This window comes from Coffea eugenioides, chromosome 10 (genome assembly GCF_003713205.1).
Source record: "Coffea eugenioides isolate CCC68of chromosome 10, Ceug_1.0, whole genome shotgun sequence".
Lineage (NCBI taxonomy): Eukaryota > Viridiplantae > Streptophyta > Magnoliopsida > Gentianales > Rubiaceae > Coffea > Coffea eugenioides.
This window is the reverse complement of record NC_040044.1, coordinates 8910993-8961869: the sequence shown is the minus strand read 5'-3', so window position 1 is coordinate 8961869 and position 50877 is coordinate 8910993. Positions and strand designations below refer to the sequence as shown.

Genomic DNA, 50877 nt, shown 5'->3' with positions numbered 1-50877 from the left:
CAAATCATATCTAAACACCTAATGTGATATATATTGCAGTTGGTCACCTTTATACTCATACTATTCTCCTTTCTTTCTATTTATATTTTAAAGGTGCAAAATTCTCTTGATTATATTAGAGAAAATGGATAAAATCTTTTACAAAATTATTTCAATTTATTTACAAAATATTAGTACTTTTAAGAGAAGCAATGCATTGTGGGAATGGTTTACTAATTTTTTTAGTAAACATAACTACTACATTAAAAGGTTAAAAAACTTGATTTTATTATGCTTTAATTAGGAGTGCTTTTGAAGAGAAGAATTAGGGGATTAATTTATTTGATTCAAGAATTTTTAGAGATTGTAATTATCAAAAGAAAAAAGAATTTTTAGAGATTGTAACTCTCTTATTATTTGATTTAATAAATTTGGTATTTGTGCAAGTTTTCAGGTCTTTTATTTTTGGCAACGAAATTTGTGCTTATAGTTAGACACAAATATGGTAAAATATCCCTCATTTGTATAGCATGGATATTTGAGGCTTTCAGTAAAAAAAAATTGTTATTAAAATAACATTGTATCATAGTGTGCTAATTATTTTAGGACCATTTTATACGTGAATTGAATTTAATTTAAATTATACAATAGATTATATGTGCAAGTGATTTTCATTTAATTGTAGGATCTCATTTTTATGAACAATCTCCCAAGGAAAAAAGTCCAGATCATACTGATTTTCTTAAATTAACCGTTATACTAATTTTGTCATTTTTATTGTTATACTATTTCTCATTTTGTTTGGGCTTTAACTCTTGTTAATTCTTGTGTCCTAGATGTAAATTTATTAAAACTTTATTATCTTATTATATTCATAGGTGTTAAATTATAAAAATTGTGATGTAGAAACAAGTGATATTCTATATATAACTAGGAAGATTTGTTGTTATTGTTATCCAAACTTTCAAACTTTTCAAAAATTGAAAATGATTAAAAACTTATAATATGACAAAATTTTATTACATATTTTACAAGGTTATCTGAAAAGTGAAACTACTTTTCATAGTATTTTAAAATATATAAATACAAAAAAAATTTAAATTATACCTATAATCATTTATTATACAGGTATATTATGAGTACTTACTGACTAAGGTACTAAGTTTTAATCATTAATAAAACATCTTATCATTATTTCAAATAAACTTCCTAATACTAGTTTGAGATAAGGTTTTAATGTAAATTGTACATGTATTCCAAAAAACAGTAAATTTTGATCCTTAATCAAATTTACCATGTTATTAGTAAGAATTACTATTTATGTATAAAAACTTACTGTTATTTGAACTAAACTTACTCTCTAAAAAGTAAGTTTGGGATATAAAGTAGTAATTTATTTATTTAAAAAGTAAGTTTATTATTTATTCCAATTTACCTTTTGAGGTATAAAAGTTACTAATCTATTAAGCTTAACTTACTATTTTAGATGGAAAACTTACTTCCATATTTTTAGGTGTTATTCTATTTAGGTGGATAGGTCTAACAAGAAATCAAATAGTCGCTAAAAGTGCAATAACCTGTTATATTAGGTAAAAACTATTTCGTTACCATAACTATCGTTACTAAAGCATTGTCCGTCAATATAAACTTGTTTTACACTAGTGGTCCATGATATTGTGCCACCTTAGCAATAGAAGTTGGTAATCCCTTATAACCAGTTGACTATCTTATCAAAATTATTTAATTGAATAAAATAATCCTTAAACAAAAAATAGAATTTCATGATATCTCAAACAATTTCTTCTCCTCCTTCACTTTTTTGTCTCAACCATCTCACTACCACTACTTTTTTGGCCCTTCCTAGACACCCAATAGGCTTGAAGCAATGTCCTTTTGCAATCAAAATATGTCCAATAAAACCTCCCATTAAGTTTGGACTAAATTGGAGTTTTGAATTGGATGTAAAGAAAGAAAATTTTCCTTTATGTCAACATGGATTTGAGGTTTGGATTGGAAAAAGTGATTTTGTTTTCAAGCTATGTAAAATATATTCCAAAGAATTTGGGTGTAAAGAAACCTAATAGGTGGATCTAAAAAAACAAAATTGAAATGCTAAGGTTCCTGAAATTTTTCCCAACTTTTTTTTAAGTGAGAGGTTTTGATTTCATGACCTTCTATTTAGAATTCCTTTCACTTTATCACCTAACCCAACCCTCCTCCCAATTCTTCCCAACTTAATATATAACAATCCATCGATGTAAAGAAATTTGATAGGTCTGCCAATCAGGGTCAATAGACATCCATCTATGTAAATAGCCATTTCTGATTCCTTTAGGAGAGTTAACTTTCCCCCTATTTTTATGAAATCTGGAGGAGATTAGAATATTGTAATTAGATGTGAAAAAAGAAAAAATTTGGTGATTATGTAGTGTTCAAATTGGTAGAAATGATTTGGTTTCCAAGCAAGAAGAAGAGAACAAGAAGGATAGAGAGAGTCAGAGGTCTTTCTTGAAGAAAGCTTCATCAATCGCTTACACCATTGATTAGGAGAGTTCCAGATGATATTAAATTGAAAGTTAATTAGCTTATTGTTTTATTTAATATCAATCTCCACCTTTTGTTTAATAGAAATGGATAAAACAGGTTATCCACTCTCATTAATGAGGTGGTGCAATGAGCCATCAATGTAAAAACGTCTTACATTGACAGTGTAAGAAAAATTTGCTCAATCTTTTCTTTTTCCGACCATTCTTTTGTCTCTCTATAGATTGCAATTAATTTAATGAAATTTCTAATCATATGGCATCAGAAACAATACTTTTTTGCTCTTCGGTGTAGTTTCTTTAGTCATCACTGTTAGATTTTTACAAAAAGCCCTTTTTCCATGTTAATGTGCAAATAATCAAACTCTAGTTTTGAAAAGAGAGAATTAACTATTGCTTTTAAATCCAAATTTTTACATAAATGCCCTTTTCCATGTCATTGTACAAATAATCAAACTCCAGTTTTTGAAAAGAAAGAATTAATTAATTTTAAATCCTCATTTAAGCATTAAATTTTAAGGTTTCTGTTCAAAGCCAATCATTTAAATCTACATTAAAGGTCTAACAAAGACACTTATCTAGAATTATATTGAATATTATGTTATGGATAGAAAATCATATAACCAAATTCTGTTAGCTAAATTTTATTATCATGCACGAAATTATCATTTCCCAGCCTTTTTTGGCCAAATTCTGCAGTAGAATAGCAGACTACACAAAATTAGCATTCAAATGATTTTTGGTGAAATTCTACCACCGGATGGTGATAGCCAGCGGTGGCAGAAGCCGCCATACCACTGTTATCGCTGCCATCATTCCACTTGAAGCTTTATTGGAAAATAGAGGAAAGTGGAAACAGAACAAATAAATGAAATAGAAATGCAGAAGAAAAAGAAAAACAAATTAAAGAATGAAAAGGAAGAAGTGAAAAAAAAAAGGAAACAAAAAAGTCGAGACGGCGATACAGTGGTTGTACTGGCGGTGAGAAACAGGAGATTTACCCGATTTTAACACCATTTTAAAATTTTTAACTTCGTGCATTGAATACTCAAGTCTGTAATTTTTCTTTTTTTGAATATTCTCGATTTTGATTTTTATTTTACAGTTAATGAATACTTAGTTGAATGAAGCCGATCGAACAGTCCTAGATCAAATCTCATGTTTGGACGGGCTATATCACAAAAAATTTGAGTATTAGACCATTATTCTTAAAATCTTTTTTTCCAAATAATCTTCAATACAAATGTAAAACTTGTGCGTGCTTACGTTACTTATCTTGTCTTTTCTATTTGTCGCAGGAATAAGAGAGATGTCTGAAATAAAGCAAAGCCACGTGCGTGCGGTTAGACTTGTAAAGTTTGTATGTGATGAATTACATAAGAAAGAAAAAGAGGAAGAGGAAGAGAAAAAGAAAGAGAAAGAGAAAGAGAAAGAGAAAGAAATGGACTTTGAGAAAGAAGAGAAAGAGAAAGAGAAAGAGCGGGAGAAAGAGAAGGAGCAAGAGAAAGAGCCAGAGAAGGAGCCAGAGAAAGAGAAGGAGCAAGAGAAAGAGAAAGCGAAAGAGCCAGAGAAAGAGAAAGAGAAAGGGAAAGGGAAAGAGAAAGAGAAAGAGAAAGAAAAAGAGAAAGAAATGGACTTTGTTCAGTTTTTCTTCATCCCTGAGGAAGAGCGAGAGAAAGGGAAAGAGAAAGAGAAAGATATGGACTTTGTTCAGGATTTCTTCATCCCTGAGAATAGCACTGCAATCCTGCACTTAGCGGTGGAGCATGGAGTATTTGAACTTGTAGAACAGTGTCTAAAAGTTTTTCCTGATCTAATTTGGTATGCAGACAAACCCCGCAAAAGTGTGCCGTGGCGTCATGCTCATTATACAAGCACAGTCAAAGGAAGTTTGGTGTGGAATGATGCCACTCAACATGCAGACACAGCCACCGCAAGTTCGAATCCGCCTGAATATACAGAGACAACCTCTGGACATTGGAAGTGGCATGAAGGTCAATATGCAGACACAGCCACCGGCACCGAACGTTTGTTGTTGCATGTAGCTATTGAGCATCGCCGAGTGGAGATATTTAATTACTTGATTACTTACATTGGAAAAAATACTAAGGCGTATGCCGATTTAAAAATTGAAGGGAATAACAATTCTCTTCATTTGGCAGCAAATTTGGCTCCTACACCTCAACTCCAATCTGTCCCAGGTCCTGCATTTCAGATGCAGCGAGAATTACAATGGTTTAAGGTAAGTAATGTAATTTTTTTTGTAATTCTATCTCAAAACCGTTTGTCAAATACTCTTTGCTTTCCATATAAGATGCATGTGTACGTAGATATTCCCCTTTAACTTTTAGGCACCCATCACATTTCTAAACAGTTTTAGATTTTTTTTTTTGGGTCACGCTTTTAGTAATACACCTATTTTGTTCCATGTTTTAGAATGATAATTGTCTCGATGAACCCACTGACTTTTGAAATAATAGGACAAGTAGTGTTTCCTCAAAATAAAATGTGGCATCAAAAAGCATGATAGCTGACCCAAAACTTTAAGTTAATATCATAGTCAGAATTTTTGTGTTCTGGTTTATGATGGTAGTTTTTCTAAAAAATTAATTCCCTAGTATTAGCAAATGAAGTGCATCAACCTAGACAAGTCCTTTGATTAACTGCATGCAGGCTGTGGAAGAATTAGTTTATGATGAGTTAAAGACGGAAAAGAACTTAGCCGACGAAACACCTCGAGAATTATTCTTCAATGAGCACAAAGATTTGCTAAAGGATGCAAAGGAATGGATGAAGGATACATCAAACTCGTGCATGGTCGTAGCTACTCTGGTCGCAACAGTTGCATTTGCTGCTATGATCACCGTACCGGGTGGCAACAATGGCAACACGGGCCTCCCTATTCTGGCCAGGCAAAAACTTTTCCTGGCATTTTCCATATCAAACGCGTTTTCCATGATATTCTCCGCCATTTCTCTGCTCATGTTCCTCTCGATGCAAACATCGAGATATACAGAAGACGATTTTCTGGACTTACTTCCCAAGGTTTTGCTGAGAGGTCTAATTTCCTTGGGTGTCGCTGTAGCCACAATGATGATATCTTTTGGTACAGCAATAGGATTGTCACTTCAGACAAGGCTTAACTGGGCTTACATTCCCATCACTGTCGTTGCTTGTTTCCCTGTTATCATTTTCACCTGGTTGCAGCTTCCTTTGCTTTTGCAAGCGCTCCTATTCAAATCTGGACCTGGCATTTTTCAGGGACAATGGGATCGCAAGTCTTTGCGTCTCAGGAAAATTGGCTACCGTCTATTATTGGCAAATGACAGGGTTTGACCTCATTCCACAATTTGCTGCTAATTTGTTTACCATTATATAGATGGCTTTCTCAAGAGTTGTCTGCATGAGTATATTGAATTTCTTTTACTCTCAAAACTTTAATTTCACCTTGCGAGTTTCTTGTTTAAGTGTTCATGTCTTGTAATAAAATACCTATGGTTGGTATTAATTAGCTGCACATATAATAAGGAATAAAGTGTGCTCCATATATTTCTTTTTAATGTAATTGATTCCTCGGTAATCCATTTGTGTTTATAATAGTACAGCTATTATATATGTTTGCTACTAATATGATAGTTTCGTTATGGATGCTTGTAGATGGTTGTTTAGTATTACTTAACTAAATTTTAGATACAGGTAGTTGACGTTCAAAAATCAATGATCCAAGGACCTCTTCTACAAAAGGAAGAAAATCTCTTAGGTAAAGATTTGTTTGGGCCTCAAGGTACTTGGATTTCAGAAAAATTTTCTCCTTTGTGCTACCAGAGATTATTATTACTCATGCAATTTTTGCTACTCCTAGACAAAACCATCAGCCCTCTTCTGATTCACTCAGATGGACTCTCTCCAGCAGTGGATTTTTTTGCAAAAAATCAGTCTATAATCAGGCTAGCCAGGTAGAGAATATGGATCAATTCAATCCCACCCATGGAGTTTGCCCTTCTTCTTACAAATGGAGTGGGAACATTAGTGCCCCCTCAAGAGTCAAACACTTTATTTGGCTGGTTTCCTTAAGCAGCATATCTACCGAATCCAATCTTTCCAAGAGAAGGATTACTCAGGACGACTTTTGCCATCGTTGCTTAAATCTGAAGATTTTGGCCTATGCTTTAAGACTTTGCCCTATTGCCATGTTTTGTGGGGAGTACTTTAAAGTTTAAGCCCCACATTAATGTTGATGTTAACTTCCAGGAGTAGCTTCGGGTGGGATGCTCCTTGGTACAAAAATCCCCTTTCTTTTCCATCCCCTGGGGAACACTCTTTGCTTTCATTTGCTGGTGTCTTTGGGCAAACTGTAATAAAACCATCTTGGAACCTGATAAAAATCCTCTCTCTCCACATTTGGCAGCCCTTTGCCTTGCTGTAGAATTCTCTTCTCTTGGCCCACAAGGCAAATTCACGCCCCCCCCCCCCGCCCAAAAAAAAGGATTAGGTACTTATCGGGTACATTTTGTTGCACATAGGAAAAAGTTACAAGAATATTGGCGTAATATACAGAATGTGATAATTAATTAAAATTCATTGTTTCGAAAAAAAATACATTTTTTGGTTCTGTAATTTCTTCTTTTTCTTCATATCATTTGCTCAAAATCACAACGACATGCACAACATGTGTGCCTTTCTCCCTAAGAAAGAGATATCTGTCGTTCTAGGGGTGAATTCTTATTTTGTGATGAAAAAAAAAAAGATTTCTACAACGAGGGCGGTTTTTGGATTTGTTTCTACAAAGGGGGTCTTCGCATTCTCAGAATGCGAGCTCACCGAGCTCGCATTTTGCGAATGCGAGGTCGATTCGAGCTCGCATTCTGAGAATGCGAGCTCTGTGACCTCGCATTCTAAGAATGCGAGCTGTATGACCTCGCATTCTCAGAATGCGAGCTCACCTCGCATTCACAAGCTCCCCTACAACCGCCAAGACCCCATTTCGAAAAAAAAAAAGACCCAACAAAGAATAGCTGGTTGAATAGCTGTGGAACAGCAAAACAAAGAATTAGGAAGCGAATTTTGCTTAGCAAAACAAAGAAAACAGACAGACCTGGTTTCTGCACATCGAAGCATCCAAAGACCGGAGCAGACCGGAGCATCGAAAGACTGGTTTCGCGTTTGCCGCTTCCCAAAATTTGACCGCATTGCCGTCCCATTGCAACTGTCAAACAGCATAAAGGTTAGGCTTTTGCACTTGCAATGCCTCACGTATAGCTTTTTAAGTTTAATTAATAGTTGAATACTATCATCCAAGGGCAGGTTCAGATTTGTTGTGCAATTTGGGTGTAAATGTGATGTGGGTTGTGCTTATTTTTGCAATTTTTGTGGTGGATTTGAGGAAATACGTTATCTTTTTCGATGACTGGCAATTTTTCCATTTCCAATTAGTTGCAGTTTATTTGCAGATTTCTGCAATTATTGCAGAAAAAGCAAGATCCGAGCTCGGATACGACTAAAGTCAGAAAGATCCGACCTCGGATCATAACGATCCGTGGTCGGATTTATAGTTGTTTACTCAGATCCGAGGTCTCGTCTGATCATCCGTTGAGAAGGATCCGAACCCTGTTGGATCCGAGGGCTTCAATAAATTATCCGAGCTCGGATCCGTCCATTTCATAATAATAAATGCGAGCTATTGTTTTATTTTTTTGGTTAAAATTTTTTGTGGATTTCAGCGTGCGAAAATTCGAGCTCTGTGAGTTCGCATTTGCTGAAGGCGAAGACCCTTTGGACGTAATCCCATGCTCAAAATGCCCCATTTGTAGAATTCTTTTAAAATTCATCCGAATTTTTTTTTAAAATCTATTTATCGACCCTATTACTTTTGGTCGAAACACTATGTACATTGGATATTGTATGTTTTGCAATTGGAGCTTTGGGACTTTATTGACATTATGTAGTTTATAGATTGGAGCTTTTGAATTTCATGGATATTTGGATTGTTTGACAGGGAGTTTGAGGCTATTTATAGGGGAGATTATGTCGAAATTTTTGTAGATCTTTCTTTGTGAGGGTAACTCACTATTAGGTTATTTGAAAAAATAACATTAATTTTGTAAGATTCATAGCTAGAATATCACATCATTGTGAATGTGGATCTTTTTATGAGGTGTGAATGTGGAGCCCAAATATATATAACTTCTAAATACATTTCTTACGCCTGTACTTTGAAAATTATAGGGTCTCTTGACAATATGTAGTGTGGCAAATGTGATTACTACTTAATCGGCTTCCCTTTTCGGATTGGTTGGCAGGGAGTTTTAGTGTAATTTTAGGGGAGACTCTGTCCAAATTTTCTAAAGATTGCGTTCGGTTTTAGGCTATTGCTATCGTTATTTATAGCATATTTCATACCTGTTTTTAATTTTTTCATAAACATATGGATCGAAATTAGTCTATATAATAGTTCCAATTTCGACCTATAGTCCATCCTCTCTTTCATTTGTTTGGACGCTTGGACTTCTAATTCTAATATATTGTCCCCAAAATAGGGATTCATTTTACAAACATGTCTGTAGAAAGACCTCTGCGGGTAAACCTATACTGGGGAGGACAAATACATTACGAAGGTGACTTTGTTTGTTATATGCCTCGTACTTCCAACCGGACATTAACTTTGAGGCATAGAATTGGATACGGGGAGTTGGTTGACAGGATTTACCACTATATTGGGGTCGATAAAGGGATGTTCAAGCTGAAATTGTTTCTTCGTCAACCGTTGGAGAGTTCCAAATATACTGTTTCCGCAGTGGTGGATGATGAAACTCTTGATGTAATGTACGATCTTTGGATCGAAAGAGTTTCATACATGGCGGAGATTTATATCGAGAAGGAAGAAATCGTCCAAATGCCTGTAGTTAATAGCGTATTCACTGGAGCAATAGGTACTGTTGGTCCAATGATGTCGCTGGTTCATGCATTCATGGATCCAACAAAGTTGCACTTCGGTTCTAGTGTAGTCGTTCCAGAGACTTCATCAGCATGTCATTATATGCATGGTGATCGATCTATGGATTCATTAGAACCAAGGCTCACATCAGGGTCCATGGGTGCCCAGGAATATTTTCATGGCCTGGATTCGATTCCAAGTTTTGGAGATCCAGGTCCATCATGCCATATTTCTCCAATTGGGATCGAGTCTAACCCTGGGCAAGGTTGTCGCAGTTCAGCTGAAAATGATGTATATGCTAGTATACACGATGGGCTCCTTGGCTCTCTTGAAGATGATGTGGAAGAAGATGACCCGGAAGATGACCCGGAAGATGACCCGGAAGTTGATGCGGAAGAGGTTGAAGAGTCGGAGTCGCAAGATGTGTCTGGTAGTGATTCGGATGATGAGCATGAAGGTGGGGGTTTAAGAGTAAACCTCGATATGGACCACTTGGACAGACGCAATAGCACAGCTGGCAGCTCTGCATATGTGCCAAGAGGAATGACATTTTTCTCCGATCTTGGGAACATAGATCATGATGATATGGAAGAGGAGGATGGATTGGAGCGTATTGTAACATTCAGTGAGGAGAATAATAATATACGTCTTCATATGAGATTTGAGAGTAAGCAGCAGCTCAGCCGAGCAGTTAGGATGTGGTCCATCAATCACAATAGGGAGTTCAGAGTTATTGAGAGTAAGAGTAACACGTGGTTTGCTAAGTGCAAGTCATCAATTGATCGACATCCTTCCACTTCAACCGCGCCATCGTATCCACCATGCGAATGGTGTGTTAGAGCCGTAAAGAAAAAGACTCATGGAATGTGGCAAATTACAAAGTGGGTGAATGACCATAACTGCTTGGGCGACATGATTAGAAATAACAATACAAGCCTGACTGCTTCCGTTATTTCAAGGTACATCCTCCGTAGCATTGAAGATGACCCTGGATTAAAGGTCAAGAACATACTAAGTTCCGTTAAAGAAAACTTGAAGGTTGATGTGTCTTACAAAAAAGCCTGGTACGCGAGACGTAAAGCAATTGAGCTTGTGTTTGGATCTTGGGAAGCGAATTTTGCCGAACTACCACAGTATCTCGATGCACTGGTGCAATCCAATCCAGGCACCGTGGTGGAGTGGTCGCATCATTCGGATAGTTCGGATCGAGTTAAGACCTTTAAGTATGTATTCTGGGCTTTTGGACCGGCTATTGAAGCATTCCACATGTGCAGGCCAGTTATATGCGTTGATGGCACTCATTTGCGTGGCGAATACAAGGGCAAACTCCTTGTTGCAGTCACGCAAGATGCGAACAACCACATTCTGCCACTTGCTTATGCCATAGTTGATGAGGAGACGATTTCCAGTTGGTCGTGGTTTATGGAACAATTAAGATATAATGTGGCACTTGATCGACATCCTATCTGTGTCATTTCCGATCGCCACAATGGTATCATCTATACTATGACACACTTTGACTATTGGGCGGAACCTTTAGCCTACCATAGATTTTGCCTGCGACATGTTAGGAGCAATTTGATGACACACTTCAAAGGTTTACACCTTCGTAAGTTGTGTTGGGCAATGGGAAGGGCAAGACAATTGCGCAAGTGGCGGATGTTCAGAAGAGAACTACGGAGCATGTTCCCAGATGCTTGGAATTATCTGTCAGCCATTAGTCCAGAAAAGTGGTGTCTATCTCACGACGATGGCCGTCGGTGGGGTATTCTAACTACCAACATATCCGAAAGCTATAATAATGTCTTGCGCGGGGCACGGCATTTGCCAATTCGTGCATGCATTGACATGACATTTCATCGGACAGTTGCGTTATTCAAGACGAGAAGGGAAGATGCTTCACATTGTCGCAATCCTTTTCCCCCAAGGATATGGCGGCGTTTTAAATATGCTGAGCGGAAGGCAGGCACCCACAGAGTCATTGAGTTCGATGGCCCATCGGGCGTATATAAGGTTATCACAGGGCGGCGCGTCGATGGTAAAGGAGGCAATACGCAAACCATCAGGTTTTTTGATAAGACATGCTCTTGTGGAAAGTGGCAGATATACAGACTTCCTTGTTCACACGCTTTGGCGGTGTGCAGGAATAGAGGTGACAATCCGGGATTGCTTGTGGACCAGCAGTTTACTAAAACAAGGTGGGCGGTCCAGTATTCAGGCATGTTTAACCCATTGCCGCATCAAGATACTTGGCTCTATCCTGGGTGGGCCCTGCAGGCAGACAAGAGCAAATTTATTACACGCCGGGCAGGGCGGGTGCGAGCTAGCAGAATTCGGAATGAGATGGATGAAAGGGATCCAGACGAACCAAGAAGATGTCGAAATTGTCATCAGACGGGTCACAATAGGAGAAATTGTCCGAATTATAGGCCTTGATTTTATCGACTCCCTAGATATTTTTGTTTCATGTTAGTTCAACTTTTTGAACGTGGGATTTATAGTCTAGTTCATTTGTGTTCGATGCTGGATTTATTCTAAATAACTACATTGCTGACTTGAATTTATCATTTGTCAAATGCGCTACTCGTTCAATGCTTTGATAAGTATAGAATTTCCTGTTTACACCTACAGCCCCAAAGTTCTCACTCGATGTATCTTAGTTCTTTGGTCAAATTTTGCTACAAAATAAAACATTCAGTTCGCGATTTATTGGTCAAAACTGGATACTGCCCACTTTTAGGGTTTTACTTATGCATGACTCACCGTCTTTAATTGATGTAGATATTTGCATCCGGAATATGGCCGACACTCCTATCCCTGCAGGTCTACATCCAGGACCATACGTGCACGACATTATTTCGGGGGGAACTGCACACCGGGCGCATTCAATTTTCCACGGACATATTGAGGGCAATCAGTTAGATGTCAGACGGTGTGACAGAGGATTTTGGTCGCATACGCCTATTCCTGATCGGGTTTTGCGTTATATTGCCTTGGCTGGATTTGAGGGCGTGCTTGAGAGTGGATATCAGATGGTTGATCATTCTTTGATCACATCTTTAGTCGAGAGATGGCGGCCCGAGACGCATACATTCCATTTACCGGTTGGAGAGGCTACCGTGACATTACAGGATGTAGAGGTGTTGTGGGGGTTGAACATCGATGGTCCACCGGTTATAGGGGTAGACACATACCGCAGCATTCAGGAGTGGGGAGCCATTTGTGAGGAGCTCCTTGGATTTTCGCCAGCAGTTGGATACTTTGATGGACAGAGGCTAAAGTTGGGATGTTTAGCAAGAGTGTTGGATACAGAGTTGCCACCCGATGCTTCAGATGCGGAATGTAGGCAGCGTGCGCGCATTTACCTCTTACTGATATTAGGTGGACACTTATTGTCCGATAAGTCCGGCAACAAAGTTCCTTTGTTGTATCTTCCATTACTGCGGGACTTGGAAACTGTTGGGCAATATAGTTGGGGTAGTGCGTGTTTGGCGACTCTCTATCGGTCACTTTGTGATGCCACGCATCCTGCCAAATCGGCTATTGCCGGTCCATTAGTTTTACTACAGGTACATTGCACTCAATAGGGACATTTATCACCGGACTTTTTCATTTTTCCATTTTGCACTTTTAACATTGATTCTAATTTTGTAACAGCTATGGATTTGGGAACATATACCAACCATGCGTCCGGACCGAATCGCGCCGTTGGAGCATTACCCTGGTCCATATGGAGCTAGGTGCGTCGTTTCGCCCTTATTTCGGGGGTTTTCGTGACCTTTGATATCGACACCAACATATAATTTGTTCTAAACATGTACCGTACTTTTTAATTTTTTAGGTGGAACAATGATTTGGACGTACACAGAGTTGTTAGGCATGTTGTGCCCGCATTCCGAGATCAGTTAGCAGGCCTGCGGCCTGAAGAGGTATTGACTAGCATATGATGTGTTTGATGTGTTTTGCTAGAGTGGGTATTGTACTTTTGCTATATTACATGTGCGTGGGATCATCCAAGAATTCATAAATCGGTTTTCATCCGAACTCTGCCGGATCCGAACTCATTCAGTTTCGATCCGTGCTCGGCTCGGTTCCTTTTATTAGTTCTTAATACAAAAAAAAGATTTGGATTTTTCATGTTATATTTTTTTCCAGTTCGTATGGCAGCCATATTCGGCGGACGTTCTCGCTTCTCTTCCTGCGTATTGTACTGCAGGTCAGGACATTTGGAGGTCCGAAACGTATCTTATTTGCTGGGATGTAGTTGAGCCGCACCTCCCTCATCGAGTTATGCGGCAGTTTGGGTTTCATCAGTCCCTGCCTGATATGAGGTTGACGGATAATCAGGCAGCTCTACATTGTCTAGATCGTCGTGGTAGGGCGAATCAAGACTGGAGCACCACACATAGACAATATATTGATATTTGGAATGATCGACGTGTGCATATACAAGATGGCACAGTAATTGAAGATACTACATATCCATCGGATGAGTATGTTCAGTGGTATCGGGAGCGCACGGTGATTTATATTTCAAACCCGAGTCGATTTCCCGCTTTCCCTGAGGGCTTCCGGGGTGATAGCGCTAGGGCCCAATATCTTGTATAGTTTATTTCCAACCCACTTTTTAACAAGCACAAATACTTTTATAGACCTTTTAAACTATTTTGAGATTCTGTATGTCCTTCTAATTCGGTCCATTGGTTTTGCAGAGCGATGCCATGTCTCGCATGTATTTCATGGCACAGGACTCTCTTGGCGTTAGTGATGAACAACACAGCGGATATTTTCAAGAGTTGAGGGACTTTGCATCCACATCTTTGCATCATGTAGGAGAGTCCCGCCGACTTGCATTTCGTCCTCCACACGTACCACATGAGATTCCACTATACCCTGATCCATGTCGTGTTCAACGAGCTCCTAGAAATACCCACGGAAGTCAGCATGGCGGTGGGCGACGTCGTAGATTCCGATCACCAGAGCCCACCATGCAAACTGCATTCCATGGAGGTTCGATGGCAACTGAAGACCAAGCTGGCGCATCTGCTTTTGTCACACCTCAGACCGATGTCATGCATGACGGAGGTGGATCGATTGGCCATTATCACAGGTCCCCTGTGACTTACACAGAGTTTACGCCCGATAGGGATTCACATCGCGATGTTTCTGAGCAATTTGAAGGAGGTGAAGGCACAAGCACTGAAATTCAAGATAATACACTGTTGACACAACGGACTCTTGGCCATACAGTAGTGCCAAACCAGCCACGTCGAAGCCAAAGAATACCCAAACCAACAACATGTGGTACTCATGGGAAACTTGGGCAGCATTGATTCCATTACTCGTATTGTTATTGTATAACTAACCTAACTTATGGATTACACAATTTTGTTTGTGACATTTTGTATATATTCTAAAATGACGGATAATATGAGTATGAATGTTGCGATCGCGCGTATCTTAGTTCTCACTTTATATGAGTACAAAAAAAGTAGGTTATATGAGTATTCTTATGCATTATACGAGTGTACACCTATATTTTATACACGGTAAATTAGTTACATGTCGGAACTTCCATCTTGAAGGTGCAATTGAAGAACACGTGGTTTAAGGGAGTTTTTCTTCCTAAATTGTCTTTTAAGTGCTTGAAATTCTCATGCATATACATGCATTGTGCATTTCAAGTGAGTGTTGGTGATATCATGGTTATAAAAGCTCAAGTTTAGTCATTTCATATGTATTTAAGGCCAAAATATGCCCTTTTAGTGTAAAAGTGCAAAAAAGACCAAAGAACCTCACCCCTCGAATTCTAATGTAAATGTGTTTGTTGTGTTTTGAGATCTCGGATATAGTGGTTATAGTAAATTACATGTGCGTACGAGATTAGAATTGATAAAATGTTTGTCAAATGTGTGAATTGGAATTGGCCGAAAAAGGGGAAAAAGGTTTGGAAAATTGCAGTTTCTGCAATTGTTGCAGAGAAACACTGATCCGAGCTCGGATCCTAGGAAGCCCAGAAAGATCAGACCGCGGATCTATGGATCCGACCACGGATCGATAGATAACCAGATACATCCGAGGCCTCGCCTGTGTTTCTGTTGAGACTGATCCGAGGCCTTTAGGATCCGAGGCCTTCATGAACCCATCCGTCCTCGGATCGGTTCGCGGATATAGCAGAAACGAGGCTTCGTTTCTGCACTTTTACCCCATCCGAGCTCTGATCCAGTTCAAGCGAAATACATCCGAGGGTTCGTCTGTCTTTCTGTTGAAACTGATCCGAGCCCTGTAGGATCCGAGACCTTACTGAACCGATCCGAGCGCGGATCGGTTCAGGGATATAGCAGAACCGAGGCTTCGTTTCTGCTATTTTTTCATAAATTGTTCCCTCTTCTCACCGAAACCCTACCCCTTTCTTCCAATCTTCCATTTTAACCATCAATTATCCAATCTTCCATCATAAAAACCTCCAAAAACCTCTTCTGATCAGTAACCCCCATCTATTTTACCAACAAACAACATCAAACAAGGGTTTTCATCTTCAAAACCTAATTTCGGGCCGCAGCTGATATCCTCAAATTGCATGGTATTTTGGCTTCTTTGTCTGTCAAATTTTACACCATTTTCATCCTCCATTATCAATCTACACATTTGAGGTAACAATTTGCTCTTACCAACAACATTTTATAATTTATTACATTGCAAATTTTATAGTTTTTGGGAATATTATGATAAATGCATGTTTGCTGGGATTTCTTGATATAATTGTGCCACATTGTGCTTAAAGAGATTGTTACAGCTATTTTCATGCTTATTTTTTTCAAAACTATGGTTTTGATGATATTTTTAAGAGTTTTTCTAAATTTTTGGGCATGAGCATTTTATTTATTTAGACTTGTGAATGTTGGTTTTAATTGAATGAATGAATTTGATGCTGAATGAATGAAGCACGACATTATATTATGTGCGAAGTAGGAATTGTGAATCAATGAATTATGATTATATTATGAAACAATTATGAATTGTGAATGAATGAATTATGATTATATTGGCATATACATTCTGCAAATGATGGTTAAGATTGAAAAGATTGATTTGTTTGATGACGCTTTTACTTGAAAATATGCAATGATGACGCTTTTACTTGAAAATATGCAATTGAGCTTGCTAAGATTTTATTTCAGATAGGTACTTCATCTTTTCTAGCTAGAATTTTGGTCGCCTTGGCTTTGATGGCAAAATCTTGGAGCAGTTGCTCTTCAACTGTACAGTTATGATTTTGATCAAAAGACTCCACGCATGCCTTTTGGGATTAGGATTTCAGATTCTAAGTCTCATATGCCTTTCTGGGCCATTCGGCTTGTTGTCTATCTAGCATTTGTCCAGAAGTTGACCTTGGTAACAAAGATTGATTCTTGTACCAAATATTGAAGATTTCAGAAGAAGTAAAACGTGGGGAGGGAAAGGGCAGTGGAAACACTCATTTCGTTGCAATCCTGGTTTATTGACCGGTTCAAGGATCTCTTAACTCTTTGTATTCAATTCAGACATTATTCAGATAGGAGTACCATAGAATGGTAGAATGGTATTGTTATATATGCCAAATGCAGTTTCTGAATATATATCCCTTTAGAAATGTGTTATCATTCGAGAATTTTTCTGCTCTCAATTTACGCATTTAAAAACCAGGTAAAAATTTCTGCCTGCAAAATTTTATCAAGTTGAACATGAAACTATCTCAGCATATAAAAATGCATCCATTATATGGTGTAACTTAGAACTGCGAGGTATAGTATTATTATATGAGAACCCTAATTCAATTTGTTTGTGTTTTTACTTGATGTATTCTGTTAACCAAGAGCTTCAGTAGTCTATGTACGATATTTGGTTGTGTTTTTTTGGCACATGTTGGCAGGGAGTTTAGCCCTTTTACAAGGGGAAACTCTGCAGAAATTTTGTAAAATTCTTATATAACAAGTGTGAGCAAGTTTATCCATTTTCTAATGAACATCTTTGCTTTTTGGTATAGGTATTATGGCTCGCACAAGGAGGGCTCGCATTCGTACTCCTACTCCTTCCTCAAGTGAGGAACACACACCCTCTATGCACGAGGAGTCACCTGAGCAAGAATCTTCCTCACCTGAGTCGCCACCTCGTTCTCGCCGGAAGACCGCATCTACTAGCCGTGACGAGCCACCGCCAGACTACGATACCACACGATTCACATCGCTCGAAAACCAAGAGTGGTATGAAGCCGGACTGGACAAGGAGATCATCATTGAGAAACACTTGGCACCGGAGGTGGACGCGCACTATCACATTTCTACAGCATTCAAGAGACTTGGATGGGAGAACATCCTTCGGTTGCCCAAGCACTACTACCCCAACCTAGTCCGGGAGTTCTATGCTAATGTAGAAAACAAGGAGAGCCACAGTGGCAACCTCATTGTGTCACGGGTTAGAGGCAAGAGAGTGGCTCTCAATCGAGATGCACTGAGACGCTTCGTCGAACTCAAAGACGAAGGCGACGACGTCAAATTGACCAAGGAGTTCAAAGCTAGAGATCCTTGGCAAGTGGGAGAGGCTGTGGGACGTCTAAAGGGGCAGTACCGTGAGCGAGGAAGTTCGAAAAAACTCACGGTATATGCCGACTCCTTCGATCATCGGTTCCACCTGATCTTCTATCTTTTTGCCTTTAATGTGGTGCCGAAAAAGAGTGGCAAACGGGAGATCCGAAATAGCGATCTCTATTTTTTGGATAAGATGATACATGGAGTGGGTAGGCAGTTGACCGGAATTCCTCTACCCAGCATTATCATCAGTTATATGCGGACCACAGCTCGCATGAGGCCCGGCGACACTTGTTTCGGATTTCCTCGACTGCTATCACTTGTTTTTGAGAAGCTCAAGATTCCTCTTGGAACCGAGAGAGCGGTTGTAACTAGGTCGGCCGAGGAGGTGAATGCTACGATACTCAAATCCTTGGGTATTTCTACGGATTTTGGAGCTGCTTTGGTCCGGGACACAGGAGAGGCATCGACTTCCACTCAGCCTCCGCCTCGTACTGAACCACAAGCGGAAACTCAAGGGACGGAGGCACAACAGACTCTTCATCCTCCGATTCCGCGACTACCTCCTCAACCGCGCTCCAAGTGGCAAGAGCTCCTAAATGCCATTTGTTGTATGGAGACGCGAGTTGTCGAGCGCATTGACCAGACGGAGCGGATGATGACCGAGCGACTCGACCGACATGATCGCCGTCTTCGTGCGATCGAGGATCATTTCCATATCCGCCGGTCCCCTACTCCTACACCCCATCAAGAGGAGGGCCATATTGGTACCTCACAGAGTCCTCATGGAGCCGAGCAGGCAGTAGACCCTCGTTCCCAGCAGCCATGATGCTCTTTAGCGGATTGGATCTTTTATTTCTTTATTTTTCTTTTCTTTTGTTAAGACAAACTTTGTAGATTTTATTTTTCTTTTACTTCAATCATCTTGTGCTACTTATGGTGTTTGGTTAAAGTTTAATTCTTATTTGGCTTGGAATGAATTATTATGCTATTAGGATTTTTACATTTTAGAAAGTATATTTGGTTAAATAAGAAAAATTATGCTTACAATTTTGCAAGATTAATGATATTTATCTAGTTTTACATGAGATTTTCCTATAAGTGACTGATATAGTCAAAGACAAGGCCAAATCCTTCCTTAAATTATACTTAGAATTCCCAAGCATACGTAAAATGTTGCATTTTCAGTATATTCACGTGACTTTTATTAATAACATGTTTATACATGCTCATGGACTCATTTGCTGTGCATGTAATGGTCAAAAGTGCCATTTTTGTGTAAAAATGCAAAAATGATCAAAGAATCTCACCCTTCGATTTACAATGTAGATGTGTTTGATGTGTTTTAAGAGATTGGATATTGTACTTTTGGTATATTACATGTGCGTGGGAGGTTAAATTTCATAAAACGTTTTTCCAACGCATGTTTTGGAATTGGCCGGAAAAGAGAGAAAAAGTTTGAAAAATTGCAGTTTCTGCAATTAGTGCAGAGAACTACAGATCCGAGCTCGGATCCTAATTGCCCAGACGGATCCGACGGCGTATCCTTTGATCCGAGCTCGGATCCAAAAAATCTTCATAAATATTCGACGGCTCGTCTGTGCTTCCGGTGCTGCGGATCCGAACCATGCCGGATCCGCACCCTTTCAGTTTCGAACCGAGCTCGGATCGTTTCACGGATATAGGAGAACCGAAGCCTCGTTTCTGCACTTTTCACAATTTTCTTCCCTCTTTTCACCGAACCCTAACCCTCTCTCTATAATCTTCCTTTCCATCCGTTCACTCCCTAATCTTTCTAAAATTACAATTGAAATTGTAACAGATATTAATGACTATTAACTATTAGATTCTTATAACTAATATTCACTGGTGTCAACAAATAAATACGATTCATTAATAACAAAGGAAAATTAGAATTTGATTAAAAAAATTTATTTGATAGAAAAGGGAAAAAAGTTAGTATTTTATTCATAAATTACAGTCAACACCTTACATGTTAACAATTTCATTCTATTTTTACATTGTTATATGAAATACAGAGAACTATGCATGTGTACTTTTTCTGCCATTTAAATGTATTATAATAAAATAATGTATTTCCAACCGTAAAAAATGCTCCAACTTTTTTTAAATGAAAATGGTCAAGGCATCATTTTAATTAGAGCAAATAATCACAGGAAATGAAAATAAATATGAAATTCAATCAATCAAGGCATTTAATTGAAAGTAAACAACCCATGTTTAACAAATTAAAAGAAATTGGGACCCAATGGAAAGAATTAAAGAAGTTTGAGGGGTTAAATCATTATTATTACAAAAATTAAAGGTTTAAACAAAATTAAGGGCTTAAGATGAAACCCACCAAAACTAAATGAAAAAATTCACAAAAAAAGAATGAAAACCCATTTTCTACAATTAAACGACAAAAATTTCCATTTTTCCACTGAAGTTCATAGATCAAAATTATAAGTCTAGAAAAAGTTATTAAACCTTCAAATTCATCCTAAAACTCATTCAAAATCTATCTAAAAATACATTAAGATATATTGAAGAAAAATGGCTTGTTAAGGAGACAAAATTGATTAAGTTATACAATTAGTTGAGCCATAGTAACATTAGTAAAAAAAATAGGGGTTAAAGTGCAAATTTGGAAAAAATCCCATGCATGAGCTTCGGAGAAGCATTTCTCTCATTTTTGGTGTCCTTTCCTCTACAACATGCTGCGTTCCATTACCAACCGAATACATGAGGAATAAAGATGTACTTTTGGGAGAGCTCGCATTCGCAGAATGCGAGCTCAATAAGTTGAGCTCGCATTCGTGGAATGCGAGCTCTATGACCTCCGAAAAAAAAAATAAAAAAATTCTTCTGACCTCGCATTTCAGGAATGCGAGCTTATCAGAGCTCGCATTCCTGAAATGCGAAGACCCCCCTACGGAATACATAACCCAAATCGCCCCTTTTGTAGAATTTTTTTAAATTTCATCACAAGCTTAGAAATTTCTCGTCGTTCTAGTTCATCCCAATTTTGCAGTTTGCACCTGAAGAGTAACGCTCACTACAACAAAGAAGGGAATTAGCTACAAAATTTTTTACGAGGAGCAGACAAGTCAACGCTATTAATGTGTGGATGACGAGGAACAGAGCATATCCTCACCAAATGTTGGAGACAGCTTGACTTTTGCTAGCACTATGACTTTCCTCGCTTAACATCCTTGCCAAAAAGAAAGGCGGGAAGCTTCCCTCCAAATTGTAGTCATAGTGGCGCCAAGGCTTTTTGGTACTCGTGAGAATTCATGCAGTTCCACGCTGATGTACCGCACTTGGTGAGGACAGGTTCTCGCCGATCTGTACTTGACCAATAGCAAGAAGTGGTTCTATTCTTGCTAAAATAAAAATACAACCAAACGTTGTAGTTTTAAGAGTTAAGAGGCCTTTGAAAAAGGAAAAGAAAAAGAAGAAACAGAAGAGTAAAGTGCAGATGCGGGAAGATAAATGCCACCAAGTTCGTTGATTTCATTCTCTTTCCCTTTTAATTTCTCCGAATTCTCTCTCTAACAATTTGTAATCAGGTGCGCTTTTTCTTCTTCTATTTTAAGATCAAGGCTAGATATGTAAAACTTTACTTGTTATTTTTATTGCGGTTACTAATTGTGTCTATGTGGTCCTCTTGAATTTAATAATCGATTGCTACCATGCGAATCTGATTGAGTTTTCTTTGCTACCTATCATCCTCCGTGTTCATGTTTATAATATTTGAGTTATTCACTTCTTTTAACACATTTGGCATGTTCAACAAGTCAGGATTCTTGTTTTGTGCTTCTTTATGGTAGAACCATGTTCATTACCTTTGTAACCTTTTTTTGCTTGTATGATTTTATATCCCTAATCCTTCTTAACTTGTATAGGAGTTGTGTCTTTAACATGGTATGCTTTTGTTGATAAGTGGTTAAATTATGGTCTGCTATATCATAGAAGATAACAATACTTTCGTATCATTAGCTATTGTCCTTTTGGACAATTTATAGGTTTGGCCTTATCGTTAGTAAAGGCCATTATTCTTCAACTACTGAAAGCATAGAAATAAAAAATTCCAGTCCTCAGAGATGTCATTTTGAGTAATAGTAGTTTTGTTTTACTAGTAACATCCAATGATATCTTCAAGATTTAGAATAGCGCACTACTAAAATGAGTATTGAATAGCACTAATCGGAACATGAAAAATGAGAAGATATGTAGATTTTCTAGTTGATTACATTCACCCAGTAATTCATTGCCAACCAGTATTTGGATTGAAATTGCATTTGTTCTGGTGCATACCTTGTTGATTATAGGATCTTTTGTCAATCTGTGTATGTTTGTGGTCCTTCAAGTTGGCTGAACTTAGATGCAGAAGGCATGACGAATTTGACTATCAGTACTTTACACAACGACATTAATCTCAAGGCTTAGTTTCAAAGGAACAAAGACACAATTCAAAGTAACAAATGAGAAAATAACTCTGCTGCAAAAACATTTTTGTTTTTCTCTATAAAAATTTGACAAGGCCTAGAACTCTCAGGATTTCTTAGCATTCTCTACAGAACCATACATCTATCCAAACCTGGTTGATTTGCCACCTCCGAAATGCGTCCTGGACTTGAAAACAAAGATGGCATTTGGGTCCTTGACATCATACATCCTAGCCAATTTCTCCTTCAACTCAGCCTTGGAAACATTAGGCCTTCGAGGATGCAGAACATCAATGACGAATTGTTTTCTGGAAAGAAGACGATTGGTCATGAACTTCCTAGTACGAATAGTCACCACCTTGTCCGGCGCCGCCACTGCTTCCGCTCTTTCTCCTCTGAATGGGCGGTTGGTTGGGGAAGCGACAGAAGGGGAACGTAAAAGGCTTTCTTACAATAATCAATGTCCATGAGGGTCTTGAATTTTATAGTAATAGATTGATGCCAAGTTAATCCCAGAGCAATCTTGCTGAGTTTTCTTGGCCATGATTCCATGTTCACTCTTTAAAAGATAGGGAGTGTAATTGATCAAATGGGGGAGCCAACAGCTTCAACGTCTTCAGTGTTAGAGCAATGGACAAATGCTGCTAGTCCTTTCAATGAATCAGTTGTGGCATTTTAATTAGCATTATCTTGTGTGAAAAACAGGACTTCTTTTTTCTCTCTCTCTCTCGACTTAATTAGAACATTTCTTTAGCTGTTTCACCACTGAGCTGGGTGAGGAATTGGTATGGTGCCATAATAGCACTGCTTTCTTGAAGTGATATCGCTGCTCTGTTTTTCCTCTGCATTATCTTGTGTGAAAAACAGGACTTCTTTTTTCTCTCTCTCTCTCGACTTAATTAGAACATTTCTTTAGCTGTTTCACCACTGAGCTGGGTGAGGAATTGGTATGGTGCCATAATAGCACTGCTTTCTTGAAGTGATATCGCTGCTCTGTTTTTCCTCTGTTTCTAGCCGTGTTTCCAACAACTTCTTTGGAACTCTCCAGTTTTTACAGCTTGTGTTTCTGTCAGCCGTTTCCATGACTAGTTGCAGATGTAGCTTCTCTTCTCACAATCCAAAGCCCCAAAATCCAAACACCCCTCGCCCCCCACCCCCAAAAAAAAAAAAAACTCCTGCATGTATGCATGCAGCTTGGTAGGTGGACAAGTGCATGAGCATGCATGACATCTTTCAGCAATAATAATGACTTTCCATCGTTGTATCATCATTCTTTCAAACAATTTATTGGTGATGTCACCAATTTGTGCTTCTGTGTGATGATGTTAGTACGAATCTCAATTAATATGAATGCATAGAGTCAGTTCTCTGTTATTTCTAGTAATACACTATGACAAAATGATGAATGGATGTGATGCAAGTTATATGTGATTTTGGAAAGCAATATATGGGTAGCCAAATACATGGGAAGTTTTAGTGCTGAGAAATGCAGTTGAGGCACAATGGTTTTAGTAAAAAATTTCATTATGTGGAAAATCTCTTACATTAAATTTTTGTTTTGCAGGTTTATTTTGGAGATTTTGGATGGAAATAGGCTGTGCAATCTAGAAGGAGCCACTTGAGCTTGAATTGTTGTTGTAGTTTGGCTAGTTTTGGATGTGGTAGATGATAAAATATTTTTGAAGCTAGGCTTATTTTTGTTTAAAAGGAGTAATGGTATGTGTTTTCCTTGCTCTATGTGGCAATTTGTCTTCTTGACAAAAGTCCTGTAATTCAATTCTAAAAATGCTTGCATTTAATTTTTTGCTTGAATTTGGCTTGTTAATATGTGATTTTTCTGGTGCAGGTTAACATTGCGAATTTGGAAATAGGTTGCAATCTGGAAGGCACCGTGAAAGTGTTTAAAATGTTTAGGTGGCTTGTTTGGGATGTAATAGGTGACAAGACCTTTTGGAAGCTCAAGTTTGTTTTAAACGGTGGTTATTTTGGAAAGGCACAATTGCTGTTCATGTATTTTTGAAGTAATGACTTCAACTTTTGGTCATGCATAGGTGCTGAATTATGATTAAATGTCACACGTCCCTTTTTCCATCCTAGTTTATGCTTATTGCTTTTTTAGTTTCAATTTTGCATTTTATTATTTTTTATTAATCCGTGTAATGAAAGTGGGAAAGTCTAACAATATGTAATACAATTGCCCAAGATTTTTGGAACTTGGAGAATCATATAGACCAAATACTTTAAATCAAGCATATTTATGGGTTTTGAATTTTATATCTACCAGCCAAACAATGCAGGCATGGAAAAAGTGTTATACATGGCTCATTATCTTTCACAACTCATTATCTTTCACAACTCTGTCAAAGAACTTCAAATTTCATGAAACAGTTGTTATGTACTTCCTTTGTCTGTAGTTGTTATCATATTTTTACTTTATTGATGTTCCAAAATAAGAGTCGCTATTTCAAATTAAATACATACTTTTTAATTTTGCCATTTGAAAAAGTTTTTTTTTTTAAATTTTGATACACTTCTATTAAAACAATATTTTGAATTCAAAGGATAGATATGTAATTCATCAATGCCACCTCATCTAAACATAATGATTATCATATCTCCATATAAATTTGGATTCCCAAAAAATGACTCTAATATTAAGATTGAGGGAGTACTTTAGAATCTTGTCACTTAACATGGAAACAAGGGGAAATGATATTACAAATAATATTGAAAAATTAATTAATCTATATATGCATTGGTATTTGACAAAATTGGAATATAGGTCAAAGTCACATTTATTATTTTGGTCTCAAAACAATAAAAATGGAGTTGGTTACAATGATTAATACTCAATGAAACTTCTAAAGTACTTTATTTCAATCAATTTTGTAATTAAGGAGAGATTAAGCCTATTACACAAGACTTTTTTCTTAATAAATAAATTACATACTTTCGTAACAATTCAAGAATCAATTGATAGGCACTGTGAAGCGCTTGTTACACGAAATTCTTTTTATAAACTATGATTAAAATGTCATCATAAAAATATGAGTTTAGAAGAATAACACATATAATTTAAAGTCACATTTGATATGTTGGTATTAGAATAATAAAAATGGAGCAGTTTACAATTATTAATACTCAATGAAACTTCCAAAGTACATTATTTCAATCAATTTTGTATTTGACTAGAGATTAAACCCATTACACTAGACTTTTTTCTTAATAAATGAATTACATACTTTTGTAACAATTCAAGAATAAATGGATAGGCATTGTGAAGCACTTGTTACACAAAATTCTTTTTTATAAACTACGATTAAAATTTCATCATAGAAATATGAGTTTAGCAAAATAACACATATAGTTTAAAGTCACATTTGTTAAGTTTGTATTAGAATAATAAAAATGGAGCGGTTTACAATTATTAATACTCAATGAAACTTCCAAAGTACATTATTTCGATCAATTTTGTAATTGATGAGAGATTAAACCTATTACACAAGACTTTTTTATTAATTAATGCATTACATACTTTTGTAACAATTCAAGAATAAATGGATAGGCATTGTGAAGCACTTGTTACATGAAATTCTTTTTATAAACTACAATTAAAATTTCATCATAGAAATATGAGTTTAGCAAAATAACACATATAGTTCAAAGTCACATTTGTTATGTTGGCATTAGAATAATAAAAATGGAGTGGTTTACAATTATTAATAGGGATAATTACAAAAACCTCCCCCGAGGTTTCTGACATTTGCACTGACCTCCCTTGTGGTTTGAAAAATTACACTGACCTCCCTTGAGGTTACTAATCATTTGCAAATTTAGTCCAAACGATTAAAATATTATTTTAGAGAGTGAAATTAGAATTTTGTGCAAGATTTGCCATTTGTGCTACATATCCAATGAACGACAAAGTACTATAAATCAATTAACAATTAATAAACTTTAAAAAGTATAATTTACGGGCAAACACGCATTACTCATTTAAAGTACCACCTCTTTACGGGTATTTTACTTTCAAATATTTAATTTATGATAAATATATCAATATTTGTAAGTAAAATTCAAAAATTGTTATAATAATATTCTTGCAAAAAGGAAATCGATAGGTTATTTATTTAATATAAATTAATTTTTTTTAAAAAAAATGGCTCATAAAGTATTAATTTTTTATGGCTTTCATCTATTACACGAGTAAAGTATTCGCTCTTTATGTGCATTTTATTCTGAATCATTTAATTTATGTTAAATACATAAATGTTTGTAACTAAAATTGAAAAAGTGTTATATTAATATTTTTACGGAAGAGAGATTGGTAGGTTTTATATTTAACAAAAATTAAATATTTGAAAGTAAATACAAATCTGTATTTGAGCATAAATATTTGTATTAAATTAAATATTTAAAAGTAAAATACCCTTAAAGAGCCGGTACTTTAAATAGTTACCGGCTCTTTATAGGCAAACACGTATTATTCATTTAAAGTACCGGCTTTTTACAGATATTTTACTTTCAAACATTTAATTTATGATAAATATATCAATGTTTGTAAGTAAAATTCAAAAAAGTGTTACAGTAATATTCTTGCAAAAAGGAAATCGGTAGGTTATTTATTTAATATAAATTAAATATATTTTTTTAAAAAGAAATGGCCCATAAAGTATTAATTCTTTATGGCTTTCATCCATTACATGAGTAAAGTATTGGCTCTTTATGGGTATTTTATTTTGAATCATTTAATTTATGTTAAATACATAAATGTTTGTAACTAAAATTGAAAAAGTATTATATTAATATTTTTACGGAAGAGAGATTGGTAGTTTTTGTATTTAACAAAAATTAAATATTTGAAAGTAAATACAAATATGTATTTGAGCGTAAATATTTGTATTAAATTAAATGTTTGTAAGTAAAATACCCATAAAGAGTCGGTACTTTAAATAGGTAATGCGTATTTGCCTATAAACTATATTCCTTAAAGTTTATTAATTGTTAATTAATTTGTAGTATTTTGTCATTCATTGGACATGTAGTACAAATGACAAATTTGGTAAAAAATTCTAATTTCACTCCCTAAAACAATATTTTAATCGTTTGGACTGAATTTGCAAAGGATTAGTAACCTCAGGGGAGGTCAATGTAATTTTTCAAACCACAGGGGAGGTCAGTGCAAATGTTAGAAACCTCAGGGGAGGTTTCTGCAATTATCCCTTATTAATACTCAATTAAACTTCTAAAGTACATTATCTCAATCAATTTTTTAATTGAGGAGAGGTTAAGCCTATTACAGAAGACTTTTTTTTCTTAATAAAAGAATTACATACTTTTATAACAATTCAAAAAAATGGATAGGCAACATAAAGCGCTTGTTACACGAAATTCTTTTTTATAAATTATGATCAAAAGTTCATCATAGAAATATGAGTTTAGCAAAATAACACATAGTTCAAAGTCACAATATAAATAGATTTAAAAGTTGAGGAACTGGAATTACAAGTAATTTACTATAATTTCATAGATTATAGTACATCCATATCAATTTTATTCTTTATCCTCGTATTTAAAACTTTAGAACAATTAAATTAAATCATCTAATTATTAACATTTATAAGTGTTTTATACAGTTACTTGAAAAGAATACTCATATATGAAATACATAAGAATTTTTGAATTATGCATATGGACATGTATTAGCACAAATATAATATAAATATTTATTGACTAGCACACTTGCAGGCATTCCTCTCATGCTATTTTATGCGTAGTTAAGTTCTTTGAAGTTTAGCAAAAATATAAGAGTGAGGAATAATTTCAAGAAATGGCAATTACATATCATACAACAAACCTCTATTTGAAAATTAAATGCAAATTTATCAAACTCAGTTAATTTGATTTGCTATATATTGAGAATATTTTGATTAGTTTCATTTTCTCATACATGATCTCTTTCAATTTTTATATACTTCTAACACTCAATATTCATTCTATATAATATACTCCAATTCTCCAATTCTTAGAAACTTTTAACTACAACACTTAAACCATCATAAATGTTTCAGAATTTAGGACACGCGCGCTTTATTCCCTCCAAGAATTTTATTTTTCCCGCAACGTCCTTCCGGCAAAATTTGAAGGCTCATTACAGCTGAGGGATAATACTATTATATATATACGTAGAAAGGCCGGCCCTCACTTATCTCTCTCAATTGATCGAGCACTCATATGTTCTTCTCTCAAAGGCCAAGATTGGTGGTTTTTAGTCCAAAAATTGAAGAACAGATGCGGGAATTGCTAAACGTGAAGGAGACCTCTGAGGAATTGCTCAAAAATGAAGGCCCACCTCCTGTCTATCTCCCAAGAATTGCAAAATGTGAAGGGGCTTAGGTTTTATTGCTGTAAGAAAACCTCAGAGCAACTTCAATACTTCATCCATTTGCTTCAAATACTGTTAGATCTATATTTTGGTGCCATTTTGTGAGTCTGCATATCCTTCTTGTCCATTCTTATTACCATTATTTGTGTCAGATTTCTAAGATTACATTATTTTCCTCACAATTTTAGGAAAATTGAGTTCCAACCATTCTCTAGACTCTGTGAAGGTAAATTATGTGGGTTTGTGCTTAACATCAAAGATTGTAGTTTTCGATTGGTTGAGGTTTAAGCTAACAACCTATGATTTTCATCTTGTTTCCTGGTTGGTTGAGGTTAACTTCTCTGCTTTTCCTAGTTGGTTCAAGCCCCTGTTTTCATATGCAATCAGTAAATTTCTCCATCTAATCTAATCTTCCCTTTTTGTGCAGCTCAGCTACTCTGAATCTGTTGATGGCATTTGCAACTGGAGGATATGCTGCTATGTAGAGGGTTACACAGTTGAACCTGGATTTCACAGAGCACAGCAAACAAGGTGATAGATACCGTGATCTAGCTCACCATGTAGACGAGACTCTTGGATTTATGACTGCTGCTGGACTTCCAATTGACCATATCAACGGTGCTTGCTTCTACCGTATCAATGGTCTATTACTAAATTGGATTCCACATCTGGCTTGTACTGCGATTGTTAAGCCCATTTCCTTTGGTTCGATGGTTCTCATGTTGAAACACCATCAAAGCTCCTTGTGGTCTAAAGACTCTGCCTTTTGATGCTACAGGGCGGAAGTAACAGCATTCTTTGATGTCCATAAGCAGGAAGGCAGCCACCCTGGGAGGAGTCCATCTACAGATGCCTGGCCAAAATGTGACAGAATGCATTGGTGGATTGCGTACTGTGACCCTTTGATGAACTAAGCTCGCGCTACCACACACACTGTGATCCTAGGCTTAATGCTTCCCAATCACTTGAACTTGCATTTATCATGGCTGAGCGACTGAGAAAGAGGCGGCTTGGATCCCAAAAGTCAATAGCATTTTAGATATTCTAGAATGATTTTGAGGGCGTCAATTATGTCTGTACCGTTCTGCATCATATGCTTCTCTGTATCAATTTATACAACATGTTTGTTTCTCTATTTATAAATATACCATGTATTACTCTGTCAATAATGGTAGAAACTGATGGTTTCAGATTTTGATGAGACAACAAATAAACCAAAAGCTTTTCTCCCCAAAAAAACAAAAAAGCTATTTGCAGCTAAATTTTCTAACAAAACCACTCCATATATAATTGGCTCAAGGAATTAAGATTAGCATATTAAAATGGGATTAAGAAATGTTCACAACAGCATTAGAGGGGAACATTAGAGAGGAAACTTTCCTGGCCAAAAACGTTTTACTGGTATATATATGGGGGATTGCAGAATTGTCAAAAAGTTCCTTGCCAATTCTATGTTATTGGTGAGGACGCACTAATTTCCTCACAAAACACCTTGACTATTTGCAAGGAACCACTGCTTTTTGTGGGGAGTTTTCTATTTTAGTGGAGAGGAAAGTTTTTCTCGCCATAGCATTCCAGTAATTAGCGAGGAGGTTTGCCCTTGCTATTGATTTGCTCCATTAGTGGGAAAGGCAGCAGAATTCTCGCTAATAACTTTTAGCGAGGAGGTCTGCCCTTGCTATTGATTTGCTCCATCAGTGTGAAAGGCAGCAGCATTCTCGCTAATAACTTTTAGCGACGAGCATCTAGCGACAACCTTGGCGAGGAAGCATTTTCCTCGCTGAAATTCATTAGCGAGGAAGTCAAAACATTTGGCGAGAACTTTTGTTCCTTGCCAAATCCCTTTTTTGTTGTAGTGGCTGTCCACTGAATAGTAATAGGGACATTTTATTACATTAGCACTTGAGTCTTTTTTTTCTTCTTTTAGGGCCCTGTATTTTTGTGTCATTCCCAAAGGAAGGTGCTTTTCTCTTTGCCCGTTTGCAGTATTAGATTAGTTGTCTTAATTAATTTATGCGGCTCCCTCCCAGTGTGATTTATTAGCTATTATATAAGTAATTAATTAATCACGTAATATGTAGGAAATCCCTTGTGATTCTCTCTTTTGTGCCAATTGCAACAAGAAAGCTCACTTACAAGTTGACAAAAGACTAATAAGCAGACAAGTTATCATCGCCCCAGGGGATAGTCTAGCATTAAAGAGGGCTCTTGGATTGAATGTATAGCTGGCAATTATGCCCAAAACCCAACAACCCACCCAATCAACCCACTAATTTGAGAGGTTGGATTGGGTAATTTGGGTGTTGGGTTAATTTTGGGTTGGGTAATAAAAATCCAAATATATTTTGGGCAGTTTGGGCATTTGTGTTGGGCACCCATTACCCAACCTAAATTTAAAAAATAAATAAAGAAATTAATTCAAGTAATTCAAGCAAAGGTAAGTGTGTCTAATTAGCCAAACTTCGTATATATTAACAACGAAAAAAATTTATCTGATCCATATTATTTTGAACCTAATTTATTTGATCAACATCTTCATTTTTTTTTTGCCGCATATCAAGATTTGTAGAATAACCTTAATGCGAATGAAATTGAGGATTAAACATGCTTGTTCTAGCACATAAATGAATCTAAATAAGCTTAAATGAGTTATTTATAACTCGCACTTTGTTCAGTTCACTTAATAAACAAGCCTAATTATGTGTTTGATCCCCACATATTTAGTTAAAAAAATTTTCTTACGGGTTTTCATTATCACATTTAAATTTTATCTAATTTATCATGTATATACGCGTATTAACAATTATTATTCTCTCTCATATTTATATGTTTTTCCTATTTAATCTTACCTATTCTTTATTATATTTATTTATTTTTTCTTAATTAATCTTTCATTTAAAAAAATACGATACCTGAAATATATTTTAAATCATAGTTAATGGATACCCATCAGAGTTAGATTTTCGTTTATACGAGGTGAACACGCCGACAATTCAGCTGGTTCTGTAGCACTGGCTGTGAAGCTAGAGTTTACATTCTTAATTGTGCATTTTATAAACGTATAGAATGTAGGACCAAAGGCATTAGAATGTGCTTTATTGGTGACTGGTGGATGATTGAGTTGTCATTGGACCTGTTTTAATGTTGTATTAATTTTTCCAAAAATTTTCAAATGAATTGGATAGTGATATTTGAACTAATTTGTTGAGAATTATATCTCTCTCATCAAAATTTCAATTTAATTAAGGCGTGATTGGATCTTTTATGATATTAGAAATATGTTTGGTATGGCAAATGCTAAATCAAGTAACAAGACTTGGAAAATTGTATATTGGTATACCATTTTTTCATGCTATATCCAACTTGGACCAAAATTATTTTAGTGTGTGAAAATGTGTTTATGTGTGCGAAAATTTTTTTTTGTACATAAAAATGTATTTGAGAGAATTTATGTATCAAAATCTATTAATTAATATATTGGGTCATATTTGGGTTATGGATTTGAGAATATCCAATATGACCCAACCCAAAATTAACCCAATTTAAAGTTGGGCGGGTTGGGTATAACCCATTTAAATAAAAGCCCAATATTAACCCGTCCAACCCGCCCAATTGCCAGGTATAATTGAATGAGATCCTGGATTCAAATTTTTTCCTAAATTTGAACCCTCCTATTTAACTTGGGTGCATCGTGGGGGTAGCGGCGTATCCCCTAATTTGGTGTGTCGGCTCAGGTCTCAAGTGACTCGAGTCAGGACATGTTTTAGGTCAGCAAAAAAAAAGAAGAAGAAGAAGAAGAAAAGTTATCATCATGTTACGATAGTTTATCGGCTAATAAGATGTTCGATCAGCATCATTTTCATCCATTAACATCACAATGCTAAAAAGAGAAAGTAAGAAAACAAGTGCCCTGCCATGATTTTAGAGGGACCAGACAAAATTAAAAGCACACTACAGTGTTTTCTGGAATTCTCGTGTCAGTACTGATAAGTGACTAATTTACGTAATAATTGTATGATATTTTATATTATTTTTAGTCACTTTAGTTATATTATTGGTAGAATATGAATCATTTTGGCTATAATTGGTGAAAAATGCTTTTAAGTGATTAAATGAGGTTTTTATCACTTTTTACTTGGATTTTGTGTATTTTGACAGTTTTGACACATTTTCGTATTTCGGCTATAACTTGAGCTACAATGATCGGATTAAGATGATTCTTGAACCAATTTGAAGATAAGAGATAGATCTACAACTTTGGTGAAGACATCTAAATCCAGTTTGAAGGTTTTCCAGGTCAAAATACCGAATTACAATAGCAAATTTCTACTGGTCGAAGCTGGAACAGGGCAATGAGCAGGCAAGGGTATTTCAGTCATATCTCAGCCTACACAGATCCAAATGAGGTGATTCTTGATGCATTAGAAAGATAACTCAAAAGGCTACAACTTTCGTGTTTTCGACATGAGCTGGTTCAGCCTCTAACATCAAGAAAAGATTGGTTGAAGTTGGGCCAAAAACAGAGCAAGTGATCCACACTGGGATCCACTATTCATCCGAACCCTCGGTTGTTTCCGGGTTAGTGGATCCGAGCTCGGATCCATACGGATCCGAGGTACTGTAGCAGCTCGGATCACTGGTCAGAAAAGGCTGCTCTGTACGCGTAAAAAATCAATTTCACCTCCACCAACTCACATTGGATGCTAGACATGTGAGAAACATTCCCAGCTGTAAAAGGGAGATGTAATCCTCATTTCTTGACCACCTTTCATCATTAAATAGCCAAATGCATTGCAAAAATAGGAGATTGGAGAGATTGGGGAGTTCATAGCAGAAAATAGAGAGTGAGCTACGGGAGAAAGCTTGAAGCTGCAGAAATGTAGCTCTTTCATCTCCCTAGTGTTAGTTTAGCTTAGTATAGAGTAGTGTAGCTTTTCCATTCTTGTTTATTATCTAGATTAGGATGAAGAAGGCAAGGAAGAAAGCTCATGTGACAAGGGTTGTATTTCTTCCAAATTCTTTATCTTTTGTATTTGATTCCAAGTTTAGTTAATATACAAGTTCTGGATTTTGTGTTCATTATGTGTTTCTAAAGTTTATACCTTGGGTTTGGTTGAACTTTCTATAATTGTTAGTGTTTATTATTTGGTTATTTGACTGCTATGATTTGAGCAAGTTATTTAGCACTTTGGCTTCTTAAATCATGATTAATCTGGTACCATTGATTGTGATTATCTAAGGTGTTGTTTCTGCAATGAAAATTGAGATTTAACACTAGTTCAAGAAGTGCTAAACATAGGGAGTACACTCACGAAAGTAGAGGTGCACTTATGTGGTTTTTAGTGATTCATTTCATGTAATTTCATTGAAGAAATGAACTTGTAGCTAATTTCATAACCATGAAAATAGGTATGGATTAGTTATGAGTATAATTGATTCACTACGAAAGTAGGATTCAAATGCATAAGGAAATTACACCATAATTAGCCTAGATGTAGTACTCAATGATCCAAATATAGCACTTGCATGAGTAGTTGGGGATACCACAACCTAAGGAGCTTTTATTTGCTATCTTGTATAATTTCAGTAGGCTTTAATTTGTTATAATTCATTGATAGTCTAAATAATAGAGAAGCTTTAGTAGTACCGGTAATTGCAATCTTCCTTGTGGGATCGACCCTTAATACCCTATACTCGCTCACGATTCGTATACTTGCGATAAATCGCGTGTGGGGTATTTAGGAGTTTATAAATGTAAAACTTGATTAGGATGAGCTTAATTGTATATGTATACTCCGCGCACGTCAAGTTTTTGGCGCCGTTGCCGGGGAAGATTTGGCAATATCGGTGTGAAGAGTAACTTTATTAGTTTAGACATTTTATTAGTTATTGTGTGAATGTTATTTTCTGTCATTTTAGAATTTTTTATGTGTATGTGTTTTATCACCTATTCTTCTTACTAATTTTGCTCTTAAGTTGTTTAAAAGCAATTTTAGGTGATGAGAAGGGTAGGACAATTTGGAGGACAATGCTTGAGAAGTGGAAGATTGGTAATGGATGGTTACCAAGTGCAAAGCTCCTTTAATAGAGGTAACCAAGAATTTACTGAATGTATGTCTTTTGAAGATGGTTTAAGGTGCTTAAAGGCTAAATTTGATGTTATGATGTTACAAGTTCAAATGGACACCATGATGCATGAAATTGAGCAGAGAAGGAATGTTAATGCTTTTAATTCTTATCATGTGATTTGTGACTTGTGTGGAGGTTATCATGCTACTAATACATGTATGCAAGCACAAAATGTGGATTATTATGATGAATTAGAGCATTACAATCCTTGTTTTGATCGATATAGTGCTAATGCTTATGGTTGGGATAATCATGGTACTTATAGTGATTCTTCATATTTTTATAATTACCAACCTGAATGTGTCCAATATGAATCAAAACCATCTTGGGAGTTGGCAATTGAAATGGTAGCTAATGATTCTAAGCCATCTTGGGAGTTAGCTATAGAAAAATTAGCTAATGTGACTTCCGACCGTTTTGATAGGATTGAGGAAAGGATAGATGAATTGGCTTCTCACTTTGGTAGAATACAAGATCAATTACATGTATTGTGTGAAGTTATTTCCTCTAATAATTTGCAAAATGATCCTAGCATGAATGGTGGGAATGTTGTATGTGAAAATGGGTTGCATTTTGATGAAAATGATGAATCTCAAGTGTGTTTTAATGAGCAAATATCCATTTCACATGATAATATCTTTGGAACTAACTTTGAGCCTCAAGAGGTGAGTTTTAATGACTCATTTTTCACCCCTCTTGAGGAGTGCATTGAAAGTATAGGTTCTAAGGGTATTGCTGCCCAAGATACTCTCATGGCATCCCTGTTGGTAAGTTCTCAAGTGGTGCATATTCAAGGTAATATCTATGAAACACTTGGAATATGTAAGTCACTTCCATCTCTCATATCATTAGATCATGTGGCTTTTTCTATTAAGTCACCTTACAATGATCCACCAAGGCATAAAATGGTGGATTATTCGTTAACAAAACCTCCTTGAAAAATGAGGTGAAATAGTCAAGCTATTGACTTTAAAAAAAGCGCTTATTGGGAGGCAACCCAATGTTTTGGTTATTTATGTTATTTTGGTGTGATTTTATGTTTAAAATATGTGTTTGAGTTATTTTGTTATTTTTCATTTGTAGGTATTGGAAATGAAAGCAAAAGTGACCAAATGAGGTGAAAAAGGCGAAGTTTGATCAAGGAACTCAACCCCTCGATTTGAGTAATTGTTGTTTTTGATTTGTTACAAGGGGTTAAAATGCATGTTTTGATCATTTTACATGTGCATGCATTGAGTATTTTAGCAAACAAATGATCTTTGATGCATTTTGGGAAATTGGGGTATCATTTGTAATTATTCAAAAGTTAAATTTCTGCTAAATTTCGCAGCAGAAAACGCGTTTTTCAAAGAAACGCGCCACTGAATCGCGTTTTCATTAAATCGCGTTTTCAAAAATGCATGCACAATAATTAACCCAATATTAAATAAAAGCCCAATATTAACCCGTCCAACCCGCCCAATTGCCAGGTATAATTGAATGAGATCCTGGATTCAAATTTTTTCCTAAATTTGAACCCTCCTATTTAACTTGGGTGCATCGTGGGGGTAGCGGCGTATCCCCTAATTTGGTGTGTCGGCTCAGGTCTCAAGTGACTCGAGTCAGGACATGTTTTAGGTCAGCAAAAAAAAAGAAGAAGAAGAAGAAGAAAAGTTATCATCATGTTACGATAGTTTATCGGCTAATAAGATGTTCGATCAGCATCATTTTCATCCATTAACATCACAATGCTAAAAAGAGAAAGTAAGAAAACAAGTGCCCTGCCATGATTTTAGAGGGACCAGACAAAATTAAAAGCACACTACAGTGTTTTCTGGAATTCTCGTGTCAGTACAATCTAATGCCTTTAACTTGACGCTGCAACACTCAAGAGATGGATCCATTCCTTAGCCATGTGACAATTGAATTACTTTCGAGCATGTAACACGAGGAATGCCTGCTTTCTCTAGCTATAAATTAGTTTAAACGTGCAATTCAATTATCATAAAATATAAGGAAAGGCTGAAATAGAAAAAAATTTTAATATTAAGCCTACTATTTGATGGCTCAAGATAATATTAAGGGTGGTAACTAGTAAGTATCCTATCGTAGTGGTAACTGGTAAGAGTGGTAAATATAAGTTACATGATGCGATATCATAGTAATTCTATTCAAACTGTCTTTACAATATCATGGATTAGTATCCTATCCACGTAAGTTTTTGAACTTAACCAAGCCGACCCTTTCAGGCACACATCATACTTCTAAACGGTACGTTTTGGATATTTCTATTCTACATTTTGGTATTACAGCTGTGTTACACCATATTTTAGGATGATAGTTGTCCAAATAAACTTTACTGGCTACTGAATATAGACTAAAGGGACAATTATCACCTCAAAATACATGGTGGAATGTAAATGAGCACCAGAATGTGTGACATTGTACCCAAATTAAAGACTTTTGTAGATCTTTAATTTTCTCATTTTGTATTATGATGGTTGTTTCGCTATAAAGTAGTTGCCCTAGTGTTAGCAAATGAAGTGCAAGCATAAACCTAGATTAATCCCGTAATTAACTGCATGCAGGCCGTGGAAGCAATTGTCTATTTTGACTTGAGGACAAGGAAGAACTCAGAAGGACAAACTCCTCGAGAATTATTCTTGGAGAAGCATAAAGGCTTGTCAAAGGATGCAAAGGAATGGACGAAGGATACATCAAACTCATGCATGGTTGTAGCTACTCTGGTCGCAACAGTTGCATTTGCTGCTATGATCACTGTACCCGGTGGCAATGACAGTGAGACAGGCATGCCAGATCTGGCGAGGAAAAGACTTTTTGCGGCATTTTCCATAGCAGACGCATTATCCATGGGACGAGGGGCTGGAGCGGTTGTCAGACAACCGCTCATAAACTTTTCATGGCCAAGATGTGGTGGGCCCATCATCAACGGCCAAAACCAAATCGAACAAAATGGAGATGAGTGTAGAGGATTGTTGCTTCAATACAAGCTTAACTTTTAACTCCGTTTGGTCTGGCCGTTAAGGGTATGAAAAATTCAAAATCAAAATTTGAAAATCAACTTTTGGTACGATCGGCGGGATTTAAAACTCTTTCAACTTAAAAGATGTGGGAAGAAAATGGCGGTAGTGGGTTTTTCTCTGAACACAATACATTGTCGCTGTAGCTCCTTTTGTTCTTCTCCTCTCAACAAGCTCCTTCTGTTCTTCTCCTCTCAACAAATTATTTCGCATAACATAGACATAAATTTTTGTCTTCTTCTCTTCCAACTCTTAAATAAACCCTATCAAAACGGGCATCTTGTCTGAGGTGTGCACAAGATAATTGTAAAGATCCGCTGCAGCAACAATACACGCCGATTTAAGTAGTGGATGACTGAGATAGATATTCATCGAGTAACAAATGCATAGCCGAGACTTGTGAGCGGCTCATCTGAAATTTACTGCATGGTGAACTCTGTCCAAGGTAAACGCTAATATTATATGTAATTTGATTGTAATAAATGTGTTATTTAGTGAAGCATGATTTAAAAATTATAAGAAGTATGTCATTATCCTTTTAGAGAGAATGGTTAACTTGTACAATAAAGATCCCGTACAGAATTTCAAAATATAAATGAGGATGTGTACAAATAAAATAACATAAGCGTAAAAATAACTTAACAATGTGACCAACTTAAGTAACTACACAAACGGTATAGATGACAATGTATAGATTTTGAGAATTCTGTCAAACCTTACGCTATGTAAAAGTGTATGAGACATACTTGCATTGGTTATGTTACAAGTTGATATAAAGGGTGTACACATTGTTATAAAGTGTGTACATATGATTGTAAAGTATGTAAATACTGATATTATACACAAATTGGTTATAATATTTGTTTGAAATGTATACATTATATAGTGAAATATGCTATGCAAATTATTAGAGTTATGTGATTACCTATTACAGAGAAGATACACATCCATAAAAATTATTTTACAAAATGTTGTAAGGTGTGTACACGTCGTTATAAAGTATGTACATATGTGAATACAAATAATTAAGTGCTTATGATGTGAATAAAGAAATAAAAAATAAATATAATTGTTTGTCCTGAAAACAATAGCAAAAAATGCTTTTGTCGAATACAGCACAATGGAGGAAGCATTGTGTCCTAAGATCGGCATGGAGTTTCAGTCAGAAGATGAGGCATACAACTTCTACAATAGGTACGGATTAGTTGTTGGATTCAGTGTTCGGAAAGACTACTTGAACAAGGATAAAGACGGTGTAGTTACATCGAGAAGGTACACATGTTGCAAAGAAGATTTCAAACCACGGTACGAAGGAGATGTAAAACCAAAGAGAACTCGGGCTGAAACAAAAATCAGATGTGAAGCTAAAATGGGGATAATTTTGAACAGAGAAACAATGAAGTATCAGGTTCGAGATCTGGTAATCGAGTATAATCACACACTACACATTTCAGAATGTGCTCATATGATGCGTTCGCAAAGAAAAGTAAGTATTTCTCAAGGAACCCAAGCTGAGATTGCAAATGATACAGGAATATCCTTGAAACAATCCCATGAACTCATGGGAAAAGAGGCAGGTGGATTAGGCAATATTGGCTACACTCGTGATGACTTAAAACGCTATCTACGAACAAAAAGAGAGAGGGGATTAAAGTATGGTGAAGCTGGTGCAATGCTACGATACTTTGAAGAACAAAAATTGGAAAATCCGTCATGCTTTCACGCAGAGCAGCTTGATTGTGAAGAACAAATTACAAATATATTTTGGGCTGATGCATCAATGCTGCTGGATTATACCTATTTTGGGGATGTGGTTACATTTGACACCACATATAAAACTAACAAGGAGTACAGACCATTGGGCGTATTTGTGGGATTCAATCAATTTAGACAATTGGTTATTTTTGGAGCAACTCTATTGTATGATGAGACCATTGAATCATTCAAGTGGGTGTTCGGTACATTTGTAGAGGCAGTTTGTGGAAGGCACCCAAAAACCATCTTCACAGATCAGGATGCAGCCATGTCCGCTGCAATTTCAGCTGTTATGCCTTCAACATACCATGGTCTGTGCACTTTTCATATTAGAGTCAATTTCATGAAACACCTTGGGAACTATTACAAGGATGGTAGTAATCTCCCATATAGATTTGCTAAATGTATGTATAAGATAGAAGATGAAAATGAGTTTATCATGGCTTGGGATGCAATGCTAAAAGAACACAAGCTCGAAACAAATGAATGGTTGTGTGGCATTTATGCATGTCGAAAGAAATTGGCAAAATGCTTCATGAAAGGCGCCTGGACTGCGGGTATGCGTAGCACACAACTAAGTGAGAGTCTAAATGCTTCCATAAAAAATTATCTGAAACTTGATCATGACCTGGTTCAATTCTTTAAACATTTTAACCGAGTTGTGGATGAAAAAAGATATAATGAACTAAGAGTTGAGTATCACAGTCGACAGAAGCTGCCAATGTTGGGATTGCAACAGACTCCGGTACTGATCCAGGCAGCTTCTATATACTCTCCATGCATGTTTGTTGCATTCCAGAATGAATACGATGAATCCACTACAATGGTGATCTTGGACCAAAAGCATACTACAATGCATGTGGAATACAGTGTCAGTCACTATGATGGAGGAAGGGAGAGAAGAGTGATATTGAATCCAATAACTAAAGACATTACTTGTAGTTGTAATCTTTTTGAGCAGGAAGGAATCCTATGCTCACATGCTTTAAAGGTGTATGATATGGTTGGAACAAAGTTTATTCCTGATCAATATGTGACAAAGAGGTGGACAAAGAAGGAAGGTCCGGAGGCAGCGTCGATTGCAAGGGTAGAGAACTATCATCAGATCCGTCTCTCTCTATTTCCCATCGATATAGGCTATTAGCACCCGAAATGGTAAGACTTGCTACCAGGGCTGCCATGTCAGAAGCCGCTACAAAGTTAGTCAGTAGCGTAATGTCTGAATTGTCAAAGAGAGTCGAAATGCTATTTTCTGGAGAAATAGATGAAATAACACAGAATAGTGCATCAATGGATCTATGTAAGGAAATACAAGTGCAGAATGCAGCTGGCCACTTTGTGACTCCAACGGGTTTGAAGAAACGAAGTGGCAGAAAAACTAAGAAAGTATTGCGTAGTTGGGTGGACAGGTTTCATAGGCAAAAGAAGAACTCTAGATTGTCTGAGACAAGCACTCCTGAGATGGTTAGTACCGAATCTTATTTTTGAACTTACATAATTATATCATTTCAATTGACTCTACTATCATAAGCCGACTGAGTTGTTGTATATTCTTCTCTTGTCAGTCATCAGAATCCTATCAACCTATCCAAAGTCAAACATCAAGCAAATGTTTGTCATCGAATAATTCTGTAGCAGTAAGTAGTTATTTTATACTTTACATAATGTGCATTATAGTTCACTGTTAGTTATTTAGGTGTTACAAATTAATATTTTACTTGTACACATTGGTTATTAAGGTGTACATATTAGTGATAGGATGTTCATCACATGTTATTTATTTTTGACACAGTAATATCATATTTTGTACATATTAGTTGGTACACATTACGGAGATCTCTTAATTTAATAGCATTTACATGTTGTTGTTTTATGTGTAGAAACTGATATATATGTTGTACGCATTGATTGATACCATGTACCACTGGTTACTTTGTTTTGAAATGTGAATAATTTCATTTGGACACATGATTACACATTTTGATATATAAAAATCGAAAATTTTTCATCATAGAACTGATATTTGCTCACATTTATTTTTTCAATCGTACAAGTTACAATTATTTATCACCCGTTGTTTAGTTTTGACATCGTGTTATTATTCTGGTACACGGTGTATATTAGTTGGTACACAGTATGGAGATCTCTTGATTTAATAACATTTACATGTTGTTGTTTGATGTGTACAAACTGATATATATGTTGTACGCATTGATTGATACCATGTACTACTGGTTACTTTGTTTTGAAATGTGAATAATTTCATTTGGACACATGATTACACATTTGGATAAAATTTTTGACAGATTATTAATTTATTTGCTCACATTTATTTTTTCAATCGTACAAGTTACAATTATTTATCACCCGTTGTTTAGTTTTGACATCGTGTTATTATTCTGGTACACGGTGTATATTAGTTGGTACACAGTATGGAGATCTCCTGATTTAATAACATTTACATGTTGTTGTTTGATGTGTACAAACTGATATATATGTTGTACGCATTGATTGATACCATGTACTACTGATTACTTTGTTTTGAAATATGAATAATTTCATTTGGACACATGATTACACATTTGGATAAAATTTTTGACAGATTATTAATTTATTTGCTCATATTTATTTTTTCAATCGTACAAGTTGCAATTATTTATCACCCGTTGTTTAGTTTTGACATCGTGTTATTATTCTGGTACACGGTGTATATTAGTTGGTACACAGTATGGAGATCTCTTGATTTAATAACATTTACATGTTGTTGTTTGATGTGTACAAACTGATATATATGTTGTACGCATTGATTGATACCATGTACCACTGGTTACTTTGTTTTGAAATATGAATAATTTCATTTGGACACATGATTACACATTTGGATAAAATTTTTTACACATCATTAATTTATTTGCTCACATTTATTTTTTTCATCGTACAAGTTACAATTATTTATCACCCGTTATTTAATTTTGACATCGTGTTATTATTTTGGTATATGGTGTATTTTATCTTGTACACTATAAACCATATCATTTGAAATCTATTGCATAGTTATTTCAATCTAATGCATTGGTTATGTGTTATATTCATAGTAGCCCATAAGTTTGTAGTATAACTTTACAATGTATTCATTTGTGGTCACGTATGTACTGAATTTTGATTTTTGTTTAGATTACTTTCGGTTGATTTTTGTTTACATATTGTTAATTCAGTTGAACACGTTGTTATATATTATGTACACATTTGCATCATAATTTTCGTACGACCTAACATTTTAAATTTTGGACACAATGTGTATTTAATTTTTACAAATTAGTTAGTTTGCAGTTATACACAGTGTCAGCATGACTTTGCAACTAATGTAATGTGCTACTTGTGATAACAGTCATTCAGTGAATCAAATTTTGGATCATCCCCAGTTATTAACTCAGATACGCAATCTTGTAGGATGGTAAGTCACACATTGCACTTGTGTGGATAATCAAGATTTTAAACAAATTTACAGTATCTTATTCTGTACAATACTTAATCGTAGCCCGGTGAAACTGGAATCACTCCTCAAATACTGAGTGCTCATAATATCCGTATTCAAGATCGTAACAATCTCCCACTTTTGCTTCCCAACGATCCTGTGAGCAAGACAAAGTACACAAGTTTCACCGAATTCTTAATGGTCAGTAATTCTTTTAAAAAACTCATTATTTACAGTTATTATTTAGAACTATTCTAACTTTGTTACAAGACTATTGTAGGGCATGCTTTTATGAACACTAAACTTTTGATTTAAATAATTTATTGCTTGTTTCAATGATTGCCAAACCCCCATTGTGGCCTCTGTGGAAAGGTCAAAGAATAGTATTCTCATGCAATTAAGCACGAAGAAGTGCAACTACCTACGATATAATTGGGTAGAAGCTAATTGCCTTCCATGAATATGTATGCTAAGCTGATGTATCTTGTGACTCTTTTGGAACTGGATTGGAACAATGTAATACTAAAATGATTGTTTTACTTTTATATTAGATAGCAGTTTGAGAATTGCAATCAATGCAGAATAGTTTTACACCTTTTACTTCTATTCAATTGATTACAAGAAGTTATATATTCATCGTGGTGTCCCAACCCTATCTGACGCAAACAAAAAATGAAGCATGTCCCAACAGTAATGAACTTTGCTCCCAACACAAAATTCTATATGTCCCACTAGTAGTAAAAACTTCATAACTAATGAACTTGCTCCCAACAGTAATCCCAAAAGGAGATAATTCTACACAACACAAGTACAAAATTCTACGCAATACAACTCATAAATTACTAAATATTTGTCAATCATTTATTACAACTGGTTTTTTCGTCGGGGAGGGATATTTAACAACTCAAGGATGGATTCGGCCCATTCGTTATGCTCGGCTGCAACCAACATAGACACATATTGCACTCGATACTTCCACATGTTATCCTATCAAGCATTAAAATAATCAGCACCACATGTTATACATTAGTCATCATAAAAATAATTGCTACCAAAAAATTTCTATAAATCAAAATAATATATATACCTCCGTAATGCGTATTCCTAATCTTCCATTCCAGTGCTCCAGAAATTTCATTACGAACACACCACAATCATAGCTGAAACACCAGGTATACATTGTCATGACAACCAGATTGTAGGACATACAAGTTTTACCTTACCATCCTAATAATGTAACTTAGTATTTAGTTATATTTCAAGATAGAATATAAATAAACTCTTATTTACAGGACATATACCTATTGTGTGGAGACTGTTGAGGCACATCTGCGACTTGCAATACAAATCCCTCGAAATCCACCAACTTATCAAATTGTTTTGCCATTATTAAGCCCAAGGTTCGCCTCTGCAACATAAAAATATAATTTTCCTGATTACACTTTTTCACTAGTTATATAATTTAAATCCATGAAATAGATGCATTAAAAATTTAAGGTATAAATAGTGTTTAGATTTCACCAGTCGTCGTAAGATGTTAGTCTGTCGAACCCGTGATGAATCAACTCGTGAGTCAAGGAGATGAACAATGCTTTGTGCAATATCAAATGAGTATACAAACCAGTGACTTTTGTTCACCACTGGAACCAGTATCTGAAAATATAATGTGTTAGACTTTACAAATGCAACATATTTGATATAAAATAAAAGGTATTTGATCCAGCAGTTATAAGAGATTGACCACCATATCGGCATTTGCTAGACTTGACGCATTATCTGCTCTTATTTTGAACCACTTGTTCAGTTTCGAATATAGGACATCATCAGACTTTTTCTCAAATCGGTCTACACCTTGAATGGCAGCCTGCCCAACAAATCAATGAAATTGGATCGAAAGTCATACGATAGTTAGAAATTGCACGAGCAATTCATACTATTTAATAAACATTGGAATCAAATTTTCTAATAAACTAACAATAAGTGAAACTGTATATGCATGGTGTTAGTTGGTGGTAAAAAAAAGTTGGTCATTATACTTACAACAACACATGGCTCGACAATGTACCGCTTAACTTTCATCAGTCTTTTACTCACATCATTATTCAATAACCTTGCATACATATCAACGACCTAAAAGAGGGGTGAGTATAACAATAAAATATTTTAGCATTCCAAAAGGTGAGACTATCTCCACAATTACAGCAGTTAACTTAGTCAAATAAAATAATTTTCCTTTTCTCGTGGCTTACCCTATCTGATACCCAATGCTTCTCCCGCAAGGATTGCATATCTCTTCGGTTAAGGCTAAATCCGAACATAGACACTAATATCTCACTACATTGAACATTGAGTCAACAATGTTAAGTTCAATTATAAATGAATATGAATAAACATAACATATTACCTCGAATATTATTGCATAAAAAAACATTTTACCTCTCATCTCCCGCATCTTGCCATGTGAAATTCGCAATCTTCCGGCTACATTGTGTCAAAGTAGCCTGGATTTGGAGCTGATAATCAGTAGACCTGATCAGGGTGTTGTGCCTTGTCGTCCGCAATGTCTTGTGCATTCGGCCATCTTCCGCATCTATATTAAGTCAAGAATAGCAAATGTTTTTGTAATGATCAATTTTTATATCATTTACAAAGTGCAATAACAAATGAAAGCAGAATTTTAGCTACAACATATATAACTTGCCTTCACACTCTCTTTTTTTATATCTAGACCGACCCTTCCATTGTGTTACAGCACATAGCGAATGTTGCTCTACTGCAGCTCCTGATGGGGAAGTTAGACCTGCATCCAAGCAATGAACTTCTGCAATTGCCTTGGCATCATTTTTTCCTTCTTTATCTTCGGGTTCACTTGCCTCATTTTCACCAAAATCCTCATTCCTATCCCCAAAACATGTCTCGTCTTGGTTGTTTTCATATTCAAATTTGTCCGTATCAGAATCTATAACAACCTTTGCCTTCTCATCATCGATCATTCGCTTTTTTGCCCATTTTCTTGTGGATCTAACGGTTGCCTGGGAACATGATGGCATGGCACTACGTTGCGAGCAAAGGATACTGGATATATGCATTACACTTTGTTGACACTCGATTGCTATCCGCTCAGCAGTTGCCGCTTTTGTATATAGAGTGGCTAGATGAACCTGAATATAAAAAAATAAATGCAATTAATCCTCATATTCGTACAACTTCAGACATATTTGCATTCGTATTAGATTTAATTTGTTATCTTGCAGCAATTTCTCCATGTCCATTATTCACCATATGGCTAATCACATCCGGTGGAAGCTCAGTAGGTTCCTCTTCCTCATTTTCTTCTCTGTTCATTTTGTTTGACCCTACCTTTGTGGACAAAAAAGTATGTTGTAAGTTTCGCAAAGCAGTTAACCGTATAATATAATGTCTTGCTAACTCAAATTCCAAAAATATCATTGTTTTAGTAATACTTACTAGCTTTCCTTTGCCAAATTTTCCAAGACCACCCAATTCTAGTGTTTTTTTTTCCATTATATTGGCATCAGTCCATGCTTTTGCTACAGGGCAGGTCCTATGAACACAATGATTGAGTATACTTACTCGATCATAATAATGTAGCTGCAAAATAATAACAACTTATCCTTGTTAGATACAATGAACAAATATAAGTTAAGATCATCCACTAGTTGAGATTTCTTAACTTACCAGCAAAAATAGGATGCAACCTCCAACATTTTTGTGGGCATTGCTTTGCATATTCAACAATTTTTTGCACAAATCAGCTCTGACAAACTCAGCCCAATTGAATTTTGCTATTTCTGAAGTTGATTGTAAACTCTCCCATAAATTGGCTTTAATTTCAGCTCGTGTTGTTGGAGCAAGCAAGCACCCACATGCAAAAATAACAAATAATCTCTTGAATTCATCCCCGACCTCCATGGATATTAGCTCATCTTCTATATCATGCCAATTATACTTCTTCTTCCTAGGATAATGTGGTTCGCTATCAATTCCATCATCTCCAGTATCTTCAACCGGCACTGGCCCCTCACCTGGAATTCCAAGAGCCTTTGCTATATCTTCTGACGTTACAGGCAGTACACGTCCACCTTCAAGTTGTATGTAAAAGTGAGTTGGATTGAAATTATTCACCAACCACATGCATATCATACTTGGAAGGTTGTGGCATTGGATCTCCAGCAATCCACCAAAACCTATTTCTTGGATTGCAGCTATTTTCTCCCCATCAATACGCCCCACAAACCTTAAAAATTTAGCTTGTGTGCACCTAAACCTGTATGCCTATAAAAACAATATAACAATGTTGATAAAATTTACCAAATAACACTCCAATACTTGCACTTGCGCTTTGAAACTTCTAAATCATTTAATTTAAAAACAATAAAATTGTATGCTACGTCCTTACTTGTTTTGCTACATCACTCTTTATGCTTTCTCCCCTGTCGGCTATAGACTCCTTGTAGCTTTTCATCAGCTCCTTATATTTTTTCATATTTTTTTCATTCTTCCATACAAGCTTCTCCTCATCACGCAATTTATTCCATGCATTTCTCGAGGCTATGTTTAGCTCCTGCATTGTTAATGCCTTTCCCTTTGCTTTTTCCTTGCGTGCGAAGTCAATCCTACCAACATTTAATATGATTAGATCCTATACATAGACTTTTGATTTTATCATGAGTTTTTTAACTAATTCAAAGCCCCTAATGTACACAATAATGCTTCTATAAAGTCATATATACCTGTATGCAATGAAATCAGTTGGTGGCCTCATCGGCTTTACTGGATTCTTGTCATGAAGTTCCTCAACCTGCTTGCCTTTATCTTTTGTAACATTCATCTTCTTGGTTCCCCGAGGTCCTATTTCAAACTGCACCAAAATAAATGACATGAAAAAAACATAAGGGATAATTTCAATATCCTATCCCTTGAGGTTTCTTCACAGAAGTGTATTAACACACTTCTGTTGTTACAAATGTACAAGAGGTTTACATAAAGTTACAAAATGTTCAAAATGAACTTCTTCAGAAAGAAGAAAGGTTGAGAATTCCAAAATATTATAATACATCTTTGCTGGATAAATATTAATTAAACATTATTTACACCAGGGTAACATTATGAATTTCCTCTGCAGAAAGAATATAAAATACACTTACATATTTCCAATTTCAATCATACAACTTAGGAGAGATAATGTATTCCAAAAATAATTGTCTGAGTTTTGATTTTTTTTCACAACACACTAAATAGTCTGAAAAACAGCCTCCAATGTTGACAAAAGTAAAAGCTGTTTTTAACTTAATTATGGCATTTAAATTTATTTAGTTCGAAGACACGTATATGTATAAAAATATAGTGTTATTCTTCTTAGTTGATAGTTCATTACTAGAAAATGAAAATTCAAAACTCAATATGTAATGCAACACTTAACTCCAAAAAAATAATAAAATAAAAATCATACCTCAAATTTTGGTATGTTCCTCCTTGTTCCACCTTCAAATGCAAGTACAGGCAAAAATGCCAAGGTTGGTCCTTTAATGTCCACAAGAAAGTTCTGCCATGACAGTTATGGTCAAAAACTAAGTGCTTAAAGCGGACAAGTAACAGTGAGGCCATCAAATGTATACATGCATCTAAAGTTTGTATACCTGTATGATTGTGTTTTAGTAGATACAAGTTGTGGAATCATACCATGTTATAGATATACAAGCGTCACTAGTTATGGTCTCAAGAAATGATATGGACACGGCACCCTCTTATTTATCAGATTGTTTCTCTAGATGTTTGTAGAAGCAAAATTTTTCTAATTGTGATCATAATATGTGGCAGGAAACCAGGAGAAAAATCTTTCAGGAAAGAGGAAATAAACAGAATTGCCTGATGATTATGAACCTAAAACTGGATGTGTTTTGGCTCATTAGCTTATTTTCTCATAAAACAAAACTTCTACAACAAGTTTAGGGAAGAGAGGAAAGAGTAAATTTCACTGACAAGATAAATGCAGGTTTAATAAAAGCCAAACAAAAGAAATATGGAGTGCTTACATCTGATCTAGAATCTAACACAATCCCAAGAACTGTATCTCCAGCGCACGGTACATACTGCGAAAAAGAGTGCTCAAATGAAATTCAAAATGTTTTTATGATAAACACAAGAAAGTGTTCTTAGACAAGAATCTAAAAGCAAACAGTTTCTTAAATTGAACATCATATCCTGTCTTGGTAATAGTAAAATTAAGTGGAAAGTTAAAGATTCAAGAGCGCCATCCTTTAGTATTTGTATTCTACAAATAAACTGTCAGCTGAAAATCTCATACCAAGCACTTGTAGATATCATTTAGAAAATAAAAAGGCAAGTACAAAAAGTGGATGGAAAAAGAAAAAAGGAAACACTAAGAACATTGAGTTCATTAGCAATGACTTCTTCAGTGGGATAGCCACTGGGGGTAAAACTAGAGACATCAAACTCTGACACTAGACATATAGCTAGTTTACCAACTTAAGAACCCAATTATCAGCTAAGACATTAGATGGATCATCTTCACTAAATGCAACCATTATCATAGTGCATTATGAACCAGAACACACTTATAAATAAGAGAAAGGGATTGCAATGATTGCCAAAAAAAAAAAAAACTTACAATTAGCTTGAACAGAATATAATGCAAAACTGAACAAAACAGGATCATATTTTTGTTGACAGTTTCTCATCTTTTCCTTTCGTTCTTCTAATATTGCAAGTTTCTTTAGACTGATTACTAGATTTTCAATAATTTCGTAATTAAATAAATTCATTAAAATTGAAATTAAACCACAACAACTTATTAGGTAGCGAAAAATTGACATTAAAAATTGAAAAATGCAATCAACATAATTGAGAGGGGTAAAGAAAAATCCTAGTGAAAACGGAGACATTACAGAGAAATTACTAGTTTGTTACAAGATAAAAATAAAAAATCAGGAAGAAGACATTACGAACCTGTAATTTCTCTTTAACAACGAAATTATTACTGATTGCGAACTAGTAACAACGAAATTACGAACTAGTAACAACGAAATTACTAGTTCGTAATCTAGTAACAACGAAATTACTAACTAGTAACAACGAAATTACGAACTATTAACAACGAAATTACGAACTAGTAACAACGAAATTACTAGTTCATAATCTAGTAACAATGAAATTACAGAGACATTACGAACCTCCTCAAAAGGTTTGTAAGTAGGAAGAAGACACAAAAAATAAGTACTAAACTAACTAAGCTTGCAACCTAAAGAAGAAAAATAAAAAAGATAACTTTTTCACAAGTATAATTTCAACAATTTTGTCCTGCCAGCTGAGCTACCCAGCTCGAAATAAACTAAGCTCCAAAATTTCTTCAATCCATCCCACGAAAACTAATGTGAAACTTCAAGACTCACCAAAATAAGAAATTAACTCAAAAATCCCAGAAAATTTTGACCCCAATGAATTTAAAAAAATGTCAAAAAATGAAGAGTATCAATGTTGCAGATAAACATTACAAGGGCAACATAGGAGCAGAGAGTGTAAAAGATCCCATCTTGCCTTAGATTATGCAGTTTCTCGTCCTCCAAAAAACACCGTGGGTCTTCTTTAGGAGGAATTC

General features: G+C 35.7%; 3 protein-coding genes and 1 long non-coding RNA gene across 5 annotated transcripts; all 4 read left to right on the top strand.

Moving 5' to 3' along the window:
* Window positions 1-4118: 4118 nt before the first annotated feature.
* Window positions 4119-6082, top strand: LOC113749810 (ankyrin repeat-containing protein NPR4-like). Its single transcript, XM_027293673.1, has 2 exons — window positions 4119-4764; window positions 5196-6082. The coding sequence occupies exons 1-2, from the start codon at window positions 4153-4155 to the stop codon at window positions 5856-5858; spliced, it is 1275 nt and encodes a 424-aa protein (XP_027149474.1). The 5' UTR covers window positions 4119-4152; the 3' UTR covers window positions 5859-6082.
* Window positions 6083-21252: 15170 nt separating this feature from the next.
* Window positions 21253-24638, top strand: LOC113750031. 2 transcript variants are annotated; one of them, XR_003464615.1, is made up of 3 exons: window positions 21253-21528; window positions 24039-24190; window positions 24321-24638. It is a non-coding gene; the product is annotated as an uncharacterized LOC113750031 (long non-coding RNA). The 2 variants fall into 2 exon arrangements; XR_003464616.1 differs by lacking the exon at window positions 21253-21528 and adding an exon at window positions 21558-21595.
* Window positions 24639-37549: 12911 nt separating this feature from the next.
* On the top strand, window positions 37550-37990 carry LOC113750356 (ankyrin repeat-containing protein NPR4-like). The gene has a single exon (XM_027294344.1). It carries the CDS (start codon window positions 37550-37552, stop codon window positions 37988-37990), a length of 441 nt encoding a protein of 146 aa, XP_027150145.1.
* Window positions 37991-39128: 1138 nt separating this feature from the next.
* On the top strand, window positions 39129-40907 carry LOC113750355 (protein FAR1-RELATED SEQUENCE 5-like). The gene has a single exon (XM_027294343.1). The coding sequence runs from the start codon at window positions 39129-39131 to the stop codon at window positions 40905-40907; it is 1779 nt and encodes a 592-aa protein (XP_027150144.1).
* Window positions 40908-50877: the final 9970 nt, after the last annotated feature.

Coding starts and splice junctions, on each gene's coding strand:
- LOC113749810 (XM_027293673.1), top strand. CDS start 4,153: ATGGACTTTGTTCAGTTTTTCTTCATCCCTGAGGAAGAGCGAGAGAAA. Junction 4,765..5,195: donor GAGAATTACAATGGTTTAAG/GTAAGTAATGTA, acceptor AACTGCATGCAG/GCTGTGGAAGAATTAGTTTA.
- LOC113750356 (XM_027294344.1), top strand. CDS start 37,550: ATGCAGGCCGTGGAAGCAATTGTCTATTTTGACTTGAGGACAAGGAAG.
- LOC113750355 (XM_027294343.1), top strand. CDS start 39,129: ATGGAGGAAGCATTGTGTCCTAAGATCGGCATGGAGTTTCAGTCAGAA.